At 38.9% G+C, this 72,089-nt stretch overlaps 2 protein-coding genes and 1 pseudogene across 6 annotated transcripts; 1 reads left to right on the top strand and 2 right to left on the bottom strand.

Moving 5' to 3' along the window:
- Positions 1–8,294: 8,294 nt before the first annotated feature.
- LOC122689590 (spindlin-2) lies at positions 8,295–10,246 on the bottom strand. 3 transcript variants are annotated; one of them, XM_043896174.1, is made up of 2 exons: positions 9,863–10,246; positions 8,295–9,243 (listed from the first exon to the last, which is right to left on the bottom strand). In XM_043896174.1, exon 2 carries the CDS (start codon positions 9,239–9,241, stop codon positions 8,465–8,467), a length of 777 nt encoding a protein of 258 aa, XP_043752109.1. In that variant the 5' UTR covers positions 9,242–9,243; positions 9,863–10,246; the 3' UTR covers positions 8,295–8,464. The 3 variants fall into 3 exon arrangements, with proteins under 3 accessions (XP_043752109.1, XP_043752111.1, XP_043752110.1); XM_043896176.1 differs by having other exon boundaries at positions 9,929–10,234; XM_043896175.1 differs by having other exon boundaries at positions 9,875–10,234.
- A 10,078-nt stretch (positions 10,247–20,324) lies between these two features.
- On the bottom strand, positions 20,325–22,012 carry LOC122689610 (spindlin-2). 3 transcript variants are annotated; one of them, XM_043896214.1, is made up of 2 exons: positions 21,893–22,012; positions 20,325–21,273 (listed from the first exon to the last, which is right to left on the bottom strand). In XM_043896214.1, the coding sequence occupies exon 2, from the start codon at positions 21,269–21,271 to the stop codon at positions 20,495–20,497; it is 777 nt and encodes a 258-aa protein (XP_043752149.1). In that variant the 5' UTR covers positions 21,272–21,273; positions 21,893–22,012; the 3' UTR covers positions 20,325–20,494. The 3 variants fall into 3 exon arrangements, with proteins under 3 accessions (XP_043752149.1, XP_043752150.1, XP_043752148.1); XM_043896215.1 differs by having other exon boundaries at positions 21,905–21,981; XM_043896213.1 differs by lacking the exon at positions 21,893–22,012 and adding an exon at positions 21,639–21,834.
- On the top strand, positions 21,895–46,803 carry LOC122690478 (annotated as a pseudogene).
- The last annotated feature ends 25,286 nt before the right edge of the window (positions 46,804–72,089 follow it).

A 72,089-nucleotide genomic window follows, 5' to 3' on the forward strand; every position in this document is an offset into this window, starting at 1 on the left:
TCTCTGAAGTTGGGAAAAATCACAGTCTGTGGTCTCTGTTCAAGTGCAACCGTAAGCAGGATGTTGGATAAGCTAGAGCATTTTCTGTGCACTCTGTTAGATTCCCTTGTTGGGAAGACCGAATACTGTATTTGGCAATGGGTGGGGCTATGACTTTGCTTTCCTGCCTGGGCAGAGTGGGAAAACCCACTTCGAAGTCAACAAGACTCTATGGTCTTTACTCAAGTGGACACATGCCCCAATTTCCTGGCTGAACTGAAACACTGATTTTTCTCTGTGGATGATCAACTCTCTTGCTGGGCTCTCTGCTCAAGTGTTGCTGGGCTACCCAACTCTCCAGGTGTTCTGTCCAGGTTTTCTTGTTGGGTGGAGCTGGGAGTTTCACTCAGCACTACGTGAGGCAATTAATTAACTCCTCAGCTGATGGTGCGGGTAAGTTGGGTCCAAGAGGCCTTCTGGGTGCTCCTAGTTATGCTTCCTGCTCAGAAAATGTCCAGGAGCTACACTCAGTCATGGGCTGGGCTATGACTATCTTCCCTATCTGAGTAGAGGGTGGGCAGAGCTCTAGATCCAGCAAAACTTTTTTTAAGGACTTGAATCAGCCAGATCTGTACCCAGCCAAGTTTCCTGGTCAGACTGCACTACAGTCTGCTTTCTGCAGATGAGAAAATCTGTTGGTTGGGATGACTACATAGGTGCTATGGGTAGGAACTCAGTCTGCCAAGATCCATGTGGTGGTTGTTGCAATCCTCCCCACTACTCCTCACAACTAGAGTCTCAGTGGGCAAGCCATGCACATTTCTCCACAATCTCTGTGAGGCAGGACTGAAATGGGGACTCCCAAAAAGCAAGCTATAATGCTGGGACCTGGGTACCTACCCTGGGCACTCTTTCTCACTGGAGGGACTTTAGTCTTGGGGAAATCTCTCAGTGTGGTACAGTGCCAGCTTGAAGGACTGGCAACGCAATCAGCATGTAGTCACTTCTTTTAATCTTCTAGTGCTGAAGAACAGAAGACCAAACTTCTGTTTTGGTCTCTGTGGTACAGGAGGGGTGCTTCAGTCTTATTCATGTTCTATTATTTTTTTCAGTGGTGTTTTGTCCATGAGTATTTGTTCTTCTTGTGAGTGGGAGTGAAGTTGGGACAATCTGTCACAATCTTGGTAGTCTCATTCCTCTGGTTCTATAGTTGGAAGTCTTCAGTCTACAAGTCTGTAAATTTCCAAGTGGTAGACCAAAAACTAGGCTATTGTTAATATATCATGAGTCGTTAAAATAGGACAAACTTCCTCTAGAGTAGTACCAAGACCTATGCAAGTGCCCTTCAGTCTGATCACTGAGGACAGTGACCGCGATCTGCTTTCGATTCTGTTTAGCTGATACTGAGATTAAACATACATAGCAGCATAGTAGACACCACTAGGTTTCAACTTATCCAAACAATCAGTGAACCAGGCCTAGGGATTAGTTGAACCTCTAAATGAATCAAGACCTCACTTAGCTAGCAGTTTTACTTCAAGTGGTAGAGTGGTTAATAGAGTTTCCCTGAAGGTGTAGTACCCACTTTTTCATGTAAAGTCCATATGCCACTGGGTTGAGGCCAGGTAAGTATTAAATATACTATTTACCTCTGACAAGCAAGACTTATCTTTTCCCACCATAATAGATGTTAAGTTGCAATCGTCTATCACAGAAAGGGAAAAACAGGCTAGAGAGACACAAGGCCTCCATGGTGTAGGTGTTCAGTTTTGAAAACAGATGCTTTCTATACAGATATATTTAACATACATATTAAGGAGAAGCTAAGTCCAAAATCCCAAAGCACACCTCCTGGCAAAAAATGTTTCCCTCTGCCAGAGATTCCAATTGGAAAATCATCAGTTACAGGACTTTAAATCTCAAGTTGGTCAGTATGAATGTAGGGCCCCAAAGATACAGAGCATGACACAGCTTGAATGACAGTTTCCATAGCAGAATGTTGTTTTGGGCCCCACTCAAAAGATGGTAATTTATGGGTTAGCCAATATATAGGACCAAGCAGAATTTTCAAAGAATCACAAACTCTTCAATATCTGAGGGATCCAGCTTAATGATAGTTCTCCTTTTTAGTGGTGGGAGCTGAATAGAAAACAAATTTTCCTTGACTGCCTAAGGACTCAGTATTGTGAATCTACCTGCAAAGCCCCAAGAAACATTACTAGGCAAGCAGGCTACTGAATTCTGTTGAAGGTTTTCAAGCACTCTTCCTAGGAAACCAACACTTTTAAAACTGAAGCTTTTGAAAGCCAACCATCAGGACATCATGCATATATGTGAAAACTTTATAAATCAGAGTTCTTACTTATAGTGAAGGGCAGGGAAGCCTGGCATACTGCAGTCATGGGGTCACAGAGTCAGACACGACTGAGTGACTGAACAACAATAAATACATTAAATTCTAAACTATCTGATTTTCACAAATGGCCAAGAAGATTAGGTAACCCAGAGGAGTACAACAAAACATATATGAAATGCCTTGTCACATAAATGTGAACAGATCTTGATCATCAGATGCCAATAGTATGGCAAAGAAGGTGCTGCCAATGTTCAAGTGTGTGTAATAGATTCAGTTAGATTCACATTGTATGCAACAGCTGAGATGATAGAATTGAATTTACCTGACAATAATCCACTATAAATCTTCAGCTCTTCTTAGACTTTTATACTGTGCATGCATGGCTTTTCTATACAGATCCTGCATTTCTTACTCCCATTGCTTCCTTTAAGTAATATTTAATCATGGCTGTGAATTTTTTATTCCTCCTGGGATTCTATACTCTGTGTGTGAAACCACCCAGGATGAGCCAGAGAGTCTACTGGTGGAACAATTTATGTTTCCCTAATACTTCTTTACATGTGACTGAGTTTCATCTAGCACTTATGGGACAGGAAAATACAAGCATTATTTCCTACTATATATTCAGATATGAAGGTAACACTGAGATTGCACAGAATTGGCACAAATGGCTTCATTCAAGTTTTCCCTATTCTAAACCTGGGCAAAACCTATAACACAAATCTAGATGCTGTTCCCTTCCACGGGTCCTGTAGAATAGTAATTTGGACTCTGGTCATAAAATTTGATTCTCTCTCCTCACCAAAATTCTCCAGTCTACTCAGATAAATGCATATGACATCTGATCTCCATTAGGGACAGAGAGGACTCAGTGTCATTTCTAATTATTTTTCTACTTATAGCAGATGTGGTTGAGTAGGCCAGCTATCTATATTCTTTATTTACAATAACTGTTTATCCAGCCCTCTCATATCCCAAGTCAACTACCAAAAGTTCTAAGGATGCTCCAGTTTGTGCTTAGGGTGCTTGTGCTTTCCTTCCTTTAACTCTGGGTCGCTGTGTGTCTCCGTCACTGTTATATGAAAGAATACAAAAACTTCTGCTTACTTAGGATTAATCTTAGGACTATTTGTTGCAGTGGAGTGGACCTGAGGTTAATGACTAGATTGAGGAACAACTTTCAACTGGAGTTGAATTATCAAGGAATAATGCTTGAATATATTAATGCATTTGTATAGAATCTAGAAAGATAGTACTGATGACTCTACTTGCAGGGCACAAAGGAGATGCAGACATAAAGAACAGACTTTTGGACACAGTGGATAAGGAAAGGGTGGGATGATTTGAGAGAATAGCACTGAAACATATTGCCATATGTAAAATAGATAGCCAGTGGGAATTTGCTGTATAACACAGGGAACCAAAAGCTGGTGCTTTGTGACAACCTAGAGGGATGGAATGGGTAGGGAGGTGGGAGGGATGTTCAAGAGGGAGGGAACGTATGCATACCTATGACCAGTTCATGCTGATGTATGGCAGAAACCATCACAATATTGTAAGTTACCTTCTAATTAAAAATTAAAATTAAGAAAAAAGAAATAACACATGATTACAGCCTGTCTTTGTATGTACTTCCTGGTACTCATCTTGCAACAATTTCCTCAATTACTCCTAGCTAACAGCTTATTATTCACAGCAACAGCTACAGTCAGACTTATCAGCAGTTTTACTCTAAATATCCAAGTCCCCTTACCACAGGGTGACAGTAAGTGGACACAGGGCACGTATATACACAGTAGATAGCATTAGAGGAAAGGAAACTACTTTAATTAACTTAATCTTTTAAAATGGGCAGTAAATATGTCTTCCTCTTATTGTAGAAAAAGACATATTTATTATATTGAAGTAAGCATTCCTGCTCATTGCTATAGAAGGAACCACTATTCCATCTCAAAAAGATGTTTGTTATTCAAACATCCTTCAAACAAAGCTGGCAAACCAAAACCAACCATTCCTTTGCTTGCAAAATGTAGAGGAATCCATACAGAACTGTCCTCTAACAGTAAAACTGTTGGAAATATGCCATCTTCAAACTCACTAGATAATGGCAAACATTTCCAACAGAACTCCCAGCAGTGGATGGGATCTCTCACTTTTTTATCTGATTGACAGCAAATATTTTTCAACTTCATGCATGTTGTTGATCTGATGAATAGAAAGGTGTATATCATAACAATTTCCACTTTACAGCATGATCTTTTTTCAAATTAGAGGATTCATATTTTAATATGACAGTATTTATCAAAATTTCCATCAATATCTGTCAATATTATAGTTTTTAAACAAAATTTTCACCATTTCCATAGGAAAAATATAAACACTTTCTTCTACTTTATTCTAATATTTTATAAATGCTACTTCCTAAATTGAATACTAACTTTTTATCCATTCAGAACTAATTTTGTGTGCAAGGTATGAAGGGATTTGAGTATATTCCCCGGCAAATGGAAAATAGATTAATCCTGCACTGTTCCCAGGTGGCTCTGTATGTGAATGCCTGCTAAATTGCTTCAGTCATGAAAACTTTTTGTGACCCTGTGAACTAGCCTTCCAGGTTCCTATGTCCATGGGATTCTCCAATGCTAGAAAATGGGAGTGGGTTGCCATGCCCTCCTCCAGGGGATCTTCCCGACTCAGGGATCGAACATGCATATCTTACATCTCCTGCATTGGCAGCTGGGTTCTTTACCACTAGCACAGGTGGCTATAGTGGAAAAGAAAACACCTGCATTGCAAGAGAAATAAGAGATGTGGGTTTGATCCATGAGTCAGAAAGATTCCATTGGAGAAGGAAATGGCAACCCACTCCAGTATTCTTGCCTGGAGAATCCCATGGAGAGATGAGCCTGGGGGGCTACCATCCTCAGTGTCACAAATATTTGGACTTGACTGAAGTGACTAAGCAGGCACACATGCACATTTATTATTGAAAAAAAATTCTAATCTTATTCATCTAAAATGTAACCTATATTCAACTTTCAGTTTCTTATAGGCAAATATCAGGTATTTCACTGAAATATTTGATATTACTCCTTCTGTCCTTGTAACGGATTATTCTCAAGAGTTGCCAGAGAGTCCTGGTTAAAAAAATGAGAGAAATAATGTTGTGCCTCTGCTGAAAATAACTGAATGGTTCCCCATCACACACAGCGTAAAAGTCAAATTTCATTCTTCTCCCTTGTGTCACTTCTCTGAACTCACTTCTGTGATATTCTCTACCTTGTTCACTCAGTTCCAGCCATGTTGGTATTCTCAGTATGGTTTGAAAATGTCAGGCCTACAATTGCCGTGGGTCTCAGCACTTGCTGTCCCTCTTGCTGGAATGCTCCTTCCCTAGACAACCACAGGGGTAGTTCTCTCAGTGCCTTCAGGTTTTAACTCAAAAACTGTGCTCTCAGTGAGGATCTCTCTGGACTCCCTATCTATCCAATTTCAGCCTCCTTCCTGGAATTCCAGTTCCGCCATTCCTTGCTTTATTTTTTCTTTCTTAACATTTATCACTGTGAAAATACTTTATATTTTACTTTTTGTCTCGTGGCTACTGTCTGTCTCCTACACTACAGTGAAAGTTCCCTGAGGGTAAGACTACTTTGTCTTTTTTATGACCATATCCAAAGCTCCTGTCTAGAAGACTGCCTGGGATTGGTGAGATGAAGATAAAGCAAATAAAATAAAAAGCAAATGGTGTTAAGGTAAGCCAAAGGAGGGCTAAGCTACTAATGCAAATGCTTCCAGGGTACATCTGGGCAATTTATTAGAGTGAAGCCAGCCATCTGGGGGCATGGCCCACTCGAGAGAATATTCTGAGTTTAAAATGGGCTGAGATCTTCCTTAGAGTCAACTGCTTGGAATTTCTTGCTGAAATGTGGGCCCTAACCCTTGGTCTATAGTTTGTTTTCTCAGGCAAGCCAGGAATATAGATTTTTGAAATGTGAAATCCCCCAAATGTCTCTATATCTAATTTTAAAATGGAGAATGATAAAAACATGAAGATCAAGCAAAATATGACAGTGGGCTGAAACTCGTCCATGAGTGGCCTCCAGGTGTTTGCTAGATTGAATTATGTGATGTATGAAAGAAAACCTATCCTTGCTCTGGTGAGGTGGGTTTATCTTGTGGAATTCTTGAGGCAAACAGCTTCAGATCATGTTGGGGGAGAGAATGAACTGGAATTACCAACTTCTTTCCACTCCGGGAAGCTCCCTGCCTCCCCCTCTGCCTGTTATGCCTGGAGTTATTAGGCAGAAGAGAGACACCAGAATTGTTTCTTTGAGGCCAGTGAAGAGTGTGGAGTAGGAAAACCAGAGAGAGTTTTGAAGCTTTTCCCACAGCTGAACTGGGAGAAGGAAAGAAAGACAGAAGGACAAAGACCCATGTATTGGGACACCATACTTCAAAGGGAATTTATTGGGAGTTACCACACCCTCTTCCCGCCAATCACCTATGTGGCGAGATACAGTCGAAGGACTTAGTTATACAAAGTCACATCTCCCCGTTCAACTGCCCATGCCACCTATCTCACCTGGAAATAGAACTGCACACATTTCCAGCACAGTTCCCTGTGTGCTTGAAGTGGGCAAGACTAGTCAGGAGGTACCTGTGAAGGGTCAGTAGGCACTGGCTTTGCTGGGATATTGCCAGAATGGGGGTTCTGGAGGCAGCAGACATCCATCTGGTGAAACACAGGCTGGGGGGACAGGGGCGGGATACCTGTGGTTTCAGGCAGGGGCTGAGAGATGGAGAGTCAAGTATTCCCCATGTCCTGGAGAGAAACATTAAACTCAATCCTTTGTTGCCTCTCTTCTGTAAGAAGGCACAGCATAGCCCCAGAGGATGAAGAACAGTGAGATGAGTGCAGTATCTGGGTCGAGCAAGTTTCCATTTTTCTGGATAAAATGCTTTCCAAATGCAAGGTGTCACATCTCTTATGTTCTGAGAACTCCACTAACTCATTCCTGAAAAAAATCATTTATTCAGTGTAGGGAAGTGAACCAAGAACTTCAGGTCTGAGATTTACTGCCCCTGGGTCCTCTGGAAAATACGAGGAAACTGCCCACAGCCCCCTCCTATGGAGCACCATGCAGTGTGTTTAAGCTGAGGGCTGGGCTCTGCTCAGCAGATGTGGCATGATGTCCCCGATGTAATAAAAGTCTTTTAAGTATAAACTTGGTTCCTGCTTAACTCTTGAGACAGTCCTGTCAAAATTCCCCTCTAGGGAGGCTCCAATCCATGTGGTTTGTTTGTTGCCACATCCTTTGTGCACAGAGCTAGGGAGGGCAACTTGGAGACTGCCAGAGGGCCTGGTTTTCTTGGGTCTTTCCATCTCTCATCGGCTCCACACCTCATACCCCTTTTTCCTCTATTCTCACTCCCTCTGTCAGTCTTTCTTAGAATTCCTCCTTCCTCAGTGTCCCTTCCCTTCTGGAGTATCCCTCTAGCCTCTCCTCAGATCTCTGCCAACTTTGCCTTTCTCTCCATTGCTCTGCACCTCTTCTAAACGTCTTTGTGTCCCTCCTTACTCAATTTATCCTGTCCATTTTCCTCTCAGCCCCAAGATTTCACTCTCCCTCTGTTATTCTTCACCCTCTTCCAGTTAGCTGCCTCTCACTCTTAGGTCATCCCTCCCCTTAGGAGCCTCTCCATTTCTGGTCCCTTCCCACCTCCTTTCTTAAGCAGCCACCTTCTCTTTTCCTTTTCCCTACAGCCCATCTCTAGTTCATTCTCCTCTCCTCTCCCTAGCCCAAACCAGCTAAGTCCTATTCCATGTTTATTTGACTGATTATGATACTAGCTGAAATTTAGTCACAGCCTGAATTTTACAGCTGCTCCTTCCTTTCATGTTCCATCCACCAAACACACCCAACCTTTTCAACATGACAAATTCCTTACACACAGCATGTCATGACCACATACATTTGTATTTCTTAGAACAAGACAATAGTTATGCTGGCAAAGATGTTGAATCAACATGGACCCTAAAGCTTTCAATACACTGAAAAGTAACATTATCTTGCATGTCTACAAAGTACGCATTTGTTTTCACAAACGTGGCAAAGTTTATCCTGACAGTTAGGACTTTTTCACCAAATCATAGACATAGATATGGAAATCATCATCAAACTTGATGAAATACACAGAGGGTTTGGCTTCCACTTGGTGAATGACCATTCCGATCCGTTTGGAGCCATCTTCTTTGGTATATTCCACATGTTTACCTATCAGACCATCTACAACTCCTCCTGGCTCCCTTTCTGCAAGAGGAGACTCACTGGACTCTGGCATGATACGGAGGTCTCCTTCTTTATAATCATCTAGAAGTTGGTACATGTACAAGACAGGATCTTTCTCATAGGTAATGTAAAACCAGGCTTTCATGATCGGTGCTTGGGCTAAGACCATTCCTCTCCATTCATCCTTAGAACCATGCTCATCCTCAAACATGTGTTCCACAGCTTTACCAATTATGGTATTTGCAAGGTTTGCATCACTGACTTGAGTTGATGCCACCCTGTCAGAAAGAATTTTAAGAGACAAAACTCTTTCATCTCTGTGAAGTTCCAGTCCATAGACACAGTCAATTCCATCATATTTCACCAGATAAAGAGAAGGATTTATAGGCACCTGATCCAGAACGGTTCCTTTCCACTGAGTGATGGGTTCATCACCTTCCTTCCATCCATGTGAAATTCTGCAGCCCACAATGTTCCTGCGGGGCTGGGACGAAGGTCTGCCTCTCTGCTTCTTTTGGGAGGCTTTTTTCTTCATCATGTTTGCAGACCCAGTGGCCTTTCCTGCAACAGCCCTGGTTTGCTGCCCTTCGGCCTCCTGTGAGTTGGGGGTTTTCATGTCTGCAGGAGGAGGAGAGAAGATAAGAGAGGAACATTCAATATGCCATAAGGTGAAGTTCTGCCGACAGCGACGTCTCCATGTGCCCCGCGCCAGCGCCTAAAATTTCCCCATGAACCTGGCAGTAATGCTGGAAATCCTGGCTGTGTGCCTGAAAGCGCTCTCCCTTCTAGGTACCCTGAGGCTGCGGTGAAAGGCGGCAGCGGCAGCGGCAGTGGTGCTGCCTGGGGTTAGGAACTCTGCAGGAGGGGGCAGACTACGTCCTCGTTCAGAGACCTCAGCCTCCGTCACCGCCACTGGCGCCCACTCTGAATCCCCTGCAAAACCCCTATCCCTCCACAGCCCTGACCCACATGCCCTCACTCACTGTCGTCCTGTTCAGAACATCCCAGTAGTCTGCTACTCACATGCCCCCTGTCTACCTCCACTCGCTTTCTTGGCCCCCAGTGCCCTTGCCTCCCTGTGCTCATCTTCAATGTCTTGCCTGCTTCCTAACGCTATGCCCCTTTCCTGTTGCCCATTGCACTCCCCCTTCCCACCCTAGCCTCACCCGGCGCCTGCCTCCACCCCTTATCTCTGGCAGGAATCCATCCCATCCCCCTTCTCTGTCCTGGCGCCCACCAATGGCCTTTCCTTTCCTGGCGTCCACCGCCCGGATCTCAGGCTTCACGTGTGCAAATCGGACACCTCGCAGCTTCCTTTTCGGTGAGTCTGTGTATAAGCAGGATAGGCAGGCGATGAGCTGGGTGCTTGCAAGAGCTGGGAGGGGAGGATCCTTAGTCGAGGAGCTCTTTCAGAAGGGCGGAGGAGTAGGAGAGGAGGATGGCGGCGGTGTCTTCGGCACTCTGTTCTGGGGTCCTCCGCCTCTTTCTCGGTGGCGGCTGCCCCTCTGCGACATCGGGATCCCACCAGCCGCTACTGGTGCAGTAGTCTCCTCCCTCTTTCCGTAGCGCAGCTTCCTGCCAGGAGAGAAGCCTCCCCTTCCTGCCAAACACTGCCTGCCCCACCTCAACTCCTAAGCCCACCACTGCTCTGAGCATGGGAGGTGCTACTTGTCTCCCGATCCCGCCCCTTTCCCAAATCTGAAGCAGCTGGGCCTATAATCCTCCTCCCTATTGCCCCCTCCTCTTTCCTCCCCGTTTCAGGGTCCTGTTTCTCCTGTGCTCACCTCCACCTCCATCCTATAAGAGCCCCTGCTCCATCTGCTTTCCATCTACTATGAATTTGTCTTTACTTTCCCCCAGTGCACTTATGTAGTTATTTTTCATACTAAAATATGCCTTTCCCGTCATTTACAAGGATTTTTGGTAGAAAGGGAGAAATGTGCTCAGTCTGCCATCTTGACCCAATCTCTATGTAAGCTTTCCTTGTAAGTCTGTGAGCTCAGTGGTGTGTGACTCTTGGAGTCCCCGTGGACTGTAGCCCACCAGGCTGCTCTGTCAATGGAATTTTCCAGGCAAGAATACTGGAGTCAGTTGCCATTTCAGACTCCCTTCCCGACCAAGGTTTGGGACTCTTGCATTAGAGGGCGGATTCTTTACCATTAGAACAACCTTACGGGTCATTATTGGACTTGATTTCTTAAGTCCCTTTTCTTTTACTTTTAATCTATTGCAAATGAATTTCCTCCACAATGTTAACACTGTGGAATTTTTGGGAAATTGATATGAAGAAAATAATCAGCTGCAATTCTAGCTCTCATTCCCTAGGTTTCCCAGCGATACTCATTATTTGCTTTGTCATTTTTTCTAGGCTCTTACAAAACTAGGATCACTTTGCATAGGCAAGTTAATACCCTGTTTTTTCCTTATTGATTATGCATTTTCTTAAAATATTAAATATTCTGAAAACTATTATTTCTCTTATTCATTCATCAAATATTTATTGAGCACCTATTGCATGTATGGCCTTCAGTCCATGAAACTCAGTTTTACAGGGGCCACAATTTAATTTCTCCCTTTATTGAACATTGGGATTATGTTTCCACAATAGCTGGTAATTTAGTCTATTTATCAGAAAAGAGAGCTTCAGGAAAAAATAAGTTTATAAGAACCAATTAGATAAAATGATGGAGAATCAATGAAGAATTATTCTTTAAGGAATGCTGGAATGATTCTTTAAAAATTTGAGGAAAATTTTATACTAAATTTATTCTAATATCAATAGATTTATTAAAATGTAAAATGAAACAAAATAATACAAAAGAAAAAAACAACCAAACAACTCAAAACCAACTAAACAATCTCAATGTTTAGTGGTTATTAAATACATATAATATCTGAATCAAGTGATAGATTGAATGTTAACAAAGCAACAAAGCTTAAAATAATTACTAAAAAGGAAAGAGCAATAAAAATTTGATTCAATCATCAAAGTATAAAAATATTAATATTGATTATGAAAAAAATTCATATGTAAAACTGATGCAAATAAAAGTTCATACAATTTTTTAATTGAAAGCAAATTTCAGATATGCTTTAGTTCATGGGAGAGTTTATTTCTGGCTAACTTTTATTCTTTGGAGTCCCAACCAAAAATTAATGGGATTTGCCAGGACTCTGGATTCCATTTATCCTTAGCTTCAACTGCTTTCAGCAGTTCCCTCTAGAGTGGTTAAACTTCCTCAGTGGAAAAACATCCACTAAATTCTCTGTCTCTTGGACCTGTTGTCTTCCATATCTTGGTTGGGAAATTATTTCCTATCATCTTACTTTTCATATCAACTATTTTTAATAGCTCCACACTGGAAATCACTCAAATTTCCATCAACGGTAGACTGCATATTTGGTGGTATATCCATTCATACAATGGACTATCATACAGGATTTAGAATGAGTAAACTACAACTGCATACAACAATTTGAATGATTCTCACAAATATGCTGTTAAAAAGAAGAAACAAAAGGGCACACATTTTCTTTCCACTGTATTTAAATTTCAAAAATCAATAGTCTATTATCTTAAAATGAAAAAAAAACCAGTTATTCTTACAAGGATGTTTTCAAAATAGATGGTAACAATTCACATTTCATTGGTAATTGATGAAAGAACACATGGAGGCTTTTAAAAAATTTTCCTCCTTTCCACTTTTACTAGTAAATTTTAAGAGCTTTATTGAGGTATAAAGACATACAATAAACTTTCATTTTTAAAGTGTACAATTTGATGAGTTTGACACAGGCATACATCCATGAAACCATCCCCACAGTCATGAGTGAACAAATCCAAATCCTTAACTTTCCTCATGCCCCCTTGTTTATCTCACCATCCCACACTTACTTACTGCCTCCTCTGCTTATCTGCTTGCTGTCACTGTAGATTGAATTTCATTTTCTACAATTTTAAAAATTTGTATGGGGATATAGTTGTTTTGCAATATTGTGTTAGTTTATACTGTACAGCAAAGGGAATCAGCTATGCATATACATATATGCCCTCTTTTTTGGATTTCCTTCCCATTTAGGTCACCACAGAGCACTGAGTGGAGTTCCCTGACTTTTACAGTAGGTTGTCATTAGTTATCTATTTTACGTATAGTATCAATAGTTATATATGTCAGTCTCAAGCTCCCAATTCATCCCAGCCCCCTTTCTCCCCTTTGGTATCCATACATTTGTTCTCTATATCTGTAATAACTATTTCTGTTTTGCAAATAAAATGATCTATACCATTTTTCTTGATTCCACATATATGTGTCAATATTTTTTTTTCTCTTTTTGACTTACTTCACTCTGTATGACAGTCTCTAGGTTGGTCCATCCACGTCTCTGCAAATGACCCAGTTTCATTCTGTTTCAGGACTGCATAACATTTGACACAATGGAGACATATTTGAACATGTATATATGGCAAGAATGATTCATAAGTATGATAAGCAGCAAAATGTGTTGAATTGTAACACATTGCAGTCTAGCATTCAATCACACTTTTTCTGGTAATAATATGTCCTTCTTCCTCTTGGGAACAACCTAAGTCTGACTTTTCAGAGCACTGAAATACGGTCCAAGTGATTGTTTTATGACTAGGTATCCAACCTAGTCAAAGTCAATGAGGCACAATGATATTTTTGCACAAACTGCTGGGTGTGAAGTAAATGATCTTGTCCACTGGACATGAGTGAATCTGAGAGGATATGAAGACTGAGCTGCTCTATTCACCCTACCATGGTCTGGAGACTGAGGACAAAGCTGCACAGAGAAGAGCACAGCAAAGGTAAGCAAAAGAGGGAGACTGTTGTCCTAATGACACATTCTGTACCTATAGGTGGTCATGGCCACTGATTTCCCAATATTCATCCCACTCTAAAAGTTTACTCTAAGCTATTCATGGTAATGCTACTCCCCCTGCAAGTGGTTGGCTTAGCATTTGGCATATGATCTAATCTTGGCCAATTGAACATGACAAGGTACTTCTGAGGAAAAAAAAACAAACTTATTCTTAAGGGAAACAGAAAATGGTGTTTCCTTTTCTTCTTTAGGACAATGCTATTTCTGTATATGACCACTGGAATCTGTAACCAGCCTGAGGACAAAACCAGCACATTGAATATGGCCTAGGAGGAAATGAAAATACTCTGAGTTCTTTGTCATTTCATTTAGCTGCTGATCATACCATTCCTGGAGTCCTAGTTCTGACTCCAAGTTATGAGATAAGAAACTTCTTTATAGGTAAAGTGGTTTGAGTCTGGGTTTTATTAATAACAGTACTTGAAATGGAAGGTATCTGAAATCTGAAATAAAAATACACTCATACATAAAAAATAGTAAGTCTTATGTAGGGTTAAGAATAAATAAAATTTGAAGGTAGAAGTTACATTTAAAATTTGCAAGCTATTAGCATGTAACCTTATATTTGTTGGGTGGCTTAATGAAATTTATTTACTTACATGAATTATAATGTATAAAATCTGAAAATTAGCTATATATATTTATATCCATATAATCAAACTTTACAAAATACTTCAAAACCTATTTTTCTAGACAAAGCAGAACAATTGAAATTTTACATTTCTTAAAAGTTATTTTCAGTGAATTTGACTTCTAACTTTTACTTCATATGAGAAAATAAGTTTTAACTAGCTGTTAGATGATCATTCATATATTATTGACATTTTTCCTTTTCATCATTTGACATAATAAATGACATGCTGAATAACTTTTGTAGAATTAAATAAATACTATTTTTATTTAACTTGCAAAGCCCAAGTCATATACAAGGACATAAAGGACAATATATAAAGGCCTTCAATGGCAGCCAATAGGCTCACATAGTTCACTTCTCAAGATATGATTTCAGAAATGAGCAATGATTTGAAAGCCTTCCAATCACAGCCATTATTTTTGCTAGTATTTTGTAACATTGATCTTGCATACACATTGTGTATTTCTATAAACTCAATGTCAGTGTTGCTCATGCTATATCTAAGAAAACCCAGTGAGAGTAATTGAAATCTAAAGAATAAGATTTTGTCGGATACAGTTGAGCTTTGGAAGGCCACAAACCATTCTAATAGCTAAGATTTTTTTTTCACCTCCCAAACAAAGAGTCAATTTCTTCACCTTTGTGGTCAATACCATTCTGGTTGAGAACACATGATCTAGAGCTTGCAGGGTAAAGCAAGGAGATTGGATTGTATGTCAACTATAATAGGAAGCTTTTGGAGAGTTTTAAGCAAGATGATACAATCTCAATTATATTTTTAAAATCTCACTCCAGCTATTATACTGAGAATTGAAAGGAAAGCAAGGAGATCTTCATTCCCAACATTCAATTTAATCAGGCTTAAGGTTTTATATTCTACTCTAATCCTTTAGTTACTGAGATAACACATTTCTCTCCCTAGCTGCCAAAGCATCAGGTCATATGCTTACTGCTTTTGTTTTTAGTTTGTTCTTCATCATTGGTTCTGGGGATTTTTCTCACAATATTTAAAGATCAGCTATAATTTAAAAGGAGAGCTGTCATATTTCATATAACATTTTAAAGTGATTTAATAGAAGAGTTTTCCTCTACCTACACTTTATTCTTTTTGTAAGCCTGTGGGTTCATTAGCCACTCTTTTAGTCAACTACTTGTGCCCCTCTCTTCCTTCATGATAAATACAAAAAGATTACAGGGGAGTCAGAGGAGTCATGCCCATATTTTGTGAGAGCCCTCCTTCAATACCTACTGTTTTTTCTTTAATGAGTGAGCTAGGTGGTTCGTGGCTTATTTCAGAATCCTCTCAAATTGATATTAAGCATGATATTAAAGCTACACTGAAATATTAATTCTTTAAACTATAACCCATTGCAAATTATGCCCAGGTATGTTGTACAACATATTAACAGTACAAGGTAAGAAATGTTGGGTGAGATGGATGAAAGGGGTCAATACGTACAAACTTCCAGTTATGTGTCATACAGACATAATGTACAGCAATGTGACTCTAGTTAATAATATTTTATTGCATATTGAAAGCTGATAAGAGAGTAGAGCTTAAAAATTCTCATCACAAGAAAAACTATGAATGATGATGAATATTAATTGGACTACTGTAATCATTTTGTAATATATGCAAAATCAAAATATTGCATACCTGAGACTAAATAATATTATACAACAATTATATACCTCAATAAAAAGAATAATATTTTTTGAAAATAAAATGGAAGTTATTTTTTCAGACCTTCATTCCCCTGAATTCACATCTCCCAGTGACTTTTATAATTGGTGAGTTTGAGAGGATGGATGTATGAGAAACCTTTTGAGTTGTTTCTTGTATTTATCTCTCTTAGGCACAATCTAATCAACTTTAAGACAGAGTAAACTTTGTAGGCAAGTAATACTTGTCCTTATCAGGGAGACTTGCAGTTGTATCCAGCTCTGCCTATGATTGGGTGAAGTATGAGGAAGTACTTGTGGCCTCAGAGCTAAGCATGTCCTCCAAGCCAGCTTTATCAATTATAAAGGAAATATTTTTACCTCCATTTGTGTCATTATTGTGCTTGTCCCTCAAGTGGTTAAAAACTTGCAAGGAGAAAAGGGGCTTTATTTATTGGTCTTTTGGAACCTCAACCCAAACGTTATGTTGAGCTGTGGAACAATTTCAATCTGCAAGGGAAGGAGCAACCATCATAGATATGCCTTGGCCTGACATTATTTTTCCAAGATAAATAGAGGACCTGGATAATTAGAGGCTGTATTGTCATCTCTAAGACATGAAAGGAAACTTTTGGTATTCCAAATATTTGTAGGTGCCTCCAGTAATAACCTGGAAGAAAGTGTTGGGAGATTCTGACAGTATTCCTTTAAATGTAATGCATGCCCAAACCAAGACTGATTGTGTGACTCACATTAGTGGTTAATCACTAGTACCATACACACCTCCATTTTAACTCAGAAAGGAAAATATCATTTGGGCTTGGGGAAGGAGGATGGAATGTTATTTAGGCAATGCACTTAAAACAATGCTACATTACTATAGGTATCTTTACTAATAAGAAAACTCAAGACCTGTCCAAAACCTGCCTCCTTTTGAAGAGTCAGTTAAATTCTTTACTAACTGATTTAAACTGATGATAAACCCTGTTGGGTGTACCTTCTGCCCTTTATCACGAGAGCAAATATCAGTTCTTATCTGGTTACAATAGAAGAACTAGGGAACATTCCAAGGGGGTGAAGCAAAAGTCGGAATGTATGTAGGCTTTCTTGGACAGTTTCTAATTCTCACTTCATCAGCATTACATATTCAATTTAAGGAAGAAAGAGCCCAAATGCCTCATCTATTCTTTCACTTGGGAAATTGTGTGGCTCAAGGATATCAGGAAACTTAGTATTATAAGTGGCATCTCTTATATTTCCCTTCAAGCAAATATCTTGTCTAAGGGCAAATCAGGCATGCTACACTATACTGTAAAATATAGCGAGATAGACCAATTGTGGGCTTTCCTGGTAGCTCAGTGGTAAAGAATCCCCTGCCAATGCAGGAGATGTGGCTTTGATTCCTGGGTCGGAAAGATTCCCTGGAGTTGGAAATGGCACCCATTCCAGTGTTATACTCTGGGAAACACCATGGACAGAGAATCCTGGTAGGCTATGGGGTCTCAAAAGAGTCACACGAGACTTAGCAACTGACCAATCATAAAACAAGACAAAATTCACATTACATATAATGGTGCCAGACTGCTTGAAACCATATCTGTTACCTGGATTATTGGAAAAGTCACCAATTGATCTCACATTTTCAGTTTGCACACCACTACAGACTACTCTCAAGTGTTGTCACAACAAAAAATGTTGAGCCGTTGCTGAAAATAACTGAATGGTTCCTCATCACCCACAGCGTAAAAGTCAAATTCCATTCTTCTCCCAGATCAGCATCACTTCTCTAAACTCACTTCCATCATATTCCCTACCTTGCTCACTCAGTTCCAGCCATGTTGGTATTCTCAGTATGGTTTGAAAATGTCAGGCTTACTCTTGCCACGGGTCTCAGCATTTGTTGTCCCTCTTGCTGGAATGCTCCTTCCTTAGACAACCACAGGGGTAGTTCTCTCAATGCCTTCAGGTCATTACTATCGGTGAGGCTTTCTCTGGACTCCCTATCTATCCGATTTCAGCCTCCTTCCTTGAAATCCAGTTCCCCCATTCCTTGCTTTATATTTTCTTTCTTAACATTTATTAGTGTGAAAATACTTTATATTTTACTTTTTGTCTTGTGGCTACTGTCTGTCTCCTACACTACAGTGAAAGTTCCCTGAGGGTAAGACTACTTTGTCTTTTTTATGACCATATCCAAAGCTCCTGTCTAGAAGACTGCCTGGCAGAGAGTCTCCCTGAAGTAAGTATTGCTGAGATGAAGATAAAGCAAATAAAATAAAAAGCAAACGGTGTTAAAGTAAGCCAAAGGAGGGCTAAGCTACTAATGCAAATGTTTCCAGGGTACATCTGGGCAATTTATTAGAGTGAAGCAGGTCATCTAGGGGCATGGCCCACTCGAGAGAATATTCTGAGTTTAAAATGGGCTGAGATCTTCCTCAGAATCAACTGCTTGTGTCCTTGTTGGAATGTGGGCCCTATCACTTGGTCTATAGTTTGTTTTCTCAGGCAAGCCAGGAATATAGATTTTTGAAATGTGAAATCCCCCAAATGTCTCTATATCTAATTTTAAAATGGAGAATGATAAAAACATGAAGATCAAGCAAAATATGACAGTGGGCTGAAACTCGTCCATGAGTGGCCTCCAGGTGTTTGCTAGATTGAATTATGTGATGTATGAAAGAAAACCTATCCTTGCTCTGGTGAGGTGGGTTTATCTTGTGGAATTCTTGAGGCAAACAGCTTCAGATCATGTTGGGGGAGAGAATGAACTGGAATTACCAACTTCTTTCCACTCCGGGAAGCTCCCTGCCTCCCCCTCTGCCTGTTATGCCTGGAGTTATTAGGCAGAAGAGAGACACCAGAATTGTTTCTTTGAGGCCAGTGAAGAGTGTGGAGTAGGAAAACCAGAGAGAGTTTTGAAGCTTTTCCCACAGCTGAACTGGGAGAAGGAAAGAAAGACAGAAGGACAAAGACCCATGTATTGGGACACCATACTTCAAAGGGAATTTATTGGGAGTTACCACACCCTCTTCCCGCCAATCACCTATGTGGCGAGATACAGTCGAAGGACTTAGTTATACAAAGTCACATCTCCCCGTTCAACTGCCCATGCCACCTATCTCACCTGGAAATAGAACTGCACACATTTCCAGCACAGTTCCCTGTGTGCTTGAAGTGGGCAAGACTAGTCAGGAGGTACCTGTGAAGGGTCAGTAGGCACTGGCTTTGCTGGGATATTGCCAGAATGGGGGTTCTGGAGGCAGCAGACATCCATCTGGTGAAACACAGGCTGGGGGGACAGGGGCGGGATACCTGTGGTTTCAGGCAGGGGCTGAGAGATGGAGAGTCAAGTATTCCCCATGTCCTGGAGAGAAACATTAAACTCAATCCTTTGTTGCCTCTCTTCTGTAAGAAGGCACAGCATAGCCCCAGAGGATGAAGAACAGTGAGATGAGTGCAGTATCTGGGTCGAGCAAGTTTCCATTTTTCTGGATAAAATGCTTTCCAAATGCAAGGTGTCACATCTCTTATGTTCTGAGAACTCCACTAACTCATTCCTGAAAAAAATCATTTATTCAGTGTAGGGAAGTGAACCAAGAACTTCAGGTCTGAGATTTACTGCCCCTGGGTCCTCTGGAAAATACGAGGAAACTGCCCACAGCCCCCTGCTATGGAGCACCATGCAGTGTGTTTAAGCTGAGGGCTGGGCTCTGCTCAGCAGATGTGGCATGATGTCCCCGATGTAATAAAAGTCTTTTAAGTATAAACTTGGTTCCTGCTTAACTCTTGAGACAGTCCTGTCAAAATTCCCCTCTAGGGAGGCTCCAATCCATGTGGTTTGTTTGTTGCCACATCCTTTGTGCACAGAGCTAGGGAGGGCAACTTGGAGACTGCCAGAGGGCCTGGTTTTCTTGGGTCTTTCCATCTCTCATCGGCTCCACACCTCATACCCCTTTTTCCTCTATTCTCACTCCCTCTGTCAGTCTTTCTTAGAATTCCTCCTTCCTCAGTGTCCCTTCCCTTCTGGAGTATCCCTCTAGCCTCTCCTCAGATCTCTGCCAACTTTGCCTTTCTCTCCATTGCTCTGCACCTCTTCTAAACGTCTTTGTGTCCCTCCTTACTCAATTTATCCTGTCCATTTTCCTCTCAGCCCCAAGATTTCACTCTCCCTCTGTTATTCTTCACCCTCTTCCAGTTAGCTGCCTCTCACTCTTAGGTCATCCCTCCCCTTAGGAGCCTCTCCATTTCTGGTCCCTTCCCACCTCCTTTCTTAAGCAGCCACCTTCTCTTTTCCTTTTCCCTACAGCCCATCTCTAGTTCATTCTCCTCTCCTCTCCCTAGCCCAAACCAGCTAAGTCCTATTCCATGTTTATTTGACTGATTATGATACTAGCTGAAATTTAGTCACAGCCTGAATTTTACAGCTGCTCCTTCCTTTCATGTTCCATCCACCAAACACACCCAACCTTTTCAACATGACAAATTCCTTACACACAGCATGTCATGACCACATACATTTGTATTTCTTAGAACAAGACAATAGTTATGCTGGCAAAGATGTTGAATCAACATGGACCCTAAAGCTTTCAATACACTGAAAAGTAACATTATCTTGCATGTCTACAAAGTACGCATTTGTTTTCACAAACGTGGCAAAGTTTATCCTGACAGTTAGGACTTTTTCACCAAATCATAGACATAGATATGGAAATCATCATCAAACTTGATGAAATACACAGAGGGTTTGGCTTCCACTTGGTGAATGACCATTCCGATCCGTTTGGAGCCATCTTCTTTGGTATATTCCACATGTTTACCTATCAGACCATCTACAACTCCTCCTGGCTCCCTTTCTGCAAGAGGAGACTCACTGGACTCTGGCATGATACGGAGGTCTCCTTCTTTATAATCATCTAGAAGTTGGTACATGTACAAGACAGGATCTTTCTCATAGGTAATGTAAAACCAGGCTTTCATGATCGGTGCTTGGGCTAAGACCATTCCTCTCCATTCATCCTTAGAACCATGCTCATCCTCAAACATGTGTTCCACAGCTTTACCAATTATGGTATTTGCAAGGTTTGCATCACTGACTTGAGTTGATGCCACCCTGTCAGAAAGAATTTTAAGAGACAAAACTCTTTCATCTCTGTGAAGTTCCAGTCCATAGACACAGTCAATTCCATCATATTTCACCAGATAAAGAGAAGGATTTATAGGCACCTGATCCAGAACGGTTCCTTTCCACTGAGTGATGGGTTCATCACCTTCCTTCCATCCATGTGAAATTCTGCAGCCCACAATGTTCCTGCGGGGCTGGGACGAAGGTCTGCCTCTCTGCTTCTTTTGGGAGGCTTTTTTCTTCATCATGTTTGCAGACCCAGTGGCCTTTCCTGCAACAGCCCTGGTTTGCTGCCCTTCGGCCTCCTGTGAGTTGGGGGTTTTCATGTCTGCAGGAGGAGGAGAGAAGATAAGAGAGGAACATTCAATATGCCATAAGGTGAAGTTCTGCCGACAGCGACGTCTCCATGTGCCCCGCGCCAGCGCCTAAAATTTCCCCATGAACCTGGCAGTAATGCTGGAAATCCTGGCTGTGTGCCTGAAAGCGCTCTCCCTTCTAGGTACCCTGAGGCTGCGGTGAAAGGCGGCAGCGGCAGCGGCAGTGGTGCTGCCTGGGGTTAGGAACTCTGCAGGAGGGGGCAGACTACGTCCTCGTTCAGAGACCTCAGCCTCCGTCACCGCCACTGGCGCCCACTCTGAATCCCCTGCAAAACCCCTATCCCTCCACAGCCCTGACCCACATGCCCTCACTCACTGTCGTCCTGTTCAGAACATCCCAGTAGTCTGCTACTCACATGCCCCCTGTCTACCTCCACTCGCTTTCTTGGCCCCCAGTGCCCTTGCCTCCCTGTGCTCATCTTCAATGTCTTGCCTGCTTCCTAACGCTATGCCCCTTTCCTGTTGCCCATTGCACTCCCCCTTCCCACCCTAGCCTCACCCGGCGCCTGCCTCCACCCCTTATCTCTGGCAGGAATCCATCCCATCCCCCTTCTCTGTCCTGGCGCCCACCAATGGCCTTTCCTTTCCTGGCGTCCACCGCCCGGATCTCAGGCTTCACGTGTGCAAATCGGACACCTCGCAGCTTCCTTTTCGGTGAGTCTGTGTGTAAGCAGGATAGGCAGGCGATGAGCTGGGTGCTTGCAAGAGCTGGGAGGGGAGAATCTTTCAGGGAGGAGCTCGTTCAAGAGGGCGGGACTAGGGTAGGTGAGGAAGTAGTGGTGTCCTGAGAGCTGTATTCTGCCTCCTTGTTGGTGGTGACTGTCCCCTCTGAGACATATGCCTCCATCAGCTGCTATTGATGCTGTGTTTTCTCCCCTCTTTCTGTACAGGACTGGGATCTTATTTTCTTGTTAATGAAGTGTGACCCTTTTTATCCTCAACCCTATGCTGCCATTATCCCTTGCCTTGGAGGCACTCCAAGCTGCTCATCTCCTTCCAAATTTAAATCTCTGGAAATGATAGGTGGTCCTTTCCTCTGCAGGTTCTCTGAACCCTGTCACATTCTCTAACTCTAGCCCTCAGCTGCCCTGCTATAATGCCTCTTCATTTTCCACACATTCTTAACATTTTTTCAGACACACAAAATTAATGCAACACATATATGGGTACAGAAATCCTTATATTCATACACATATTTGTGTGCATACATATTTTTCTATGTATTTCTGATATTCATTTTCAAAGATACATAATCTTAAATACACACTTCTATTCAATCACATAACACATAGACATTTTTGGTATACAACTGCACAGATATACATATAATAAAAATTTCTCCAAAGCAGATGTAGCATCTTGTTGTGTTGGAGAGGGCTCTTGAGAGTTAGGAGACCAAACCATTCAATCCTAAAGGAAATCAATATTGAATATTTATTGGAAGGACTGATGCTGAAGCTCCAAATAAGTAGAATAGGCATTGTGTAATTTTAAAAAAAAAAAGATTTTTAAATTGCTTTTATTTTTAAACTCATTTTATGTTAATTGGAGTATAATTAGTTTACAATATTTTGATGATGTTTTGCCATACTTCAACATAAATCCGCCATGGTTATACATGTGTCTTCCCGATCCTGAATCCCCTCACACCCCTTCCCCACTCTGTCTCTCTATGTTTTCCCAGAACACTGGCTTTGGGTGCCCTGCTTCATGCATCAAACTTGCACTAGTCATCTATTTTATATATGGTAATATATATGTTTCAATGCTATTCTTTCAAATTGGTCAGAATGGCCATCATTCAAAGGTCTACAAACAATAAATTCTGGAGAGGGTGTGGAGAAAAGGGAACCCTCTTACGCTGTTGGTAGGAATGCAAACTGGCACAGCCACTATAGGGAATAGTGTGGAGATTCCTTAAAAAACTGGAAATAGAACTGCCATATGACCCAGCAATCCCACTGCTGGGCATACACACTGAGGAAACCAGAATTGAAAGAGACACATGTCCCCCAATGTTCATCACAGCACTGTTTACAATAGCTAGGACATGAATGCAACCTAGATGTCCATTGGTAGACGAATGGATAAGGAAATCGTGGTACATATACATCACAAAATATTACACAGGTATAAAAAAAAATAATGCATTTGAATCAGTTCTAATGTGGTGGATGAACCTGGAGCCTATTACAGAGTGAAGTAAGTCAGAAAGAGAAACACCAATACAGTATATTAATGCATATATTAATGTATGTTAATTAATATAGAAATTAGGAATATAGAAAGACTGTATAGGAATTTAGAAATATAGGAATTTAGAAACACTGTAATGACAATCCTAAATGCAAGGCTGCAAAAAAGTGAAGTAAAGTGAAGTTGCTCAGTCGTGTCGGACTCTGTGACCCTGTGAACCATAGCCTACCAGGCTCCTCTATCCATGGGATTCTCCAGGCAAGTGTACTGGAGTGGGTTGCCATTTCCTTCTCCAGGGGATCTTCCCGACCCAGGGATCAAAAGCGGGTATCCCGCATTGCAGGCAGACGCTTTACCCTCTGAGCCACCAAGTTAACATTTTTTTCTTTTTTTAATTTAATTTTTATTTTATGCTGGGGTATACTTAATTTGCAGTGTTTGTTTCAGATATACATCGAAGTGGTTCATTTATACATACATTTATCCATAATTTTAAAGAACAAATTTTTGGACTAGGTGGGAGAAGGTGAGGGTGGGATGATTTGAGAGAATAGCATTGAAACATGTATAATACCATATGAAAAATAGATAACCAGTGCAATTTTGATGCATGAAGCAGGGCACTCAAAGTCGGTGCTCTGGGACAACCCAGAGGGATAGGGTGGGGAAGGAAGTGAGAGGGAGTTTCAGGATGGAGGGACACATGTGCACGCATAGCTGATTCATATTGATGTATGGCAAAAACCACCACAATATTGTAAGGTAATTATCCTCCAAATAAATTAAATTAATTAATTTTAAAAAGAAAAACTAATACTACTGTTTTAAAACTGTGATAAAAGAAACTCTTATTTGACTTTTAATGTTAGGGACCAGTACAGAGTCCCTTTTTGCCCATTTAACATTAGGTAGTGTAGTAATATCAAGTCCTGTTTCAATGCTATTCTCTCAAATCATCCCACCCTCTCCTTCTTCTACTGAATCTAAAAGTCTCTTCTTTACAACTGTTTCTCCTTTGCTGCCCTTTATGTTGGATCGTAGGTACAATCTTTCTGAATTCCATAAATATGTGTTATTTGTCTTTCTCTTTCTGACTCACTCAATGAACGTGAGTTTGAGCAAGCTCCAGGAGATGGTGAAGGGCAAGGAAGCCTGGCATGCTGCAGTCCATGGGGTCACAAAGAGTTGGACACAACTGAGCAACTGAGCAATAACAACAAAAGGTTAAAGTTTCCAAGCTGAAAATAGCACATTATTTTTGTGTGTGATTCCAATTTGTTATAGATCTTTTCTAGTTCTACATAAAGTGAAATTTATTTTTATCTTGTTTGTATTTTTTGTTTCTTATAGTTTTTTCTACAATATCCCATAATTCTTTAAAATGTCAATATTATGGTGTTATATAAGTAGGAAAGCAATCTCAAGCTCATTTTTTTTAAAAAAGTAATTTATTGGGTAATTATTTGAATAATCTAATAAGTGTCAGATTCAGTTCAGTTCAATCACTCAGTCATGTCTGACTCTTTGCGACCCCATGAACCACAGCACACCAGGTCTCCCTGTCCATCACCAACTCCTGGAGTCCACCCAAACCCATTTCCATTGAGTCGGTGATGCCATCCAACCATCTCATCCTCTGTCGTCCCCTTCTCCTCCTGCCCTCAATCTTTCCCAGGATCAGGGTCTTTTCAAATGAGTCACCTCTTTGTATCAGGTGGCCAAAGTATTGGAGTTTCAGCCTCAACATCAGGCCCTCCAATGAACACCCAGGACTGATCTTTAGAATGGACTGTGGATCTCCTTGCAGTCCAACGGACTCTCAAGAGTCTTCTCCAACACCACAGTTCAAAAGCATCAGTTCTTCAGCACTCAGCTTTCCTTATAGTCCAACTCTCACATCCATACATGACTACTGGAAAAAACATAGTCTTGACTAGACAGACTTTTGTTGTAAGTGTCAGATTAGGCTTACTCCAAGTGTTCAGCATTATGGGCTGAATTGTTTTCCCTAGAAATTTGAATGTAGAAGTCTTCACCCCCAGTACCTCAGAATGTGAATGTATTTGGAATTAGGGTCTTTGCAGTGGTATTTATAGTGAAATGGGATTTCAAGGTAGGCTTTAAAGTAATATAACTTGTGTCCTTATAAGAACAGATTATAAATCATGGAAGAAAGACCATGTGAAGATAGAAAAGATGACCATCTCCAAGGCCAAAGAGAGAGATTTCAGAAAAGAATCAACCCAGCCAACAACTTGATCTTGGACTCATAGCCTCCAGAACTGTGAAAAAAATAAATGCATGTTGTTTAAGTCACTGAATCTGTAGTACTTTTTATGACAGCACTAGTAGGGCTTCCATGGTGGCTCACTAGTAAAGAATCCACTTGCCAAATCAGGAGATGCAGGATTGATCCCCTGGATAAGGAAATGGCAACCCACTTCAGTATTCTTGCCTGGGAAATCCCGTGGACAGAGGAGCCTGTTGTTCTAGTCCATAGTGTCTGAGCTTGTGGACTTTTTTTTTTTTTAAATCACCATTTGGTTTCTTACAAAGCTACTTTTCTTGATGATGTTTTGGCAGGAAAGTACTATTCAAGATAGCACATTTTTTTTTACACTACTTAGACTTCTAATAACTCAGCTTTTGTTGCAGTGAATGACTCAATGGCTAGAAGTCACAGAACCTTGAAGAGGGGGCCATTCTAGAGTTGTTCTTTGTGCATAACTCTAGGTTTAAGCTGTGAAGAAAAGGTTGCATATCTGAGATTTTTTTAAACTGTAATGTATGGAAAAACAGGGCTAGTTGACTCCACTATTCTAGCTATATACATTACCTCTTCTTCCATCTGAACTCACATTGACCCATCCCAGTGTGGCTTGGGAAATGGGTTGTGCTGTGGAGTGAATTGTGTCCCCTTTCCTCCAAATTTATATGTCTAGGCCCTAACTCCTGATGTCATGAAATTTGGAGATAGGGTTTCTAAGTGATAATTTGGGTTAGGTAAAGCCATGTAAGTGGGACACTTATAATAGGATTAATGACCTTATAAGAAGAGAAAGGGCCACCAGTGCTCTGTCTCTACAATTCAGGGCACAGCAAGAAGGCAAGCCTTCTGCAAGCACCTTGATCTTAGACTTTCAGTCTCTAAAATTGTGACAAATACATGTTTGTTATTTAGGCAACCCTGCCTGTGGTATTTTTTACGGCAGCCCAAGCAGAATAATACAAGTTGTGACCTTGGCAACGGGCCTTGAGTAATTTTCTCTCCAGGTCAATACTGTAAAATGCAGTATTTCCTGTCATATCGATAAACAAGGATGTCACAGCCATTCACGATTCTGGCCCTCCAAACGTGAATTTCTGAGCCCAGGAAGAACAATGCCTACTATCTGGCAGCCATTGAACTGCCGCAATGAGCTGCTGCCAGTCCTTATGGTGAACAAGGAATTAAACATGTGAATAATCAAATTGTATGATGCTGGCCCCAGATAGTGAGAAAGTCAATTCCTAGGCAGGTTGATAAGAAGTCTGGGGGTCCCCAAGGAGAGAAGGGTCTGGAATTCTCAAGGAGGAGGAAAGGACAAAAGTTTTTTTCCCCCCTCTACATTGCTTAGTCTTAGTCACATAAAATATTTTTATCTTTAAGCTTGAAACTGATGATTACACAATAAACAATTCAGTTTAAACTCTGTTCTAAGGATTATATAACAACAATGTACCCTGCTTGAGGACAGTTTCTCCTTCCTGAAAACCTTCTGGATAATCATGCTATCTTAAAATGTAAATTATGGGAGTGGGTCTAGTAAGATCTTTACAACCTCCAGACATTATTTTAATTCATTGTAATAACTAAGTAAACGGATATAACTCCGTTGCTAACACTGGGGGGCGGGGGGCGCATCTTTCGGCCCCCTTCTGATGTCTATGTCAGAAGCTTTCTCTATCTGTTTTATACTTTAATAAAATTTTATTACACAAAAACACTGAGCAATCAAGCCTCGTCTCTGGTCCTGTACTGAATTCTTCTCCTCCAGAGGCCAAGAATTCTGGCGTCTTTCATGGTTCAGCAGCAACCTTTCAATAGCTGAGATACATATGAAAGGAATAATTTCAGTAAACCCAGATTCTTGCATCTTCCAATATATAGAAACAGCTAAATTATTTAACTTAGGATATCTGGTTTTCTTTAATTAACAGCAAATTTTGATGTTCAGACTACCTTATCCTTGCTGCAAACTTCTAAATAACCTGATTCTTCCCTCTGCCTCCTTGGAACAGTTCTCTTAGGGTTACTTGAGATGCTGTCTTCTGGGCTTGAAGTCCTAAAATTTCCCACCAAATAAGACATAGCTCTCAAATTCTAGGCTGTGACTATTTTTTAAGTTGACAGTTTTGGTGACCACAAAGGGACCCAGAGAAGATGCCTTTCCTCTGCCTGACTCTATGAGGATCCAGAGACTTGGTACTGGCAGACATCACTTGTGCCCATCTGCCTGCATAGGGAGTCCAGACAGATTTGAGTGAGTCTCTTCTGGTTCTTGGATCTCCTGTATTTGTTGATGATTCTGAGTTTTATTTGGTAGGGGAAAAGGTTATCTTTGAAACTTCGTTTCAAGAAGATCCCTGGGTTGCTGAGTTTAGACACTATTCAGGACATTCTCGGTGTAGAAGGCACTGGGGAGATTTTACTAGAGCTGGGGACCCTCAGTGTTAAAACACTGGGAAGACTCAGCTTGGATACTGGGTAGTTAGCCTCAGCTTGTAAACTGGGAAGACTTGCTCAGTTAATCACTGAGTAAGATGGCACTGAGTTGTTAGGGGGGAGATTAGCCTGTCATTTTTCTTGAATTGGCTAGCTTAAGAGTTTGTCTTTAAAAAAACAACCTCCAAAAAGGGGACTCTGTCTTCCTGACTGGAAATGGCTTTCTCAGGCAACTGAGAAACTTGCAGAAGTGATGGAGGCAAGACCTCATGCTGTGCAGCTTGTCCATATAGGGAAACCCATTCATTTAACTGGGGATACACATAAGAATTGGCCATTCTGCAATCTGAGCACCCATGGAAGAAACAACTCCGTGGCAAAACCAGAGAAGTTAAACTCCCAAGCAGCACACACTGGCCCATCACAAGATCATCACTAACTATTTTTTCTTGACAAACCGGTTTAAAAATGGGAAATAAATATTTCAAAATAGAAGAGAAAGGAATGACAGATTGCCAACACCCCAGCTAGGTAAATGTATGTACAAAATTTACAAGTGTTTATTTGATGGGAAATTGGAGAAAATCTCACCCTGGAAACTGAGGGGGCTCTTCCAATGCATACACAGTTAACATTAAAAGCCAGCTTGGTGAAACCTTAAACAAAGGCCTACTGGGGAAAGGTCATATTTCTCTGTGTCTTTGAAATATGGATGTTCTACCTGATCTTCCTAGGTTTCGCTTTGTATGTGTTTTAAAAAATCTGGACTTGAGAGTAAAACTCTGGATTTATTTAGGTTACATCCCCTTTGTCTCTCTTATGTGGAAGTCTTTTGCATTTTAATGGTTTGAATGTCTGTTGAGATACATTATATTGGATGTGAAATAATGAACTCTTTTTTTTTTTAATTGGAAAAACTAACAAATTGGGGCATATAGAGTACTCTCATTGTAAACAGCTATTTATTGGTACCTATAAAACAAAAGTCAAATTAAAGGTGAGAAAACTATAGCAATTAACCTGTAAACTTCCATAGTTTTAGAACAGGTAAGGAAAAACAGGCTTGAGAAGCTTCATTTGTGGTCTTTGCTTCCCCTCAATGGATCTCTCAGATGATAATAATAGCATTCACTTCAGTTCCGTTGAGTCACTCAGTCCTGTATGACTCTTTGTGACCCCATGGACTGCAGCATGCCAGGACTCCCTGTCCATCACCAATTCCCAGAGTCCACTCAAACACATGTCCATTGAGTCGGTGATGCCATCCAAACATTTCATCCTGTTGTCCCCTTCTCCTCCTGCTTTAATCTTTCCCAGCATCAGGGTCTTTTAAAATGAGTCAGTTCTTCACATCAGGTGGCCAAAGTATTGGAGTTTCAGCTTCAGCACCAGTTCTTCCAATGAATATTCAGGACTGATTTCCTTTACGATGGACTGGTTGGAACTCTTTGCAGTCCAAGAGACTCTCAATAGTCGTCTCCAACACCACAGTTCAAAAGCATCAATTCTTCAGTGCTCAGCTCTCTTTACAGTCCAACTCTCACATCCATACATGACTACTGGAAAAACCATAGCCTTGACTAGATGGACCTTTGTTGACAAAGTAATGTCTCTGTTTTTTAATATGCTGTCTAGGTTGGTCATAACATTCCTTCCAAGGAGTAAGCATCTTTTAATTTCATGGGTGCAATCACCATCTGTAGTGATTTTGGAACCTCCCCCCCAAAAAAAAAGTCAGCCACTGTTTCCACTGTTTCCCAGCTCTTTGCCATGAAGGGATGGGACCGGATGCCATGATCTTAGTTTCCTGAATGTTGAGTTTTAAGCCAGCATTTTCACTCTCCTCTTTCACTTTCATCAAGAGGCTCTTTAGTTCTTCTGCACTTTCTGCCATAAGGGTGGTGTCATCTGCATATCTGATGTTGTTGATATTTCTCCCAGCAATCTTGATTCCAGCTTGTGCTTCATCCAGTCCAGCATTTCTCATGATGTACTCTGCATATAAGTTAAATAAGCGGGTTATAGTATACAGCCTTGACTTACTCCTTTCCCAATTTGGAACCAGTCTGTTGTTCGATGTCCAGTTCTAACTGTTGCTTCCTGACCTGCATATAGGTTTCTCAAGAGGCAAGTCAGGTGGTCTGGTATTCCCATCTCTTTCAGAATTTTCCACAGTTTACTGTGATCCACACAGTCAAAGGCTTTGGCATAGTCAGTAAAGCAGAAATAGATGTTTTTCTGGAACTCTCTTGCTTTTTTGATGATCCAGCAGATGTTGGCAATTTGATCTCTGGTTCCTCTGCCTTTTCTAAAACCAGCTTGAACATCTGGAAGCTCATGGTTCACGTATTGTTAAAGTCTGGCTTGGAGAATTTTGAGCATTACTTTACTAGTGTGTGAGATGAGTGCAATTGTGTGGTCATTTGAGCATTCTTTGGCATTGAGCATTAGAATAATTATAATGTCAACTGGAAAAATTTTTAAGGAAAGTCTGGCTATAGTTTCCAACAAAATAAATTTTAAAAGAAGTTATCTCAGCTGAATAAAGAAATCTTAGAATGATTATTTAGAATGGGATAAATAGAATATACATTTATGTGATTAAAGCAAGATTTGGACGGTGCTCTTGGAGAGCATCCTGGATCCTGAGCAGTGTGAACCTAGGAAGTACACACCATCTTGGGCTGTGGTAAACCCAGTGTGGTCCATCCACTGTGAACACTCCCCACACATGCCAGCAGTATTTGTTTGCAGTGTCCCTCCCTCTCCACAGCACAACTGAACAATAGCCTAAATAAGTGACCACCTTCATCCCCTTGGGTCAGGGCAGAAACTAGACACTAGCGAGCCTTGCAAACAGAGGAAGCAAAAATAAACAAAGAAGGGGGAAATACCCCATAAGTGACAGGTGCAACAGACTAAAACCCTGTAGTTCATGCTGAGACTGTACATTGGAAAGGGAACTATAGACCTTGAGAACAAGAACAAGATGGAACAGGGAACTAACTGACACTGAATTGACCCCATGCTGCCCACAACAGCTCCAGAGAAACTCTTAGATATATTTTCACTATTATCACTTTTTAAGTTTTTTTTTTTAATTTTACTTCTTTATTACTCCTTTAACTTTCATTTTTATAGCCTACTATTCCCTTTCCAAAAAAAAAAAAAAACTATTAAAAAAAAAACAAATTCCATGTGTGTGTGTATATATATATAATATTTTTTTTTCTGATTGATCTTTATTTTGTATTTTTATATTGCATTTTTGAGAGTCTAACCTCTGTTCTAGGTTTGTAATTTTAGCTTGTTGTTTGTTATAAATTTTGTAACATTAAGAATCTAATCTTCAATATCCATTTTCATTTAGGGATTTGATTACTCGCTTTATTTTTCTCTTCCCTTGTGACTCTCCCTTTTCTCCTCCGGGTCACCTCTATCGCCTCCCTCCTTCTTCTCTTCTATATATAACTCTGCGAATCTCTCTGGGTGTTCCTGGCTGTGGAGAGCACTTAGGGATTTGATTACTGGCTTGATTGCTCTCTCTCCTTCTGACTCTCTGCTTTCTCCTCCTGGCCACCTCTATCTCCCTCCTTCCTCTTCTATTCTTTATATAATTCTGTGAATCTCTTTGGATGTTCCTGGTTGTGAAAAGTTGTTTCACCATTAACCTGGGTGTTTTATTTTCTGTGCTGTGTTGATGGAGAAGACTTGAGGTTACTTAAAGAGAAGCATTGAAACCCAGAGGCAGGAGGCTTAACCCCAGAACCCTTGAACATCAGCGAACTCCTGACTCCAGGGGACATTAATAGACAAAAGCTCACACCAAATCGCCATACCTACACTGAAACAAAGCTCCACCCAAGAGCCAACAAGTTCCAGTGCAAGACAGACAATGCTAATTCTTCAGGAAACAGGAACACAACCCTGAACATGAAAAAATGGGCTGCCCAAAGCCATGCAAAACCCATAGATACCCCCAAACTCACTACTGGCCACTTCATTGCACTCCAGAGAGAAGAGATTGCAGTTCCACCCACCAGAACACAGACACAGCTCCCCCAAGCAGGAAACCTTGACAGGGGTTCCATCCCCACCCACAGGAAGCAGACTCCACAATAACGATGAATCACAAACTTCCAGGGCAACCCAAAGACAGCAATCTAAACAAAATGAAAAGACAGAGAAATATTCAGCAGGTGAAGGAACATGATAAAAACCCATCAAACCAAGCAAAATAGGAGAAGATAGGGAGTCTACCTGAAAAAATAATTCAGAATAATGATAGTAAAGATGATCTGAAATCTTGAAAACAAAATGGAGTTACAGATAAATAGACTAGAGACAAGTATTGAGAAGATACAAGCAATGTTTAACAAGGTCCTAGAAGAAATAAAGAAGAGGCAATACATAATGGGCAATGTAATAACTAAGATTCAAAGCACTCTAGAGAAAACCCACAGTAGAATAACTGAGGGGAAAGAGAGGATAAATGAGGTGGAAAAAAAGAATGGTGGAAATAAACAAAGCAGAGAGGAAAAAAGAAAAGAAAGGAATTAAAAGAAATGAGGAAAACTTCAGAGACCTCTGGAAAATGTTATATGCTACAACATTCAAAGCATAGTTGTCCTAGAAGAAGAAAACAAAAATAAAGGGCAGAAGAAAGTACTTGAGGAGATAATAGTAAAAAACTTCCCTAAAATGGGGAAGGAAATAGCCACCCAAGTCCAAGAAACCCAAGAGTCCAAAACAGGATAAACCCAAGGCAAAACACCCAGAGACACATATTAGTTAAACTGACAAAAATTAAAAACAAAGAGCAAATACTAAAAGCAGTAAGGGAAAATAAACAATTAACACACAAGGGAATCCCCATAAAGATAACAGCTAATCTTTCAATACAAACTCTTCAGGCCAGAAGGGAATGGCAGGAGATACTTAGAGTGGTGAACAGGAAAAACCTACAGCCAAGATTACTCTACCCAGCATGGATCTCATTCATATTTGAAGGAGTAATCAAAAGCTTTACAGACAAGCAAAAGCTGAGAGAATTCAGCACCTTCAAATCAGCTCTTCAAATAATGCTAAAGGATCTTATTCAGACAGGAAACACAGTAAAGGTTTATAAAAATGAAACCAAAACAACAAAGTAAATGGTAATGGGATCATAGTAATCAATAATTACCTTAAATGTAAATGGGTTATATTCTCCAAGAAAAAGACAAAGACTGGCCAATGGATACAGAAACAAGATCCTTATATATGTTGTCTAAAAGAGATCCACCTCAAGCCTAGGGAGACATACAGACCAAAAATGAGGGGCTGGGAAAAGATATTTCATGCAAATGGAGACCAAAAGAAGGCAGGAGTAGTATTACTCATATCAGATAAAATAGACTTTGAAATAAAGACCACGATAAGAGACAAAGAAGGACACTAGAAAATGATCAAAGTATTAATCCAAGAAGATGATATAACAATTATAAATATATATGCACCCAACAAAAGAACACCTCAATATGTAAGGTAAATGCTAACAACTATGAAAGGGGAAATTAACAGTAACACAATAACAGTGGGGAATTTTAATATCCCATGCACATCTATGGATAGATCAACTAAACAGAAAACTAACAAGGAAATACAGTTAGGCCTAATTGATATCTACAAGGCATCTCACCCAAAAACAATAGATTTCAACTTTCTCTCAAGTGTACACTGAATGTTTCCCAGGGTAAATCACATACTGGGTCATAAATCTAGCCATGGTAAATTTTAATACATCAAAATAATTTCAAGCATCTTTTCTGATCACAATGTGGTAAAAATAGATGTTAACTATAGGAAGAAAAGCTATTAAAAAAAAACAAACACAAGCATATGGAATCTAAACAACACACTCCTTAATAACAAACAGATCACTGAAGAAATTTCAAAAAAATCAAAATATGTATAGAACAAATGAAAATGAGAACATGACAACCCAAAATCTATGGGATTCAGTAAAAGCAGTGCTAAAAGAGAGGTTGATAGCAATAAAGCCTACCTCGAGAAACAAGAGAAACATCAAATAAACAACCTAACTTTACACCTAAAGCAACAAGAGAAAGAACAGGAGAACCCCAAAGTTAGTAGAAGGAAGGAAATTATAAAAATCAGAGCAGAAGTAATTGAAAAAGATTCAAAGGATACTATAGCAAAAATCAACAAAAATAAAAGCAGGTTCTTCAAGAAGATAAAATACACAAACCATTATCCAGGCTCAAAGAAAAAAAGGGAGAAGAATCAAATCAATAAAATTAGAAATGAAAATGGAGAAATCACAACAGACAAAACAGAAATACAAAAGATCATAAGAGATTACTATGAGCAATTATATGCCAGTAAAATTGACAACTTGGAAAAAATGGACAAATTTCTATAAAAGTATAACCTACCAAAACTGAACCAGGAAGAAATAGAAAGGTTTAACAGACCCATTACAAGCATGGAAGTTGAAACTGTAATTAAAATAATTCTTCCAATAAACAAAAGCCCAGGATCAGATAGCTTCACAGGTTCAGTTCAGTCACTCATTTGTATCCGAATCTTTGCAACCTCATGGATCCAAAGAAGGCATACAGATGGCTAACAAACACATGAAAAGATGCTCAACATCACTCATTATCAGAGAAATGCAAATCAAAACCACAATGAGGTATCACTTCACACCAGTCAGAATGGCTGCTATCCAAAAGTCTACAAGCAATAAATGCTGGAGAGGGTATGGAGAAAAGGGAACCCTGTTACACTGTTGGTGGGAATGCAAACTAGTACAGCCACTATTGAGAACAGTGTGGAGATTCCTTAAAAAACTAAAAATAAAACTGCCATATGACCCAGCAATCCCGCTGCTGGACATACACACTGAGGAAACCAGTATTGAAAGAGTCACGTGTACCACAATGTTCATCACGGTGCTGTTTATAATAGCCAAGGCATAGAAGCAACCTAGATGTCCATCAGCAGACGAATGGATAAGAAAACTGTGGTAGAAATACACAATGGAATATTACTCAGCCAGTAAAAAGAATACATTTGAATCAGTTCTAATGAGATGGATGAAACTGGAGCCTATTGCACAGAATGAAGTAAGCCAGAAAGAAAAACACTAATGCAGTATACTGATGCATACATATGAAATTTAGAAAGATGGTAACGATAACCTGTATGCGAGACAGCAAGAGAGACACAGATGTATTGAACAGTCTTTTGGTCTCTGTGGGAGAGGGCGAGGGCTGGATGATATGGGCGAATGGCATTGAAACATGTAAATTATCATATGTGAAATGAATCGCCAGTCCAGGTTCGATGCATGCTACAGGATGCTCGGGGCTGATGCCCTGGGACGACCCAGAGGGATGGGATGGGGAGGGCGGTGCGAGGGGTGTTCAGGATGGGGAACACCATGGGGAACACCCATGGAGGATTCAAGTCAATGTATGGCAAAACCAATACAATATTGTCAAGTAAAATAAATAAACAAATAAATTAAAAAAAGAAATAAAAGAAAGTGATGCTCAAAATTATCCAACCTAGGCTTCTGTTGAACTGAGAACTTACAGATTGTTCAAGCTCGATTTAGAAAAGGCAGCAGGACCAGAGACCAAATTGCCAATCATTGTAAAAGATCATAGATCTTTTTGGATCATAGAAAAAGCAAGAGAACTCCAGAAAAACATCTACTTCTGCTTCAGTGACTACACTAAATCCTTTGACTGTGCAGATCACAAAAAAACTGCAGAAAATTATTAAAGAGATGGGAATACCAGACCACCTTTCCTGCCTCTTGAGAAACCTGTATGCAGGCCAACAAGCAACAGTTAGAGCTGGACAAGGGACAATGGACTGGTTTCAAATTGGTAAAGAAGAATGTCAAGGCTATAGTCACCTTGCTTATTTAACTTATATGCAGAGTACACTATGTGAAATGTGGGACTTGATGAAAAACAAGCTGTAATCAAGGTAGCCAGGAGAAATATCAATAACCTCAGATATGCAGATGACACCACCTATATGGCAGAAAATGAAGAGGAACTGAAAAGCCTCTTGATGAAAGTGAAGGAAGAGAGTGAAAAACCTTGCTTAAAACCTAACTTTCAATAAACTAAAATCATGGCGTCCAGTCCTATCACTTCATGGCAAATCAGTTCAGTTCATTTCAATCACTCAGTCGTGTACGACTCTTTGATACCCCATGAACCGCAGCACACCAGGCCTCCCTGTCCATCACCAACTCCCAGAGTCCACCCAAACCCATTTCCATTGAGTCAGTGATTCCATCCAAGCATCTTATCCTCTGTCGTTGCCTTCTCCTCCTTCCCTCAATCTTTCCCAGCATCAGGGTCTCTACAAATGAGTCAGCTCATTGCATCAGGTGGCCAAAGTATTGGAGTTTCAGCTTCAACATTGGTCCTTCCAATATACACCCAGGACTGATATCCTTCAGGATGGACTGATTGGATCTCCTTGCAGTCCAACGGACTCTCAAGAGTCTTCTCCAACACCACAGTTCAAAAGCATCAATTCTTCGGCCCTCAGATTTCTTTATTGTCCAACTCTCACATCCATACATGATCACTGGAAAAACCATAGCCTTGACTAGACGGACCTTTGTTGACAAAGTAATATCTCTGCTTTTTAATATGCTGTCTAGGTTGGTCATAACTTTCCTTCCAAGGAGTAAGTGCTTTTTAATTTCATGGCTGCAATCACCATCTGCAGTGATTTTGGAGTCCAGAAAAATAAAGTCAGACACTGTTTCCACTGTTTCCCCATCTATTTGCCATAAAGTGATGGAACTGGATGCCATGATCTTAGTTTTCTGAATGTTGAGCTTTAAGCCAACTTTTTCACTGTCCTCTTTCACTTTCATCAAGAAGCTCTTCAGTTCTTCTTCACTCTCTGCCATAAGGGTGATGCCATCTGCATATCTGAGGTTATTGATATTTCTCCTGGCAATATTGATTCCAGCTGTGCTTCCTCCAGCCCAGCGTTTCTCATGATGTACTCTGCATATAAGTTAAATAAGCAGGGTGACAATATACAACCTTGATGTACTCCTTTTCCTATTTGGAAGCAGTCTGTTGTTCCATATCCAGTTCTAACTGTTGCTTCCTGACATACAGGTTTCTCAAGAGGTTTCTCAGATCAGGTGGTTTGGTATTCCTATCTCTTTCAGAATTTTCCACAGTTTATTGTGATCCACACAGTCAAAGGCTTTGGCATAGTCAATAAAGCAGAAATAGATGTTTTTTTTTTCTGGAATTCTCTTGCTTTTTCAATGATCCAGCAGATGTTGGCAATTTGATCTCTGGTTCCTCTCCCTTTTCTAAAACCAGCTTGGCAAATAGATGGGGAAATAATGGAAACAGTGACAGACGTTATTTTATTCAGCTCCAAAATCACTGTGGATGGTGACTGCAGCCATGAAATTAAGAGACATTTGCTCCTTGGATAAAAAACTATGACAAACCTAGGCAGCATATTCAAAAGCAGAGACATTACTGGCAAAGACCCATCTAAGTCACAGTTATAGTTTTTCCAGTAGTCATGTATGGATGTGAGAGTTGGACCACAAAGAAGGCTGAGCACTGAATAACTGATGTTTTTGAACTGTGATGTTGGAGAAGACTCTTGAGAGTTCCTTGCACTGCAAGTAGATCAAATCAGTCAATCATAAAGGAAATCAGTCCTGAATATTCTTTGGAATTACTGATGCTGAAGCTGGAGCTCCAATACTATGGCCACCTGATGAGAAGAACTGACTCATTTGAAAAGACCCTGATGCTGGGAATGATTGAAGGCAGAAGGAGAAAGGGATGATAGAAAATGAGAGGTTTGGATGAAGTCACTGACTCGAGGGACACGAAGGCGCCTGGTGCCTTCGTGAGCGATGCAAGTCCTGTGTCAAGGGCTTTATTGGTTTTCTGCATAAACCAGGGAATATCAGCCTCTTTCTCTCTTTTACTTTCATATCGTCGACTCTGGACCACCAGGTTCAGGTCCATTAAAGGACCCCAACAGCTAGCATGTGAAATGAGTGCATTTGTACAGTAGTTTGAACATTTTTGACATTGCCCTTATTCTGTACTGAAATGAAAACTGATTTTTCCAATCTTGTGGCCACTGCTGTGTTTTCCAAATTTGTTGGCGTATTGTTTGCAACACTTTAACAGCATCATCTTTTAGGATTTGAAATAGCTTAGCTGGATTTCCATCACCTCCACTAGCTTTGTTCATGGTGATGCTTCTTAAGGCCCTTTTGACTTCATACTCCAGGATATCTAGCTCTAGGTGAGTGATCACACCATCTATCCAGCTACTGTATGATCCAGCTATCATGGTTTTGATATTTATACAAAGAATACATAAACAATTATTTGAAAAGATATATTTCTCCATGATGTTTTTGCAGCATTATTTAGAATAGCCAAGATATGAAAAGCACCTCTGTGTCCATAAATGATGAATGGACAATGGCATTGTAAATATGTACAACTGAATAGTGTTGAAATATTGAATACAACTGAGTAATAAGGAAATATTGAGATTTACAGCAACATGAATTGACCTTGCAGTGAAATACGTCAGATGGGAAAAACAATTAATGATTTCACTGATATGTGGAACATAAAAATCAAACAAAGACAAAGGCAAAATAAATGAACAACCCAAACAGAAACAAACACATATTTAAAGAAAGGAGGAAATGGGTTAAAAAAAATGTATGGTAACCAATGGAAACTAAATTTTTGGTGGTGAATATGCGATATGTTAAACAGAAGTAGTAATACAACATACACATAAAATATATACTATTACAGACCAATGACACTTTAAAAAATAAATTCAAAAAAATTTTTAAAAAAGATTTGATTTGAGTCCTAACATATGATGTACTATAAAAGGTACTTCAAGTGCACTATAGAAGAGTACATTCTGTTGAATTTAGATGAAACGTTCTGTATATAACTGTTAAAGTTGCATGATTCAAAATGTTGTGCAAGGCCAGTATTTCCTCACTGATTTTCTATCTTGTTGATCTATTCATTTATGTACTTAGGGTATTAAGTTAGTTAGTTCAGTCACTCAGTAATATCTGACTCTTTGCGGCCCCATGAACCACAGCACACCAGGCCTCCCTGTCCATAACCAACTCCCAGAGTTTACCCAAACTCATATCCATTGAGTCAGTGATACCATCTAACCATCTCATCCTCTGTCGTCCCCTTCTCCTTCTGCCTTCAATCTTTCTCAACATCAGGGTCTTTTCAAATGAGTCAGCTCTTAACATCAGGTGGCCAAAATATTGGAGTTTCAGCCTCAACATCAGTCCTTCCAATGAACACCCAGGATTGATTTCCTTTAGGATGGACTGGTTGTATCTCCTTGCAATCCAAGGGACTCTCAAGAGTCTTCTCCAACACCACAGTTCAAAAGCATCAATTCTTTTGTGCTCAGCATTCTTTATAGTCCAACTCTCACATCCATACATGACCACTGGAAAAACCATAGCCTTGACTAGACGGACCTTTGTTGACAAAGTAGTGTCTCTGCTTTTTAATATGCTGTCTAGGTTGGTCAATAACTTTCCTTCCAAGGAGTAAGCATCTTTTCATTTCATGGCTGCAATCGCCATCTGCAGTGATTTTGGAGCCCAGAAAAATAAAATCAGCCACTGTTTCCACTGTCTCCTCATCTATTTGCCATTAAGTGATGGGACCTGATGCCATGATCTTAGTTTTCTGAATGTTGAGCTTTAAGTCAACTTTTTCACTTTCCTCTTTCATTTTCATCAAGAAGCTCTTTAGTTCTTCACTTTCTGCCATAAGGGTAGTGTCATCTGTATATCTGATGTTGTTGATATTTCTCCCGGCAATCTTGATTCCAGCTTGTGCTTCATCCAGCCCAGCATTTCTCATGATGTACTCTGCATAGAAGTTAAATAATCAGGGTGACAATATACAGCCTTGACATACTCCTTTTCCTATTTGGAACCAGTTTGTTGTTCCATGTCCAGTTCTAACCATTGCTTCCTGATGTGCATACAGGTTTCTCAAGAGGCAGACCAGGTGGTCTGGTATTCCCATTTCTTTCAGAATTTTCCACAGTTTTTTGTGATCTACACAGTCAAAGGCTTTGTCATAGTCAATAAAGCAGAAATAGATGTTTTTTCTGAAAGTTTCTCACTTTTTCGATGATCCAGCAGATGTTGGCAATTTGATCTCTGGTTCATCTGCCTTTTTTAAACCAGCCTGAACATCTGGAAGTTCACGATTCAAGTATTGCTGAAGCCTGGCTTGGAGAATTTTGAGCATTGCTTTACTAGCAAGTGAGATGAGTGCAATTTTGCAGTAGTTTGAGCATTCTTTGGCATTGTCTTTCTTTGGAACTGGAATCAGAACTGACCTTTTCGAGCCCTGTGGACACTGCTGAGTTTTCCAAATTTGCTGACATATTGAGTACAGCACTTTCACAGCATCACCTTTGAGGATTTGAAATAGCTCAACTGGAATTCCATCACCTCCACTAGCTTTGTTGATAGTGATACTTCCTAAGGCCCACTTGACTTCACATTCCAGGATGTCTGGCTCTAGGTGAGTGATCACACCATCGTAATTATCTGGGTCATGATATTAAAGTATTAAAGTCCGATACTATTATTTTGTTGTTGTTGATATCTTTTGCTTTAATATTTTCTTTATGTATTTAGGTGATTCTAGATTGTGTACGTGTGTGTGTGCATGTTACGTCACTTCAGGTGTGTCTAACTCTTTGTGACTCTATGGACTGTAGCCCTTCAGGCTCTTCTGTCCATGGGATTCTCCAGGCAAGAACACTGGAGTGGATAGCTATGCCCTGCTCCAGGGTATCTCCCCAATCTAGGGATTAAATCTGCATCTCCTGTGACTCCTGCATTGCAGATGAATTCCATACGCCTGAGCCACGAGGGGAGCCCACTGCATACAAATATATTCACAGTTGTTATCCTCTTATTAGATTGACCCCTGTATGATTATAATGACCCTTATTGTCTCTTATTCCAGTGTTTATATTAAACCGTTTATAGTCTAGCCTTTGTATTAATGTCTACATTGTCTGATATACGTATCAGACAAAAGCTTCCCACTTTTCTTTTTGTTACAATTTGCATGAAATTTCCTTTTCTGTCCCTTCAGTTTCAGTCTGTGAGTGAGTCTCTTGTAGGCAGCATATAGATAAATTTTGTATTTTTATCCATTCAGTCACATTATGTCTTGTGATTGGAGATTTTATTTCAGTTAAGGTAATTATGGATTGGTATGCATTTATTATCATTTTTGTTAACTGTTGTGGCTCTTTTGTAATTCTTTTGTTCTTTCTTCTTTCTTGATTACTTTCTTGTGGTTTGATGATATTCTGTACTGATATACTTAGATTCCCTCATATTTTGTTTATCTAGTTTAGTTTAATTTTTTTTTTGTCACCATAAATTTACATAAAATATATTACAGCATTCTATTTTAAGTTGATAAAATATTACATTTGAACACATTTAAAGCTCTACAATTTTATCCTTCCCATTTTATGTTTTTGATGTTGCCATCTATCTTTTTGTCTTGCATGTCCATTAACAAAATATTGTAGAGTTGCTTCGAATATGCTTGTCTCTTAGCCTTTACCATAATTTCATATGTGTTTAACACACCACCTTTACAACACTAAATTATTCTGAATCATACTATATATTTACCTTTACCAGTAATATTTAAGCTTTTATATATTTTCTGTTATTTATTAATGCCCTTTCATTTCACATTTAAACATTTCTCTTTCTTTGTTAGAATTTTAAGAACTTTCAATTCTTTTTATTAATTAATTTATTTTAATTGGAAGATCATTGCTTTACAGTATTGTCTTGGTTTCTGCCATACATCAACATGAATCAACCGTAGGTATGCATAGCCCCCCTTCTCTTGAATCTCTCTCTCCCCTCCCACCTCATCCACCCCTCTAGGTTGTCACAGAGCACCAGGTTTGAGATCCGTGCATGATACAAGAAATTCTCTCTGGATATCTGTTTTACATACGGTAATATATATGTTTCAATGCTATTCTCTTAATTGATCTCACTCTCACCTTCCCCAACTGTGTCCACAGGTTTGTTCTCCATGTCTGCATCTCCATTTTTGCCCTGAAAATATGTTCATCAGTAGCATCTTTCTAGATTCCACATATATGCATTAGTATATATATTTATTTTCCTCTTTCTGGCTTACTTCACTCTGTATACTAGGCTCTAGATTTATCCACCTCATTAGAACTGACTCAAATGTGTTCCTTTTTATGACTGAGTAATATTTCATCGTGTACATGTACCACACTTCTTTATCCATTCATCAGCTGATGGACATCTAAGTTGCTTCCATTTTCTAGCTACTGTAAATAGTATTTCAATTAACACTGTGGCACATGCATCTTTTCCAATTATGATTTCCACAGGATATAGGTCCATTAATGGGACAGTTGTGTTATATGGTAGTTTTAGCCTAGAGAAAAACCCACACACCTATGGACACCTTATCTTTGACAAAAGAAGCAACAATATAAAATGGAGAAAAGACAGTCTCTTCAATAAGTGTTGCTGGGAAAAACTCTACAGTTATGTGTAAAAGAATGAAATTAGAATACTTACTAACACCATACCAAAAATAAACTCAAAATGGATTAAAGACCTAACGTAAGACCAGAAACTATAACTCTTAGAGGAAAACATAGGCAGAACACTCTTTGATATAAATCACAACAAGATCCTCTGTGACAAACCTCTTAGAGTAATGGAAATAAAAATGAAAATAAACAAACGAGACCTAATTAAATAAATGTTTTGCACAGCAAAAGAAACTATAAACAAGATGAAAAGAAAACTCTCAGAATGGGAGAAAATAAAACGCAAGTGAAACAACTGACAAAAGATTGATCTCCAAAATATACAAGCAGCTCATGTAACCCAATACCAGAAATACAAACAACCCAACCAAAAGTGGGCAAAAGGCCTTAAAATACATTTCTCTAAAAAAGACATAGAGATGGTAATCAACACATAAAAAGATGCTCAACATTTTTCATTATTAGAGAAATGCAAATCAAAACTACAATGAAGTATCAATTCACACCAGTCAGAATGGCCATCATCAAAAGTCTACAAACAATAAATGCTGGAGAGAGTGTTGGGATTAGGGAACCCTCTTGCACTGTTAGTGGGAATGTAAATTGATACAGCCACTGTGGAGAACTGTATGGAGATTCCTAAACATTTCTTTTAACAGTTCTTGTAATTCTAGTCTAATGATGATGAACTCTATTAACATTTGCTTCTCTGGAGAGCTCTTTATCCGTCCTTTAATTCTGAATGTTTAGTGTGCTAGATAGAGTATTCTTGCTTAGAAGGCTTGTTTTGCTTTGTTTTCCCCAGACTTTGAATATTTCATACCACACCACTCACTTCTGGCTCACGAAGTTTATTTTGAAGAAATCTGATGGTTTTCTTATGGGGTCTCCTTGTATGTAAAAAGTTGCTTTTCTCTTGCTGATTGTAATAGGGTCTTCTTGTTTTCAACTTTTTGCATTATAATTGTAAGTATTAAGATAATGTGTCTTAATGTGGGTCTCTTTGGGTACATTTTGTTTGGAACTCTCTGGAGCTTCAGTATGCGAATGTCTCTTTCTATCCTCAGGTTAGGAAAGTTTTTAACCATTTTCCCCTCAAATATATTTCCTTTCTCTCTGCCTTCTATTTCTGGGATCCCTATAATTTGAATGTTGGTATACTTGATGTTTTCCCATAAGTCCCTTATGCTGTGTTTATTTATTCATTCCATTGGAGAAGGAAATGGCAATCCATTCCAGTATTCTTGCCTGGAAAATCCCATGGACGGTAGAACCTGGTAGGCTACAGTCCATGGAGTCGCAGAGTCAGACACGACTTCACTTTCACTTTCACTTTGTTCTCTGAATGAATGAGCTGAACTTCCCTTGTCTCAAGTTCACTCATTCTTCTAGTTCATCTATACTGCATTCGAATTCCTCTAGTGTATTTTAGTTATGTACTCTTTATCTCTATAACTTCTATTAGGTAATTTCTTGCATTTTCTATGTCTGGTGTTGAAATTCTCACTTTGTTCCTCCATTCCTCACCAGAGCTCAGTAAGTATCTTTATGTCCATTACTTTTAACTATTCATCAAGTAAACTATTTACCTTTATTTATTAATTTTTCTCTGGGGTTTTATGTTGTTCTTTCATTTAGAATATACTTCTTTGTGTTTTCATTTTTAGCCTCTAGACAAGTGTTTAAAACCCTGACCTTACAGCCATAGTTATGAAGATAAGGCTTTAGACTTAGTTTACAGATATTTGCAACCTGGAGCAAACCAGAGGAGAGTGCAAAGATGGCTCTCACTTCTCTCTATCCACAGAGAGTTTCTCAGTAAACCACGAGATATGTGCCAATATAGAGGTCTCTTTCACATAAAGACTGGGGTCACTTTTTACTCTGCTTTCTCTATGCTGTGTTTTGGGGATAATAGCTGATCACAAACTGTCTCTGTTTGTTACAGTCCCATGAGACTCATGAATGCAAGCCCTGATGGACACCAAAACCTGGTGATCAAAATGTATCCCCTGGAGAATAGCTTCAAAAAAATCAGGGCACCAGATATGTGTACCTTGTACTAGGGTACCAAGTATGTGTAAAAACTCCCCTAGATACTTATGCTCTAGAGTAGGTCTGAGGGAAACTATGAATATAGCACCTTCCCTCCAAGGTATATTGAGAAGATTATAGTCAACCCTCCAGCTTCCCAGGTAGCTAAGATGGTAAAGAATCTGTCTGCAAAGCAGGATACTAGGGTTTGATCCATGGGTCAGAAAGATCCCCTGGAGAACGGAATGGCAACCCACTCCAGTATTCTTGCCTGGAGAATCCCATGGACAGATAGCAAACAGTCTGACAGGACCTTTCACTTTCATAGTCAGCCCTTAGAGAAGTGTTTAATTAGATGCCTATCTCCCAGGCAGAGTTATGATGATAAGCTAATAAGCCTCTTTCACAAAAAGACTAAGCACTTCAATCTGTTGACTCTCTGCCATGACCTCGGGTTAGTAAGCCAGTGAGGGAGTCTTTCTTCATTTGTTAGAGTCCTATGGGACTTATGAACATAAACCACTGTGGTCACAGAACAAGGCAGTCTAGAGGTATATCTTTGGCAATAAATGCAAAGACTGGTGTATCGAATGAGTATACAACCATCTTTCCCAGAAATACCAATATGATAGAGGGAAGCAGAGAGGGAATATATAGATGGGGCCTGCCAGCCTCTATCTATTGAAGGCATTTTGGTAGGGTGCTAGATGTGTGTTAAATTAGATGCCTGAAACTCAGCCAGAAAGTCTGGTTCTTTTCAGTGAGTTGCCTCTGTGCTGAGCCCTGGGTTGAGTGATTCTGCATGTGAGTCCTTTAAGGACTGTTTACCAGTTTGGTATAGCATTGTGAGTATTATGGACATAAAGTCCTTTGGCTTTCAAAGTGAGGTGATTTGGTGGCTCATATCCCAGGTGCAAGTTTTAAAAGCTGAGGTGTTACATCCTTCACTCATCATGAAGTTCAGGATTGTGAGTTCCTTTCTGAGTGTGGGTCATGGTACTCTGGATGAAGTTTAGGGTGAGATATTACTACGTTTACATCTTAAATTGGAACTCACAATAAGGTTTTTGTACTTCACTTGAAGTGGTAAATTATGACAACGATATACTTGATAAGCAATGTACATACAATATATGCTTAGAACAAACACTTAAAATATGCAAAGCTACATGCTCAAAAATTTAATTAACATTTATAGAACACTACACTCCCGAAACAGCATGTGGATACTATTTTCAAGAGGACATAGAACATAAACTAAGATAGAGGACGTCCTGGGCCCCAAAACACCAACATACTTTAAAACTTGGAATCATGAAGTGTGCTCCCTGTCCATTTGGACTGTAAAATTAATGTAGGCCATCTTGGAAACAACAGCAACAGGACTGAATTGGAGCAAGATTTTGGCTATTAAGGACCACTCTGAAATGTTTGAGTTGCTAGAAACCCTCCAGACTTTGCTTTTGTTCAATTTAAAGATCCTAGAGATGCAACCAGTGCTGACGGAGAGTTAGATGAGAGAACACTATGTGGCTGCAAAATAAGGGTGGAACTGTTGAATGGTGACAATAGAAGTCGAAATTGTGACCCACCTTCTTCTCAGGGTCATCGCCCTCAAGATGATTATTAGAGGAGAAGTTCTCCACCTTGCCACAGTTCTCCAAATGCAGAAACTTCTTCCTTAGCTGTAGCAGGCCCCTTTCTAGAGGTTGGAGAAGAGAGACATCACTGTCCGGGAGAGAATCACAAGCTGTCCCAATCTTTCTCTAGGTCTTGTAGCCAATACAGGTCAAATGAAAGGAAATCAAAGACCAGTATGGAAGAGGAGTGGTGTACAGGAGATAATTTCTTTTGACAGGAGTATGTACAGAAAATTCAAGTTTTGTTTGAGACTTCATAAACTTGTTGCATTTTAACAATGTTTTAACTTTTCACATTTGTGTGTTGGAAGAGTGACACATAAAGATGTGATTCTCTATGGTTTGAAATGGATCTTATGAGTCATGTAATATCAAGAAATGTTACTTTACAATATTTCCTTAAGCAAAATTGTATGTGCTTTTGAATTTTGTCTTTGTGTATACTATTGATAAACCTCTAACTCCTGCCCAGCTAAAGCGTGATGTTTAATATTATGGAAGCAAAACTGGTAAAAGTAAGACGAATTTTTCCATAGCTGGTATATGGTATGCAACTGTAGTCACACAAGCAATCTTTGAAAGCTCCTATGAACACAAGCCGGCAGGTAAAAATGAAAGCTTCACCCTTAAATTAGATTAGAGTATCACAGATTCCACTAGTCTTCACACCAGGCAAAATGTTGTCCAGCTAGTGTAAAATCTAAGAAGTCTCAAGAAAGCTAGATTACCTTTGCTTTAGGTCATAAGTCCCTTTTGTGATTGCTTTGTGAATACATATCTCTTTGTATCATTGCTTATTTGGAAATTTTAGACTGCTCAAGATGTCAATGTCCTGCAAGTTTAAGAGTATATTATAGAGCTGAACTTTGATTTACTGTGCAAGACTTTTCTTTTCATGCTGTTATTTTTAATGTTTTGTGAGAATACTTGGGATTAAAGTCTTGGTGACAAATTGTTTAACCTAAAAGCCTGGTTTTCCTTGCAAAACTAAAATCTGAGCTTCGTATTAAGTCCAAGAATAACATTTCTATAGGAAACCATACTTGTATTTTCTTGTAAAGTGCTTGTGAAAATAAAATATTAGCATAATTATATAAAAGTTGAACACATTCTTACTATACTTAGATTATACTATACTTATATTACTAGGACTATTATTATACTTATATTACTAGAACTATTACTATAGTTCTTTCCACATAAGGGAGCCTGTTATACAAATTTCAATTTTTAAGGAACACAATTGAAGTTTTTTTTTTATATTTATTTATTTTTTATTAGTTGGAGGCTAATTACTTCACAACATTTCAGTGGGTTTTGTCATACACTGACATGAATCAGCCATAGATTTACACGTATTCCCCATCCCAATCCCCCCTCCCACCTCCCTCTCCACCCAATTCCTCTGGGTCTTCCCAGTGCACCAGGCCTGAGCATTGAAGTTTTTGAAGTGAAGGGAATTTTTGGCTGTGCATCTAAGTGATGATACATTTTTAAGAGAAGAAGTGAGTTCAAAGTCCATGATATTCAATGACCAACATTTTAAATATAGCAATCTAATACAACATAATCCAAAGTTGCTGGTAAAAAAAAAAAAAGACTTTTATTATTAGCATGAAAACTTTCCATAAAGCTTTAAAAATCACATTTTTGTTGTTGTTGTTCAGTCACTCAGTCACGTCCAACTCCTTGTGACCCCATGGACTGCAGCATACCAGGCTTCCCTGTCCTTCACCATCTCCCAGAGTCTGCTCAAACTCATGCCCATCTCATCCTCTGTCACCCTCTTCTCTTCTTGTTTTCAATCTTTCCCAGCTTCAGGATTTTTTTTTTCAAATGAGTCAGCTTTTTGCATCAGGTGGCCAAAGTATTGGAGTTTCAGTTTCAGCATCAGCCCTTCCAGTGAATATTCAGGTTGATTTATTTTAAGATTGACTGGTTTGATCTTCTTTCAGTCCAAGGGACTCTCAAGAGTCTTCTCCAGCACCACAATTTGAAAGCATCTGTTCTTTGTCACTCAATTTTCTTTATGGTCCAAATCTTACATCCATACATGACTACTGGAAAAGCCATAGTTTTCACTATATGGACTGTTGTGGGCAAGTGATATCTCTGATTTTTAATATGCTGTCTAGGTTTCTCATATCTTTTCTTTCAAGAAGCAACATCTTTTAATTTCATGGCTGCAGTCACCAACCACAATGACTTTGGAACCTGAGAAAATAAAGTCTGTCATTGTTTCCATTTTCCCCATTTGTTTGCCATGAAGTGATGGGACTGGATGCAATGATCTTTGTTTCTTGAATGTTGAGCTTTAAGCCAATTTTTTCACTCTCCTCTTTCACTTTCATTGAGAGGCTCTTTAGTTCATCTTTACTTTCTGCCATAAGGATGGTGTCATCTGCATATTTGAGGCTATTGATATTTCTCCTGGCAATCTTGATTCCAACTTGTGCTACATCCAGCCCAACATTTTGCATTATGTACTCTGCATACAATTTAAATAAGCAGAGTGACAATATACAACCTTGATGTACTCCTTTCCCAATGTGGAGTCAATCCATTGCTCCATGTTTGGTTCTAACTGTTGCTTCTTGACCTGCATACAGGTTTCTTAGAAGGCAGGTAAGGTGGTTTGGCATTTCCATCTCTTTAAGAATTATCCACAGATTGTTGTGATCCACACAGTCAAAGGCTTTAGCATATTCAATGAAGCAAAACTTTTCCTGGAATGCCCTTGCTTTTTGTTTGTTTGTTTGTTTTGACTGCTTTTTTTTTTCATTTATTTTTATTAGTTGGAGGCTAATTACTTTACAATATTGTAGTGGTTTTTGCCATACATTGACATGAATCAGCCACAGATTTACATGTGTTCCCCATCCTGATCCTCCCTCCCACCTCCCTCCCCATCCCATCCCTCTGGGTCTTCCCAGTGCACCAGCCCTGAGCACTTGTCTTATGCATCCAACCTGGACTGGCGATCTGTTTCACACTTGATAATATACATGTTTCAATGCTATTCTCTCAGATCATCCCACCCTCACCTTCTCCCACAGAGTCCAAAAGTCTGTTCTATACATCTGTGTCTCTTTATTCTATGATCCAATAGGTCTCTGGTGTATGTTATATAATTTAAAATGTTGCATGGGACTTCTAAATTGATCCATCATGATGTGGTTCAAATGTAGTTGCAGAATACAATATGTAGCCATGCATAACATTCCTCTTAGACATCTAGAAGAGTTGTAGTTTCAAATTTTTGTGCAATTAGATGAAATCACAATGCAACAGTCTTGTGGCTTATTTTCCTTAAATGTGCTTTTTAAAGATAGTTTTGGATTAAGTTGTGCAGACTTTCATTAATATGAAAGATAAATCATTGTGTTAATAATTCTATAAGGATGTTTTATAGGATATAGATAATAAACAAATTATTTCTAGTGGTCCTTCTTAAGTTCTCATGCAAATATCAAGGGAGGAGAGTCCCAGTTGTCACAGGGGAGAATTAGAGTCAGTGAATTCAGTATGAGCCTTGTTACAGAAGACATTTTAGGATCGCCTATTGATTGGCTGGGAGTTGAGGCTTTGGGTATTTTGTCTTTTGTCATTTCATAGTTTGAAAACTCTGTTAGCATGAAGCAAGGCAAGATAGTTAAAAATTCATAGAAGCAATGTGGCACATCAGTATGTCACCGACAATACAATCATGTCTGACTCTTTGCAACTTCATGGACTAGAGCCCACCAGGCTCCTCTGTCCATAGAATTTTCCAGGCAAGAATACTAGAACAGGTTGCCATTTCTTACTTCAGGGGATCTTCCAGACCCAGAGATCAAAGTCAGGTCTCTTCTGTCTCCTGCATTGGCAGGCAAATTATTTTCCACTAGCACCATCTGGGAAATATGTCACATCAATATTATACTGCTCTTGCAAATCTACATGGGCCTTTTTGGAAGTATACAACTTATAGAGTCTTCAATTGGAAGAGTTTCTGTAAAAAGGATAGATTATAGGATAATGTGGCTAATACAGACCTGATATAAAATTAACTTCAGGAGTTTACCCTTAGGGTTCAAATTTGCAATCACTTTAACCAGAAACTCTAGCATAATTTTATGACTTGTGAAAAATATGAAAGATGAAAATTACTTTTTTAAAAAAGAACTTACATTCTACATTTAAACGGTGGCTATTAAAAAGTTCACTTGCATTGAATGCATGCTTAGTCGTGTCCAACTCTTTGGAACCCCATGAACTGTAGACCGCAGGCTCCTATATCCGTGGCATTTTCCCAGGCAAGAATACTGGAGTGGCTTGGCATTTCCTACTCCAGGGTATCTCCCTAACCCAGGGATCAAACCTGCATCTCTTGTGTCTCTCGTGTCTCCTGCATTGGCAGGCAGATTCTTTACCACTGTGCCACCTGGGAAGCTCTAGTTAGTGTAATTTCTTAAATTACAAGTCCCATTGGCCAGTTTTATCTTGCCTTCTCAGCAAAATATTACACTGAATGCAATCACAGAAAGTGACTTGTGGCGTAATGATCACAGATGTCCACTAGAGGTCATTATCACTTGGTGATAATTTAAGGAACATGCATGGGAACATATTTAAGGACTATAGTTGGGTTTTACGCTTGCAAGAATAGTTTTATTCTATGATTGTTAGTTCATCGTGGTTATGTATGATCTCCATATCTTTAGAAGAAAGGTAAGGGCAAAGATAAATTAGCCAGAGGGATTTTAATTTTATGAAATATAGATACCTTTTGCCTACTATTTCTATGCTTTTTACAGTTCCTTAAAAGATCATGTGATTAGTAGATGACATCACCACCTGCTTAGTTAGACTCACCCATGTCTGGATGGGAAGTCCTGGTCGATTTTTGTTGTAGAGTCATGGTTCATATTCCTACAGTTTTTTTTTTTTTTTTTTTTTAAATCAGGAATGGTGTTTTCCATGCCTACTCACCCATTTTCCATCCCTGGCTATATAAGAACCACTGATTTTGATACTTTATATTAAAATACTCTCATTTTCAGAATTCCCAACATGATTTAGTTTTCAGATCTGGTTGGTGGTGATGTCTTCCAGTTGTATATTTTTTTATTAATACTAGACTGTTGCCTTGTGGTTTCCTTTTTTTTTTTTTTAGAACATGAAAGAATTTTATAATTAAAATCGCTGAAGGAAAAAGAAAAGGAAATTAAGATGGGACTTGCACACCAGAGAGGGATCTATGAAAGAGGAATAGTTCTCACACCTTTGGAAGCCACTCACCAGTGGAGAGATCAGCCTGGACAGAGGGAGAGCTTCAGAACCTAGGAGGAGAGAACAGCAACTTGTTTGCAGAAAGGAGAGGAAACTACACAAAAGGTCAGCACCGCTTTCCTGTATTTCCCAGACTGACACTTTTGTCAGTTGATGCAGGTGGGAATTGTGTACCAAAGCACAGGCTTCAGAGGTCAGACTCAGGGAAAGGACTTAGCTTGGTTGCGAGAAGACAGCCTGAATAGGCTGGACTAGTGCACTGAGGGTGTACTCAGAAAAAGACTGGGACCATCGGAGAGACAAGGTGGTATTATTGGAGGTGCACAAGGAGAAAGACAGGACCACCAAAAGAGCTTCTTTCCCTATGAGTACTCAGGCAACAAGATACTACCTACAGGCACTACAAGGGTATGATTCATTGTTGCCACTACTAGACCCATGAGCAGGCACCAAGTCCTGTCCCTGCTGTCCCAGAAGTATGTGGGCTACAGCTATTTCTGCAAGACCCATGAGCAAGAGCCAAGTGCTACATCCATCATCCCAGGAGTGGGAAGGTCACAGTCACACCAATAAGATACATGAGCAGCTGCCAAGCACTGCCCACTGTCCCATGAGTAGGCAGGTTGCAACTGCCCCTGTAAGATCTGTGAGGAGGTGCAAATCCTGAGCCATGATCCTGGGAGTGCATTAGATATAGATATCTCTACAAGACCTGCAAGCAAGAGGAAATCTCTGCCTCTGCTATAACAGAAGCACAAAAGGCCTGCTGCATCTATACACTCCATATCAAGGGGATAATGGCCAACATATGCTGAGGAAAGAGGTAGTAAGAATCCAAACTGAAAGCAGCACCTCAGTTCCAGACAAGATGAGAGAATTGAAGAACTTGAGCTATCTTCTCCAATAGAAAACATCAAAATCACAACTAACTGTTGAATAACCATCAACAAAAAAGACTGGAACCTACCAAAAAAGATATTTTACATTCAAAGACAATGAAGAAGTCACAATGAAATGGTAGGAAGGCACTTTCATGACATAATCAAGCTCTATAACTGCCAGGTGGGTCACCCACAAATGGGAACATGATTCTCCCATAGAGGTTCTCCCACAGGAATGAGAGTTCTGAGCCCCATATCAGCACTGCTGAGTCTGAACATTTAAAGACCAGCTGAGCATGAGTGCAGAAGCTCCAGAGAGCTGAGGGAAACAGAGACTCCACTCAGAAGGTGCATAGAAGACTTCAGGTACACTGGGACCCAGTACCAGCAGCAACTCCATAGGAGCCTGGGCTGGACCTACCTGTGGGTTTGAGAGGGTCTCCTAGGGGAGGCAAGGGCCACCTCTGTCTCACTGGGAAGTCACAGGCACTGATAGTAGAGGCCTCAAGGAATATTGATCAGCACGAGCTCTCCTAGAGGATGCCATTTTGTCACCAAGACCTGGCCCTACCCAACAGCCTATAGGCTCTGATGATGCATGAATGACTCAGGCCAAACAACCAAAAAGATAGGAAAATAGCCCCGTTCATCAGAATACAGGCTGTCTAAAGCCATACAGAGCCCACAGCCATGTCTAACCATGTCCCTTGACACAGCCTAACCAAACAGAGGAACAAGGCCCAGTTCTACTCATCAGTGGGCAGGTACCAGTCCCTCCCACCAGAAAGAATGCACAAGTCCCAGGACCAAACTCATCCACCAGGGGGTAGACACCAGAGGTAAGAAGAGGTACAATCCTACAAACTGCAGAAAGGTGACTACAAACACAGAAATTTAGACAAACTGAGATGACAGATAAATATGTTTCAAATGAAGTAACAGGATAAAAACATGCAAAAACTGATGAATGAAATAGAGAGAGGAAATGTACCAGAAAAATAATTCAAAGAAATTGTAGTAAACATGATCTAAAATCTCAGAACAAGAATGGAGGCACACACCAAGAAAATAATAGAAATATTTAACAAAGAGCTATAATATTTAATGAAAAACCAGAGATGAACAATACAATAACTGAAATCAAACAGTCTAGAAGAAATCAATAGCCAAATTAATGAAGCAAAAAGACAAATGAGTTGACAGAGTGGTGGAGATCACTGCCACAGAACAGAATAAGGAGAAAAGAATGAAAAGAAGTTAAGACAGTCCCAGAGACCTCTGGGACAACATTAAGCACACCAACATTCACATTATTTGCATCCCAGAAGGAGAAGAGGGAGAGCAAGGACTTGAGAAAATATTTGAACTCTGTAGGGCAGAAGGGAGTGTCAAAATATATTTGGAGTGATTAAAAAAAAAAAAAGAAAAATCTAAAACCAAGAATATCCAACAAAGCTCTCATATTCAGACTTGACAGAGAAATAAAAAGCTTTACAGATAAGCAAAAGTTAAGATAATTCAGCACCAACAAACCAGGTTTACAAAAAATCCTAAAAGAACTTGTCTAGGTGGAAATGAAAAGGCCACGACTAGAAATAAGAAAATTATGAATGGAAAAACTCAATGTTAAAGGCAAACATGGGTTTTCCAGATGGCACTAGTGGTAAAGAACCCACATGCCAATGCATGAGACATAAGAGATGTGGGTTTGATCCCTGAGTCAAGAAGATCCCCTGGAAGAGATCATGGCAACTCACTCCAGTATTATTGCCTGGAGAATCCCATGGATAGGGGAGCTTGAATGGCTACAGTCCATAGAGTCACAAAGAGTCAGGCATGACTGAGCAACTAACACACACATAAAGACAAACATAAAGTAAAATCAAATATCACTCACACACAAATTTATCAAAAGCAGCGATTGAAAGAAGAGAGCACATATACAGGACACTAGAAACATATTGGAAAATAAGAGACCACTAACTTAAAATAATTGTGTGTGTGTATAAAATATATATATATTGCCATATCAAAATTTCATGGGAATATCAAACCAAAAACCTATAATAGGTATACACAGATACACAAAAGAAAAATCAATCCAAACACAATACTAAATGCAGTAATGAAAAGATATGTGAACAAAGGAGGAAACGAACAAAGAAGACCTACGAAAACAAATTCAAAACAATTAGCAAAATGGCAATAAGAAGATGTAAATTGATAACTACCTTAAATGTAAGTAGATCAAACGCTACAGCCAAAAGACAAAAACTGGTTGACTAGATATAAAAACAAGACCTGTGTATACACTGTATACATGAGACCCAACACAGATGTGGGGAAACTTACAGATTGACAATGAGGGGACAGAAAATGTATTCCATGCAAATCAACACCAAAAGAAAGCAGAAGTACCAATACTTGTATCAGGCAAAGCAGACATTAAAATACAGACTGTCACAAGAGACAAAGGAAGACCCTTTTTTAATGATCAAGGGATCAATTCAAAAAGCAGATATAGCAGTTTTAAGTATATATGCACCAAATATAGAAGCACTTTAATATATAAAGCAAATGCTAACAGTCATAAAAGGAGAAACTGAAAGTGACAAAATAAAAGTGGGTTACTTTAACATTCCACTCTCATGAATGAACAGAGCACCCAGAGAGTAAATCAACAAGGAACCACAGGCCTTAAGTGACACATTAGATCAGATGAACTTAAAAAATATCTATAGAACATACCATTCAAAAGCAGCAAAATAGACTTTCTTCTAAAGTGCACATGAAACATTCTCCAGGACAGATTGCTTCTTGAACCACAAATTAAGCATTGGTGAATTAAAAATTAAATGATGTCAAGCATATTTTTGACCTAAAAGCTATGTGATGTGAAGTCAATTACAGGGAGAAAAAACTTAAACACACAGAGGCTCAAAAATATGTTACTAAACATAATGGATCACTGAATATATGAAATAGGAAATAAAAAATTACCTAGAGACAAATGAAAATGAAAACAAGATGAAGCAAACCTAATGGTATGCAGCAAAAGCACTTCAGAGAGGGAAGTTTATAGCAATACAATCTTACCTCAAAAAAAATATCTCGAATAAACAACCTGACCTTACATCTAAAGCAGCTAGAAAAAGAAGCAAAACCAAAGGTTAGTTAAAAGAAATAAATCAGAAAAATCAGCAGAAATACATGAAATATAGATGAATAAAATGATAGGAAAGATCAATAAACCCAAAGTTGGTTCTTTGAAAATATAAATAAAATTGATAAACATTTTAGCCAGAGTCATCAAAAAAAAAAAAAAAGTGAGAGGACCCAAATCAATAAAATCAGAAATGAAAAAGAAGAAGTTACAACTGATACCACAGAAACATAAAGGATTATAACAGACTGCTACAAGTAACTGTACACCAATAAAATGGACAACCTAGAAGAAAGGGACAAATTCTTAGAAAGGTACAACCTTCCAAGATTGAACTAGGAAAAAACAGAAAAATCACAAGAACTGAAATTGAAAATGTGATTTAAAAGCATTCAAGAAATAAAAGTTGAGGGCTGGATAGCTTCACAGGAGAATTCTATCAAAAGCTTAGAGGAAACTATTGGTCTGAAACTCTTCAAAAAATTGCAGAGAAAGGACCACTCCAAACCTCATTCAATGAGGCCACCATCACTCTTATACCAAACCCAGCTAAAGACCATAAACAAGTAAAATTACAGGCCAGTATCACTAATGAACTTAGATTTAAAAACTCAACAAGTTGCTAGCAAAGCAAAATTAAGTAAATGATGCAATTTACCATCACATCAAAAAGAATAAGATACCTAAGAATAAACTTGCTAAAGGAGACAAAATATCTGTACTCTGAAAACTATGAAAAACTGATAAACTTAATGCAATATGGCTCAAAACATGAAAATTTGTACCATTTCCTTGGATTGAAAAAATCAGTATTGTCAAAATGAATATATTACCCATGAAAATCTACAAATTCAGTGAAATTCCTACACAAAACTAGAACAAAATAATTTAAACGTTTGTATAGAAACAGAGAAAACCCTAATTGCCACAGCAATACTAGGAAAGAAAGATAGAACTGGGGGTACCAGGCTCCATGACATCAGACTATATTATAAAGCTACAGTAATCAAGCAGCATGCTACTGGTGTGAAAACAGAAATATAAATCAGTGGAGTAGTATTACATGCCCAGAGATAAAACCATGCACCTATGGTCTATTAATCTATGATAAAGTAGGTAAGAATATACAATGGAAATAAAATGTGCTTGAAAACTTAACAGTTACATGCAAAAAAAATGAATTTAGTAAATTCTTTATCATCAGAATTCTCTGTCATAATACACTAAAGTAAAATAAAAATGGACCAAAGACCTAAATGTAAGGCTGGACCCTCTAAAACTCATTGAGGGAAGCAGGCAGAACAATCTTTGACATAAACTACAGCAATATCTTTTATGTCTTCCTAGAATAACAAAAATAAAAACAAAATCAAACAAGTTGTATCTAATTAAACTTAAAAATTTTGCACAGCAAAGGAAACCATAGAGCTGGAGGAAATCTTTGCAAACAAATCACCTACAAAGAATTAATCTCCAAAATATACTAACAGCTCATGTAGCTCTATGTAAAGAAAAAGAATAGGTCAATTTAAAAATAGTAAAAAAATCTAATCTAAATAAATATATCTCCAAAGAAGACATACAGATAGCCAAGAGGTACACAAAATATGTTCAATATCACTAAATATCAGAGAACTGCAAATCAAAACTGCAAGGTATTATGTAATACTGGTCAGAATCATCAGTCTACAAACAACAAAAGCTGGGGAGAGTGTGGAGAAAGCGGAATCCTCCTATACTGTTGATGGGAATATAAATTGGTACAATCACTATAGAGAACAGCATGGGAGTTCCTTGAAAAACTAAAAATCAAACTACCACATGACCCAGCAACCCCACTCCTAGGCATATATCCAGAGAAAACCATAATTTGAAAAGATGCATGTACCTTAATATTTATTACAGCACTATTTACAGTATTTAAGACAATGGAAGCAAACTAAATATCCATTGGCAGGTGAATGGATAAAGAAGATGTGGTAATATGTACAATAGAATATTGTGTGCTTAGTCACTCAGTCATGTCTGACTCTTTGAAACACTATGGACTATAGCCTCTCAGGCTCCTCTGTCCATGGGGATTCTCCAGGCAAGAATACTGGAGTGGGTTTTCATGCCCTTCTTGAGGGGATCTTCCCAACCCAGGGATCGAACCCATGTCTCCTGCATTGCAGGCAGATTCTTTACCAGCTGAGCCACCAGGGAAGCCCAGTGGAGTATTATTCAGTCATAAAAAGAATGAATTAATACCATTTATAGGCACATGGATGGACCTGGAGATTATCATAAGTGAAATAAACAGAGAAAGACAAATATCATATAAGGTCACTTACAAGTGGAATCTAATTTTTAAAAGTTATATAAATGTACTTAATTACAAAAAAGAAACAAAGTCATAAATTTTGAACCCAAACTTGTGGTTACCAAAGGGGAAAGGTGGAGGGGAGGAATAAATTAGGAACTTGGGATTAACATACACATATCACTACAAAGAAGATAGATAACCAATAAGTATCTACTGCATGGGAGCTTCCCTGGTGGCTCAGAGATAAAGAATCTGCCTGCCAGTGCATGAGATGCTGGTTCAATCAATGGGCTTGGTAGATCTCCTGGAGGAAAAAATGGCAACCCATTCCAGTATTACTGCCTGGGAAATCCCATGGACAGATGATCTTGGCAGGCTACAGTTGATGGAGTCATAGAAGAATCAGACATGGCTGAGTGACTAAATAACATCTACTGAATAGCATAAGGAACTATCTTCAATATTTTGTAATAACTCACATGGGAAAGAAATCTAACAAAGAATTCATATAAGTACATTTTTATGCATGAAATACATATTTTAAATCATTTTATTTATTTTAATTGTAGGGTAATTATTTACAATATTGTGTTGGATATTGCCATACACTGCAGACTTTCTGATGATGCTATTATGACCAGCATGAGATGGTACCTCAGTGTGGTTTTGATTTGCATTTCTCTAATAATGAGTGATGTTGAGAATCCTCTCACGTGTTTGTGTCTTCTTCAGAGAAAAGTCTGTTTAGTTCTTTTGCCCATTTTTTGACTTTTTTTTTGGGGGGGGGATTGAGCTGCATGAGCTGTTTGTATATTTTGGAGATTAATTATTTGTCAGTTATTTCATTTGCTATAATTTTCACCCATTCTGAAGGCTGCCTTTTCACCTTGCTTATAGATTCCTTAGTTGTGTAAAAGCTTTTAAGTTTAATTATGTCCCATTTGTTTAGTTTTGTTTTATATCCATTACTCTGGGTGGTAGATCATAGAGGATCTTGCTGTGATTTATGTCGGAGAGTGTTCTGCCTATGTTTTCCTTTACGAGTTTAATAGTTTCTGGTCTTACATCTAGATCTTTAATCCATTTTTAGTTTATTTTTGTGTGTGGTGTTAGAAAGTGTTCTAGTTTCATTCTTTTATATATAGTTGACCAGTTTCCCCAGAACAACTTGTTAAAGAGACTGTTGTCCATTGTATATTTTTGCCTCCTTTGTCAAAGGTAAGTTGTGCATTGGTGCGTGGATTTATCTCTGAACTTTCTATTTTGTTTCATTGATCTATATTTCTATCTTGGTGCCAGTACCATAGTATCTTGATGACTGTAGATTTGAAGTCAGGAAGGTTGATTCCTCCAGTTCCATTCCTATTTCTCAAGATTGCTTTGGCTATTTGAGGTTTTTTTGTGTCTCCATGCAAATTATGAAATTATTTGTTCTAATTGTGTGAAAAATATCATTCATAGTTTGATATGAATTGCATTGAATCTATAAATTGCTTTGGGTAGTATACTCATTTTCACTATATTCATTCTTCCAATTCATGAACATGGTATACTTCTCCATCTATTTGTGTCGTCTTTGATTCCTTTCATCAGTGTTTTATAGATTCCTATATGCAGGCCTTTTGTTTATTTATGTAAATTTACCCAAAATATTTTATTATTTTATTTGTGATGGTGAATGGGATTGTTTCTTTAATTTTTTTCTTTTTTTTTTTTCATTTACTTTTATTAGTTGAAAGCTAATTATTTTACAATATTGTAGTGGTTTTTGCCATACATTGACATGAATCAGCCATGGATTTACATGTATTCCCCATCCCAATCCCCTCTCCTGCCTCCCTCCCCATCCCATCCCTCTGGGCCTTCCCAGTGCACCAGCCCTGAGCCCTTGTCTCATGCATCCAACCTGGGCTGGTGATCTGTTTCACCCTTGATAGTATACTTGTTTCAATGCTATTCCCTCAGAACATTCCACCCTCGCCCTCTCCTACAGAGTCCCAAACTCTGTTCTGTATATCTGTGTCTCTTTTTCTGTTTTGCATATAGGGTAATCGTTACCATCTTTTAAAATTCCATATATATGCATTAGTATACTGTATTGGTCTTTATCTTTCTGGCTTACTTCACTCTGTATAATGGGCTCCAGTTTCATCCATCTCATTAGAACTGATACAAATGAATTCTTTTTAATGGCTGAGTAATATTCCATTGTGTATATGTACCATAGCTTCCTTATCCATTCCTCTGCTGATGGGCATCTAGGTTGCTTCCATGTCCTGGCAATTATAAGCAGTGCTGCGATGAACATTGGGGTGCACGTGTCTCTTTCAGATCTAGTTTCCTTGGTGTGTATGCACAGGTGTGGGATTGCTGGATCATATGGCAGTTCTATTTCCAGTTTTTTAAGGAATCTCCACACTGTTCTCCATAATGGCTGTACTAGTTTGCATCCCCACCAGCAGTGTAAGAGGGTTCCCTTTTCTCCACACCCTCTCCAGGATTTATTGCTTGTAGACATTTGGATAGCAGCCATCCTGACTGGCTTGTAATGGGACCTCGTTGTGGTTTTGATTTGCATTTCTCTGATAATGAGTGATGTTGAGCATCTTTTCATGTGTTTGTTAGCCATCTGTATGTCTTCTTTGGAGAAATGTCTGTTTAGTTCTTTGGCCCATATTTTGATTGGGTTATTTGCTTTTCTGGAATTGAGCTTCAGGAGTTGCTTGTATATTTTTGAGATTAGTTCTTTGTTGCTTCGTTTGCTATTATTTTCTCCCATTCTGAGGGCTGTCTTTTCACCTTGCTTATAGTTTCCTTTGTTGTGCAAAAGCTTTTAAGTTTCATTAGGTCCCATTTGTTTATTTTTGCTTTTGTTTCTAATATTCTGGGATGTGGGTCATAAAGGATCCTGCTGTGATTTATGTCAGAGAGTGTTTTGCCTATGTTCTCCTCTAGGAGTTTTATAGTTTCTGGTCTTACATTTAGATCTTTAATCCATTTTGAGTTTATTTGTGTGTTTGGTGTTAGAAGTTTCATTCTTTTACAAGTGGTTGACCAGTTTTCCCAGCACCACTGTTAAAGAGGTTGTCTTTTTTCCATTGTATATCCTTGCCTCCTTTGTCGAAGATAAGGTGTCCATAGGTACATGGATTTATCTCTGGACTTTCAATTCTGTTCCATTGATCTATATTTCTGTCTTTGTGCCAGTACCATACTGTCTTGATGACTGTGGCTTTGTAGTAGAGCCTGAAGTGAGGCAGGTTGATTCCTCCAGTCCCATTCTTCTTTCTCAGGATTGCTTTGGCTTTGAGGTTTTTTGTATTTCCATACAAATTGTAAAATTATTTGTTCTAGTTCTGTGAAAAATACCGTTGGTAGCTTGATAGGGATTGCATTGAATCTATAGCTTGCTTTGGGTAGTATAGCCATTTTGACAATATTGATTCTTCCAATCCATGAACATGGTATATTTCTCCATCTATTTGTGTCCTCTTTGATTTCTTTCATCAGTGTTTTATAGTTTTCTACATATAGGTCTTTTGTTCCTTTAGGTAGATATACTCCTAAGTATTTTATTATTTTTGTTGCAATGGTGAATGGTATTGTTTCCTTAATTTCTCTTTCTGCTTTCTCATTGTTAGTGTATAGGAATGCAAGGGATTTCTGTGTGTTAATTTTATATCCTGCGACATTACTGTATTCACTGATTAGCTGTAGTAGTTTTCTGGTAGAGTCTTTAGGGTTCTCTATGTAGAGGATCATGTCGTCTGCAAACAGTGAGAGTTTTACTTCTTCTTTTCCTATCTGGATTCCTTTTATTTCTTTTTCTGCTCTGATTGCTGTGGCCAACACCTCCAAAACTATGTTGAATAGTAGTGGTGAGAGTGGACACCCTTGTCTTGTTCCTGACTTTAAAGGAAATGCTTTCGATTTTTCACCATTGAGGATAATGTTTGCTGTGGGTTTGTCATATATAGCTTTTATTATGTTGAGGTATGTTCATTCTATTCCTGCTTTCTGGAGGGCTTTTTTCATAAATGGATGTTGAATTTTGTCAAAGGCTTTCTCTGCATCTATTGAGATCATCATATAGTTTTTATCTTTCAATTTGTTAATGTCGTGTAATACATTGTTTGATTTGCAGATATTGAAGAATCCTTGCATCCCTGGGATAAAGCCCACTTGGTCATGATGTATGAATTTTTAATATATTGTTGGAATCTGTTTGCTAGACTTTTGTTAAGGATTTTCACATCTATGTTCATCAGTGATATTGGCCTGTAGTTTTCTTTGTTTGTGGCATCTTTGTCTGGTTTTGGTATTAGGGTGATGGTGGCCTCATAGAATGAGTTTGGAAGTTTGCCCTCTTCTGCAATTTTCTGGAAGAGTTGTTTGAGTAGGATAGTTGTTAGCTCTTCTCTAAATTTTTGATAGAATTCATCTGTGAAACCGTCTGGTCCTGGGCTTTTGTTTGCTGGAAGATTTCTGATTACAGTTTTGATTTCTGTGCTTGTGATGGGTCTGTTAAGATCTTCTATTTCTTCCTGGTTCAGTTTTGGAAAGTTATGCTTTTCTAAGAATTTGTCCATTTCTTCCAAGTTGTCCGTTTTATTGGCATAGAGCTGCGGATAGTAGTCTCTTATGATCCTTTGTATTTCAGAGTTGTCTGTTGTGATCTCTCCATTTTCATTTCTAATTTTGTTGATTTGGTTCTTCTCCCTTTGTTTCTTGATAAGTATTGCTAATGGTTTGTCAATTTTATTTACCTTTTCAAAAAACCAACTTTTAGCTTTGTTGATTTTTGCTATGGCCTGTTTGGTTTCTTTTGCATTTATTTCTGCCCTAATTTTTAAGGTTTCTTTCCTTCTACTAACCCTGGGGTTCTTCATTTCTTCCTTCACTAGTTGCTTTAAGCATAGAGTTAGGTTATTTATTTGACTTTTTTCTTGTTTCTTAAGGTAAGCCTGTATTGATATGAACCTTCCCCTTAGCACTGCTTTACAGTGTCCCATAGGTTTTGGGTTGTTGTGTTTTCATTTTCATTCATTTCTATGCATATTTTGATTTCTTTTTTGATTTCTTCTATGATTTGTTGGTTACTCTGAAGCGTGTTGTTTAACCTCCATATGTTGGAATTTTTAATAGTATTTTTCCCGTAATTGAGATCTAATCTTACTGCATTGTGGTCAGAAAAGATGACTGGAATGATTTCAATTTTTTTTTTAATTTACCAAGGCTAGAATTTTGGCCTAGGATGTGATCTATTCTGGAGAAGGTTCCGTGTGCACTTGAGTAAAAGGGGAAATTGACTCTTTTGGGGTGAAATGTCCTATATATATCAATTAGGTCTAGCTGGACCATTGTGTCATTTAAAGTGTGTGTTTCCTTGTTAATTTTATGTTTAGTTGATCTGTCCATAGGTGTGAGTGGGGTATTAAAGTCTCCCACTATTATTGTGTTATTGTTAATTTCCCCCTTCATTGTTGTTAGTGTTAGCCTTACATATTGTGGTGATCCTATTTTGGGTGCATATATATTTATAATTGTTATATCTTCTTCTTGTATTGATCCTTGATCATTATGTAGTGTCCTTCTTTGTCTCTTTTCACAGCCTTTATTTTGAAGTCTATTTTATCTGATATAAGTATTGCGACTCCCACTTTCTTTTGGTCTCCATTTGCATGAAGTATTTTTTTTCCAGCTCTTCACTTTCAGTCTGTGTGTGTCCCTTGCTTTGAGGTGGGTCTCCTGTAGACAGCATATATAAGGGTCTTGCTTTTGTATCCATTCAGCCAGTCTTTGTCTTTTGGTTGGGGCATTCAACCCATTTACATTTAAGGTAATTATTGATAAGAACAGTCCCGTTGTCATTTGGTTTTTTGTTTTGGGTTCACGTTCATACAACCTTTCTGTGTTTCCTGTCTAGAGAAGATCCTTTAGCATTTGTTGGAGAGCTGGTTTGGTGGTGCTGAATGCTCTCAGCTTTTGCTTGTCTGTAAAGCTTTTAAATTCTCCTTCATATCTGAATGATATCCTTGCTGGGTACAGTAATCTGGGTTGTAGGTTATTCTCTTTCATTACTTTAAGTATATCCTGCCATTCCCTTCTGGCCTGAAGAGTTTCTATTGAAAGATCAGCTGTTATCCTGATAGGAATCCCCTTGTGTGTTATTTGTTGTTTCTCCCTTGCTGCTTTTAATATTTGTTCTTTGTGTTTGATCTTTGTTAATTTGACTAATATGTGTCTTGGGATGTTTCACCTTGGGTTTATCCTGTTTGGGACTCTCTGGGTTTCTTGGACTTTGGTGGCTATTTCCTTCCCCATTTTGGGGAAGTTTTTAGATATTATCTCCTCGAGGATCTTCTCATGGCCTTTCTTTTTGTCTTCTTCTTCTGGGACTCCTAGGATTCGAATGTTGGGATGTTTCACATTGTCCCAGAGGTCCCTGAGGTTGTCCTCATTTCTTTTAATTCTTTTTTTCTTTTTTCCTCTCTGCTTCATTTATTTCCACTATTTTATCTTCTACCTCACTTATCCTATCTTCTGATATGAATTGCATTGAATCTACAAATTGCTTTGGGTAGTACACTCATTTTCACTATATTCATTCTTCCAATCCATGAATATGTTATATTTCTCCATCGATGTGTGTCATCTTTTATTCCTTTCTTCGGTTTTTTATAGATTCCTATATGCAGGCCTTTTGTTTATTTATGTAAATTTATTCCAAAATTTGTTATTATTTTATTTTGTGTTGGTGAATGGGATTGTTTCTTTAATTTTTTTCTGATTTTTCATTGTTAGTGTATAAGAATGCAAGGGGTTTCTGTGCATTAATTTTATACACTTTTACTTTGCTATATTCACTGATTAACTCTAGTAATTTTCTGATGGCATCTTTAGAGTTTTCTATGTAAAGGATCATGTCATCTACCAGCTGTGAAAGTTTTACTTCTTCTTTTCCAATCTGGAATCCTTTTATTGCTTTTTGTTCTCATTGTTGTGGCTAGGACTTCCAAACTATTCTGAATAGTGGTGGTGAGATTGGTCACCCTTGTCTTGCTCCTGATTTTAGAGGAAAAGCTTTCGATTTCTCATGACTAAGGATAATGTTTGCTGTGGGTCCGTCATATATGGCTTTAACTATGTCGAGTTATTTTCCTTCTATGCCTGCTTTCTGGAGAGTTTTATCATTTTTTTAATCATAAATGGGTATTGATTTTGTCAAAGGCTTTTTCTGATTATTGAGATAATCATATGGCTTTTATTTTTCAATTAGTTAATATGGTGTATCACATTGATTGATTTGCAGATATTGAAGAATCCTTGTATCCCTGGAATAAAGCCCACTTGGTCACGATGTGTGATCTTTTGTATATGCTGTTGGAGTCTGCTTGCTAGACTTGTTTAAGGTTTTCTGCATCTATGTTCATAAGTGATATTGACCTATTATTTTCTTTTTTTCTGGCATTTTGTCTGCTTTTGGCATCAGAGTGATTGTGGCCTCAGAGAATGAGTTCAGGAGTTTACCTTCCTCTGCAATTTTCTGGAAGAATTTGAGTACAATAAGTGTAAGCTCTTCTCTCAATTTTTGGTAGAATTCAGCTGTGAAACCATCTGATCCTGGGCTTTTGTTTATTGAAAGATTTTTTATTACAGTTTTGATTTCCATTCTTGTGTTTGGTCTGTTAACATTTTCTGTTTCTCCTTCTTCAGTTTTGAAAGGTTATACTTTTTTAAGAGTTTGTCCATTTCTTCCAAGTTGTCCATTTTATTGGCATATAGTTGCTTGTAGTAGCCTCTTATGACCTTTTGTGTTTCTGTGTTGTCTGTTGTGATTTCTCCATTTTCATTTCTAATTTTACTAATTAGAGTCTCCTTTCTTTCTCAATGAGTCTGGCTAACTGATTGTCTATTTTGTTTACCTTTCGAAGGGTCAGCTTTTAGTTTTGTTGACCTTTGCCATCAGTTCTGTTCAGTCGCTCAGTCGTGTCCGACTCTTTGTGACCCCATGAATCGCAGCACTCCAGGCCTCCCTGTCCATCACAAATTCCCAGAGTTTACTCAAACTCATGCCCATCGTGTTGGTGATGCAACCTCTGTCATCCCCTTCTTCTCCTGCCCCCAAGCCCTCCCAGCATCAGGGTATTTTTCAATGAGTCAACTCTTTGCATGAGGTGGCCAAAGTATTGGAGTTTCAGCTTCAGCATCAGTCCTTCCAATGAACACCCAGGACTGATCTCCTTTAGGATGGACTGGTTGGATCTCCTTGCAATCCAAGGAACTCTCAAGAGTCTTCTCCAATACCATAGTGCAAAAGCATCAATTTTTTGGTGATCAGCTTTCTTCACAGTACAACTCTCAAATCCATACATGACCACTGGAAAAACCATGGCCTTGACCAGACAGACCTTTGCCAGCAAAGTAATGTCTCTGTTTTTTAATATGCTATCTAGGTTGGTCATAACTTTCCTTTCAAGGAGTAAGGGTCTTTTAATGTCATGTCTGCAATCACCATATGCAGTGATTTTGGAGCACCAAAAACATAAAGTTTGACACTGTTTCTACTGTCTCCCCATCTATTTCCCATATAGTGATGGGACCAGATGCTATGATCTTAGTTTTCTGAATGTTAAGCTTTAAGCCAACTTTTTCACTCTCCTCTTTCACTTTCATCAAGAGGCTTTTCAGTTCCTTATCACTCTCTGCCATAAGGGTGGTGTCATCTGCATATCTGAGGTTATTGATATTTCTCCCAGCAGTCTTGATTCCAGCTTGTGCTTCTTCCAGATCAGCATTTCTCATGATGTACTCTGCATATAAGTTAAATATGCAGGATGAAAATATATAGCCTTGACGCACTCTTTTTCCTATTTGGAACCAGTCTGTTGTTCCATGTCCAGTTCTAACTGTTGCTTCCTGACCTGCATATAGGTTTCTTAAGAGGCAGGTCAGGTGGTCTGGTATGCCCATCTCTTTCAGAATTTTCCACAGTTTATTGTGATCCACATAGTCGAAGGCTTTCGTGTAGTCAATAAAGGAGAAATAGATGTTTTTCTGGAACTCTCTTGCTTTTTTGATGATCCAGTGGGTATTGGCAATTTTATCTCTGGTTCCTCTGCCTTTTCTAAAACCAGCTTGAACATCTAGAAGTTCTCTGTTCACGTATTACTGAAACCTGCCTTGGAGAATTTTGAGCACTGCTTTACAAGCGTGTGAGATGAGTGCAATTGTGCGGTAGTTTGAGCATTCTTTGGGATTGCCTTTCTTTGCAATTGGAATGAAAACGGACCTTTTCCAGTCCTGTGGCCACTGCTGAGTTTTCCAAATTTGCTGGCATATTGAGTGCAGCACTTTCACAGCATCATCTTTCAGGATTTGAAATAGTTCAACTGGAATTCCATCACCTCCACTAGCTTTGTTCATAGTGATGCTTTCTAAGGCCCACTTGACTTCACATTCCAGGATGTCTGGCTCTAGGTGAGTGATCACACCATTCTGATTATCTGGGTAATGAAGATCATGTAGTTTATATCTAATCTTACCACCTTGTCATAAAAAAAGCTACTTGAAATGAAGAGTAAAAGGAAATGTGGGGGAGGAAAAAGAGAAGGGGTAGCTGGACATAGAGTACATCTCTTTCCATGGATACATCAGGAATACACCTTCAGACACAGAAGTGGTTGCAGAACACCAGCTGAGAGTGGGAAGGAGTATCAGACCACCAGAACAGTATATATAAAACCACACGAAACTCTGAGGATGAAGGAACTAGAGGGAAAAATAAAAAAGAGTGTTAGTAGGAGTGGACCTGCCCTTGGCAGGTGGGAGAACTGAAGCAGGTGTCCAATCCCCTCATCAGGGCAATTATATGAGTCAGAGGAGATACATTTGAGGCTAAGAGTGAAGCAGCTGATCTGTGATAGCCTAAACAATGAGAATCAGACAGTCTTTGCCACAGCCATATGTACCCCAGGACACAGGTCCCCTAGAAAGCACAGCAACTGGGAGCTGGAGCATAGGGATTGTGGAGAAATCCCAAGGTGAGGGCTGCTGTTGACTGCTGGGAGACAGAATGAGGGGATGTGATGGAGGAGACTGTGGTGGGAAATGTCTTTGGAAGAAAGATAAGCAGCCATGGAAGCAAGGCAATACTGCTGAGTCATGCATCTTGGGTGGCACAGTCACCATACCCTTTCCCTCCCCACACATCAGCACCAGCAACTAAACAATAGAGAGGCTGGCCCATAAAGTACCTGACGTGTGGAACAAAAGAGTAGGAACCCGGCCAGGGGGGCCACCTTATGTGCCTGATGCACTGAACAACAGAGAAGGACTCCAGGCAAGGAAGCCCTCTAAGTGCCTGAATGGGCAGTGCAACACAGAAAGACTAGCCAAATAGGTCTGATCACCATCTGCCAAAGGCTCAAAGAAAGACTCTGATAGGGCCATCATTCCTGTGGCTGAGGCAGTCTATAATCCTGCACACTTGGCACTACCAGGGTCTCTGTGAACCAAGCAGCTGTACCACCTCCACAGGTGATACTCACCGGGGCAAGCCCAAGTCCTCCAGGGCAACCTCAGGAGCAAACCCCAGTGGACAATCCACATGCAGAGGTGGAAACAAAAACACAATTGAAACCAAAGAACAGTGTGGCTAGGGAAGAAGACCCAAAACCTCCCCAACAGCTGTACAAGTTGCAGATTAAATCCACATGATCAACTAGGCAGATTCTGTGTCTATGGAAAATATAAAAGGACATTGAGAGCTCCCACAAAAGAAAATGCACTAGTTCTGACAGCTGTGGACACTGGAGGCAAGAACACACAGGAGTAGGAATAGATTAGAGTCTGACATGCCACAACAGCAAGTCCAGAGACCAGCGGAGTGTTGGAGGGCATCCTAGGGAGGAGAAGTGGACTGTGACTCCCAGCGAGGGAAAGGATGCTGACAGCAGAGACTCAAGAAAAACAGTTATTATTCATATATTTTGACTTGTTCTGTAGTTTCTTTTGGAATTTTTCTTCATTTTTTTTTCCTCTCCTCCCACAACCCTTTGTATGTAGTTTTCAATTTTAGTAGCAGTATGAAATCTATTTAAGTTTTTGAGATTTTTTTTTCAACCACACTTTTTATGTCTGTTATAAACTTCTGCCTCTACATTGGCCTTTTGCAGTTCTTACAGCTTTCTTTTTTTTTCCTTTTTTTCCCTTTTTAAATTTTAACTTTTTAAAATTTATTGTTATTTTTTCCTACATTTATTCCTTTGTTTGTTTTTCCTACTGATCTTTTCCCTTGCAGTTAATGTTTAATGTATATAAATCTTCTTTATCTACCTCTATTTAACTTTGCATTTCTACTCTTTCTTTCTTTTCCTCACCATATATGTTAGTTTTGTTTTCATTGCTCTGTTCCCCAAGTTGGCAGCTTGCTTTAGTTTTGTTTTCCAGTTTGTGCTTTAGTTAGTTTTGTTCTTAAATTGTGATTATCGTTTTTGGTTTACTTTATTCACTGGGTCAAGGTACTCTAAATTTGTTGGACTGTTTTGATTTTGCTTATGGGTATATATGTGTATATTCCATTATTTTAATTATTATTTGCCTGATTTTGCAACTGCCATTTGGCTAGCCAGACTCATCAAGAAAAAAAGAGAAGAATAAAATCAACAAAATTAGAAATGAAAAATGAGCAGTAACAACAGACAATGCAGAAAAACAATGGATTATAAGAGACTATTATGAGCACCTCTATGGCAATAAAATGGACAACCTGGAAGAAATGGATTCTTAGAAAAAGTTCAATCGTCTAAGACTGAACTAGGAAGAAATAGAAATTATGAACAACCCAATGATAGGCACTGAAATTGAAACTGTGATAAAAAATCTCCCAGAAAACAAAAGCTCGGAAACAGATGGCTTCACAGGTGGATTCTATCAAACATTTAGAGAAGAGCTAAAACCGATCCTCTGAAACTCTTTTTAAAAAAATTTGCAGAGTAGGGAACACTTCCAAACTCATTCTACAAGGCAACCATCACCCTGATACCAAAACCAGCCAAAGACAACACACAAAAAATAAACCTACAGTCCAATAACCCTGATGAACATGGATGCAAAAATCCTCAACAAAATTCTAGCAAACAGAATTCAACAAAATATTAAAAAGCTCATACACCATGATCACGTTGGGTTTATTCCAGGGTTGCAAGGATTTTTCAATATAAGTTAGCCAATCTAATTGATATACCATATTAACAAATTGAAAGATAAAAACCTTATGGTTATCTCAATAGATGCAGAAAAAGCCTTTGGCAAAACTCAGCATTAAAACTCTTCAAAAAATGTGGTTAAAACATTTCAAAAAATGGAAATAGAAGGAAGCTACCTCAACTTAGTAAAGGCCATATATGATAAGCCTATGGCAAACATTATTCTCAGTGGTGAAAAACTGAAGGCATTTCCCTTAAGATCAGGAGCAAGACAAAGGTGTCCAATCTCACCACTATTATTCAACATAATTTTGGAAGTTTTAGCTACAGCAATAGAGAAGAAAAATAAATAAAAGCATTCAAGATCAGAAAAGAAGTAAAGCTCTCACTGTTTGCAGATGACATTATACTATATATAGAAAACCCTAAAGAGACTATCAGAAAACTACTAGAGCTAATCAGTGAATTCAGCAAAGTTGCAGGATAGAAAATCAATACACAGAAATCACTTGCATTCCTATATAATAACAATGAAAAATTAAGAAAGAGAAATTAAGGATTCAACCTCATTCACCATTGCAACAAAAAGGATAAAATATCTAGGAATAAATCTACCTAAGGAGACAAAAGAATTGTATACAGAAAATTATGAGATACTAAAGAAATATATCAAAGATGATATAAACAGATGGAGAGATATTCAATGTCCCTGGGTAGGAAGAATTGATATTGTGAAAATGACTATACTACCAAATGCAATCTATAGTTTCAACGTAATCCCTATCAAATTACTAATGCCATTCTTCACAGAACTAGAGCAAAAAGTTCACAATTTATATGGAAACACAAAAGACCCCGAATAGCCTTGAGAAAGAAGAATGGAGCTGGAGGAATAAACCTTCCTCACTTCAGATTATACTACAAAGCTACAGCCACCAAGACAGTATGTTATTGGTACAAAAACAGAACCAATGGAACAAGATAGAAAGCCCAGAAAAAAATCAAAGCACTTAGGGGTACCTTATTTTTGGCAAAGGAGTCAAAAAGATACAGTGGGGCAAAGATAGACTCTTCATTATGTGCTACTGGGGAAAATGGACAGGTACATGTAAAAGAATGAAATTAGAACACTTTCTAACACCATACACAAAGATAAACTCAAAATGGATTAAAGACCTAATGTAAGACAAGAAATTATAAAACTCTTAGAGGAAAGTATACGCAGAACTCTCAATGACATAAATCAAACAAGATCCTCTATGACGCACCTCCTAGAGTAATGGAAACATAAACAAAAGGAAACAAGTGGGGGCCTAGTTAAACTTAATAACTTTTGCACAGAAAAGGAAACTATAAGCAAGGTGAAAAGACAACCCTTAGAATGGGAGAAAATAATAGCAAATGAAACAACTGACAAAGGGTTAATTTCCAAAATATACAAGCAGCTCATGCAACTCAATACCAGAAAAACAACCAAATTGAAAAAGTGGGAAAAATGCATAAACAGACATTTCTCCAAAGACATACAGATGGCTAACAAACATGAAAAGATGCTCAACATCAGCCAATCAGCCATTATCAGAGAAATGCAAATCAAAACTACAATGAGATATCAACTCACACTGGTCAGAAAAAAGTCTACAAGCAATAAATGCTTTATTCTACAAAAGGG

The sequence above is a fragment of the Cervus elaphus genome, chromosome X (assembly GCF_910594005.1).
Source record: "Cervus elaphus chromosome X, mCerEla1.1, whole genome shotgun sequence".
Taxonomy (NCBI): Eukaryota; Metazoa; Chordata; class Mammalia; order Artiodactyla; family Cervidae; genus Cervus; species Cervus elaphus.

Excerpts from the sequence above, each read along its gene's own strand:
- LOC122689590 (XM_043896174.1), bottom strand. The coding sequence starts at position 9,241 with ATGAAAACCCCCAACTCACAGGAGGCCGAAGGGCAGCAAACCAGGGCT.
- LOC122689610 (XM_043896213.1), bottom strand. The coding sequence starts at position 21,741 with ATGAGCACAGGGAGGCAAGGGCACTGGGGGCCAAGAAAGCGAGTGGAG. Across the intron at positions 21,274-21,638 it reads ATGTTCTGAACAGGACGACA|ACATGAAAACCCCCAACTCA; the intron begins GTGAGTGAGGGC and ends CTCCTCCTGCAG.